Consider the following 72089-nt stretch of genomic DNA (forward strand, 5'->3'; position numbering starts at 1 on the left):
TGATGGATTATTTTTTATTCTGGAATATTTGGAGGCTCTGGATTGAAAAAATATTTTCTATAGTATTATTATTTTTATCATTATTATTATTATTATCTGTATGGGGGAATCAGTATTTAATTTGATGTTTATTTTGATAGATTATTTTATTCTGAAACATTTGGAGGATCTACATTGGAAAAATTATTTTCTTCATTTTTTTTATTGTTATTATTATTATTATTATCATCATATCTGTATGAGGAAATAAATATTTAATTTGGTGTTTATTTTTTAAATATTATTTTTATTCTGTGACATTTAAAGGCCCTGGATTAAAAAATATATCTTTTCTTTATATTATTATGATTATTTAATATAATTTTATATTATTATTTTTAACATTGTTGGTATTATTTTACATTTTTGCTATTATTATTGTTATTATTATTATTATTATTATTATTATTATTATTATTACTATTATTACTTCCATTACTCTCTTACCATGGCAGCACTCATGAAATTGACACTTCACAAGAATCTTCAGGGCATTTATCAACATTATCAAACCAGATATATTTTAGAGAAAGGTATCTTCTTTATTTGCCTGAAAATTAATAATTAGTGGAGTAACTTTCATTAACTTGCACGAATAAATTTCTACAATTTACAGCAGTAGTATCATTTTTCAGAAAAGCTCCACCATTTATCATTAAAAAGTCATCCTTGAGCTCCAGTCAGTGACTTTGCCAAGGCTGAGGTGATGTCACCAGTCTGCTGCAGGCAGGAAGAAGCATTTCCTCAGTCCCCCCCCAAGTGATCAGATTGTACATTGTAACTTAGTAGCAAGTCACAAGGTGAAAGGCTTCAGAAGGGGTTGATCTGTGTCAGACATTTGTGAATAGGCAGCAGAATTCACATGGTTGTGTCCTCTTCGGAACCACCATCTCAGTCGGGGAAGTAGATGGTGACCCTGGATGATGGCTGAACAAAAATGGCTCTATCCCCAGGAGCTGGTGCAAAATCTCACACCTTACATCATGTTCTTGGACAATCGGCATCTGCCTTGACACACATTACATGACACCATATTACCTGGATTGAGGTAGGTGTTAATGTTGGACATAGGCATGCGCAGCCTTATGCATTAGGGTGTGCACCCCAAAGCTCAAACACACATGCGCGTATATATATATATTTACACTATATTACAAAAGTATTGGGACGCCTGCCTTTACACGCACATGAACTATAATGGAAGGCTGTCAGGGAGTATCGGCTTACCCTTATGGGACAGTGTACATGAGACCTGCATGGCATCAGTGATCCGCTGATCGCTGGTGCAATGCTTTCCGGGGTTCTGCAATAATAAATGCACATTTTTTTTATTGATGGGCACACTGGCAGCAATTAATGGGCAGAGTAGCGGCAATTGACGAGCACACTGGCAGCAATTGATGGGCACAGTAGCGGCAATTGATGGGCACACTGGCAGCAATTGATGGGCACAGTGGCGGCAATTGATGGGCACAGTGGCGGCAATTGATGGGCACACTGGCAGCAATTGATGGGCACAGTAGCGGCAATTGATGGGCACAGTGTCAGCAATTGATGGGCACACTGACAGCAATTGATGAGCACAGTAGCAGCAATTGATGGGCACACTGGCAGCAATTGATGGGCACGGTGGCGGCAATTGATGGGCACACTGGCAGCAATTGATGGGTACAGTAGCTGCATTTGATGGCACAGTGGCGGCAATTTATGGGTACAGTGGCTGCATTTGATGGGGCACAGTGGTGGCAATTGATGGGTTCAGTAGCTGTGTTTGATAGCACAGTGGCGGCATTTTATAGGTACAGTGGCTGCAATTGATGTTTTTTGGGGTTTTTTTCAGTTTGTTCGCGCCCCCCCCCCCCCCCAAAAAAAAAATTTTTCAGTACCGGCTGCCCCTGCTCCAATGTGGGCTGACGTACAGGTACGTTAACCCACATTTGGAACTGCTTCCCGTCCACCATATATTGGGGGTGTGGGCATACGGGAAGTGGTTAATTTTTTTTATACCAAAGACATGTAGTATATATATATATATATATATATATATATATATATATATATATATATATATATAGTGACAAGCCAGGGTAAGATTCATATGGATTGTTTGCCTTTTTATCTTATTTGCCCATTGCCTGCCCAGGTGCCCTGCTCAGTGCTGTCTCACTCACCTCGATCTAGCAGGCTGCAGCCACTCATCTGCCGCTCTCCAGGCTCCGCTAGTCCGCTGCTTCTAAGGGAGAGAGAGGCCGGGAGGGGGGGGAGGGGGGGGCGGACTGCAGATGTAGATCACTCTGCCGGCGCCTGTGGGACCTGCAGCCGGAACTATAGAAGCTGCATCGGCAAATGCAGCTGGGTTACTCCGCGGCTGTGGTCCTAGTTCCCTGCTCAATCACCTCCCACTCGCAGCACAGCTATTTTTGCCGGCCGGACCCGACCCCAGTGATGGTGACTGAGTTACACAGGGACAGGACAGACATTTCGCAGGCAGTCAGCACTAACAAAAAGTGTGAAACACCGACAGAGCACAGGGATGATTGGGGTCTGCCTGGGCACACCCGGCACACCCCGTGGGCACGCCTATGATGTTGGAGTATGCTCCTGACACTTTCTGGGACTGAGTAAGCCACTTGGATGGGTGAGGAAACGTCTTCAACATTACAGAACAAGTCCAGTTATTATTATTATTATTTTTTTTTATACAGGATTTATATTATTAGTTCAATGTGACGGACTACTACTAGATATACCTTCATGATGAATTCAGAAGGAGGTCAGCAAAGGCAGGTGACAGGTGAACATAATTGCCTACAAAAATTGCAAAAAAAATATGTATAGTAACAATATTGCCACCACCACAGTTATCACCTCACTGTGTAAATTTCTTTCATTGGTTACATTGTGTTTATTGATTTGGCAAATTTGTAACAATTCAGAAATTAAAATGTAAACACAGCAGAGATGGAGATATCGTCAAACTTTATGACCATCAGAATCCGGTAAATGTTGCCTAAAACCGTCCCACCTGGTGCTAAATTTACACTTTGTGTCCCAAAATGACGAAGAAGGATGGATGGAGGAAACGGAAGGGCATCCTGTCCTCTGAGGAGACAGCTACCTCTGAATAACTCTTCTTCCCGAAAAAAGCCAACTTCCTGACTATGGGTCAGCCTGGGTGATCATACAGATAGTAATCTTTTACACAATGACTGTCTAAAGGGAAAAAAAAATAATCCATAAATTTCTATAGATAAATGACTAAACTCTTACATACTGTGTATACCAAGGTTCTTCAAAAAGTTTCTGCGCTTTTTTTAACTCTATTAAATATAACTTTTTGAAGATCCCTTGTGTATATAGACAGTATCTAACAAAAGTGAGTGAGTACACCCCTCATATTTTTGTAAATACTTTACTCTATCTTTTCATGTGACAACACTGAAGAAATGACACTTGTCTACAATGTAAAGTAGTGAGTGTACAGCTTGTATAACAGTGTAAATTTACTGTCCCCTCAAAATAACTCAACACACAGCCATTAATGTCTAAATCGCTGGCAACAAAAGTCAGTACACCCCTAAGTGAAAATGTTCAAATTGGGCCCAAAGTGTCAATATTTTGTGTGGCCAACATTATTTTCCAGCACTGCCTTAACCCTCTTGGGCATGGAGTTCACCAGAGCTTCACAGGTTGTCACTGGAGTCCTCATCCCCTCCTCCATGACGACATCACAGAGCTGGTGGATGTTAGAGACCTTGCGCTCCTCCACCTTCCGTTTGAGGATGTCCCACAGATGATCAGTAGGGTTTAGGTCTGGAGACATGCTTGGCCAGTCCATCACCTTTACCCTCGGCTTCTTTAGCAAGACAGTGGTCATCTTGGAGGTGTGTTTGGGATCATTATCATGTTGGAATACTGCCCTCTTGCCCAGTCTCCAAAGGGAGAGGATCATGCTCTGCTTCAGTATGTCCCAGTACATGTTGGCATTCATGGTTCCCTCAATGATCTGTAGCTCCCCAGTGCCGGCAGCACTCATGCAGCCCCAGACCATGACACTCCCACCACCATGCTTGACTGTAGACAAGACACACTTGTTTTTGTACTCCTTACCTGGTTGCCTCCACACACGCTTGTCACCATCTGAACCAAATACGTTTATCTTGGTCTCATCAGACCCCAGGACATGGTTCCAGTAATCCATGTCCTTAGTCTGCTTGTCTTCAGCAAACTGTTTGTGGGCTTTCTTGTGCATCATCTTTAGAAGAGGCTTCCCTTCTGGGATGACAGCCATGCAGACCAATTTGATGCAGTGTGTGGTGTATGGTCTGAGCACTGACAGGCTGACCCCCCACCCCTTCAACCTCTGCAGCAATGCTGGCAGCACTCATACGTCTATTTCCCAAAGACAACCTCTGGATATGATGCTGATCACGTGACCTCAACTTCTTTGGTGGACCATGGCGAGGCCTGTTCTGAGTGGAACCTGTCCTGTTATACCGCTGTATGGTCTTGGCTATCGTGCTGTAGCTCAGTTTCAGGGTCTTGGCAATCTTCTTATAGCCTAGGCCATCTTTATGTAGAGCAACAATTCTTTTTGTCAGATCCTCAGAGAGTTCTTTGCCATGAGGTGCCATGTTGAATTTCCAGTGACCAGTATGAGAGAGTGAGAGCGATAACACCAAATTTAACACACCTGCTCCCCATTCACACCTGAGGCCTTGTAACACTAACGATTCACATGACACCGAGGAGGAAAAATGGTTAATTGGGCCGAATTTGGAGATTTTCACTTAGGGGTGTACTGACTTTTGTTGCCAGTAGTTTAGACATTAATGGCTGTGTGTTGAGTTATTTTGAGGGGACAGCAAATTTACATTGTTATACAAGCTGTACACTCACTACTTTACATTGTAGCAAAGTGTCATTTCTTCAGTGTTGTCACATGAAAAGATAGAAGAAAAGATTTACAAAAATGTGACTGAGGGGTGTACTCACTTTTGTGAGATACTGTATATATCCCCTTCCTGCCAAGCGTACGCAGATATGCAGCCTTGGCTTTCGGGGTTATACCGGGATGATGCCCGCAGCTGCAGGCATCATTCCGGTACCGTTTTTTAGAGCATTTTTAGAGCGATCGGCTATCCAGGTATAACAACTGATGCGGCTAAAAGCCGCTCAATTGTTATCCCGGAGGAGCGGGAGGGGACATCCCCCCTCCCGCTGCCTCCAGCCGCTCTGACCGGGCCTCCTGTCCCACCGGGAGACCCGATCCTCGATCCAGCACTTCCGGCGGCTAGAGACAGACTGGCACAAAGCCGGAAACTTTTTTTTTTTAGGTACCGTAGTTTGTCACCATTCCACGAGTGTGTGCAATTATAAAGCGTGACATGTTAGGTATCTATTTACTCGGTGTAACATCATCTTTCACATTATACAAAAAAATTGGGCTAAATTTACTGTTTTGTTTTTTTTTAAATCATGAAAGTGTCCCTATTCCCAAAAAGTTGTGTTTAAAACACTGCTGCACAAATACTGTGTGACATAAAATATATATATATATATATATATATATATATATATATATATATATATATATATAGACAATTACAGCCAATGTTTAGTAAAAAACAAAAAAAGCCTACGCTAAGTAAAAAAAAAAAAAAAAAAAAAGACAATTAAAGCCTAAATTTTGTAAATAAAATTAAAAAAAAAAGACAATTAAAGCCTACATTTAATAATAATTATAAAAAGTCAAATAAAGCCTATGTTTAGTAAAAAAAAGAAAAAAGCCTAAGCTAAGTAAAAAAAAATACAAATTATAGCCTAAACTTTGTAAATGAAATGTCAAAAAAAGACAACTAAAGCCTACATTTAATAATAATTATAAAAAGAAAATTAAAGCCTATGTTTAGTAAAAAAAAAAAAAAAAAAAAAAAAAGCCTACACTAAGTTAAAAAAAGACAATTAAAGCCTAAATTTTGTAAATAAAATTTAAAGAAAGACAAATAAAGCCTACAGTTAATAATAATTATACAACAGACAATTAAAGCCTATGTTTAGTAAAAAAAGAAATAAAAAAAGTAATGCAAAGCCTACACTTAATAATAATAAAAAAAAGATAATTAAAGCCCACATTTAGTATAACAATAAAAATAAAATAAAAAAACTACAAAAAAGCCTATGTTTAGTAAAAAAAAAAAAAAGACAATTAAAGCCTAAACTTAGTAAAAAATAAAAAAAAGTAAAGCCTACATTTATTATTAACAATAATAATAATTAAAAAAAGACAATTAAAGGCTATGTTTAGTAAGAAAATAAAAAAAAAACCTATGTTTAGTTTAAAAAAAAAATCCTATGCTTTGTAATGAAAAAAAAAAGGCAATTTATTTTTTTAAAAAAAAGAGAGGAAAGAGAGACAATTAAAGCCTAAAAAAAGGCCCCTGCACCACCCTGGCGGGGAGATTCTGTGGATTGAAATCCCGTCCCTGTCATCTGTAAACCACACCCCTTCCTCTTTAGGCTCCACCTTTTCCTGCATGCGCGGAAGTGACGTCACCGTGCCCCCAGCCACTCATGTAGCTGGAGGCCGCAAACCCAGAAGAAAGACCGGAGGAATATGTCAACCCTCTCAGCGGTGACATTGCGGCGTTGGAGGGCTTCGTTCTAAGATAGGTTTCTCACAATGTGCTAGTATGCGATGCATACTAGCACATTATGACATTGCCTTGCGAAAGTTTTTTTGTTTTTTTTTAAGCACCAGCGGTTTACAACCGCTTTAAGGCTTAAACCCAAACCACAGACTGATGGTGAGTAAACCGTCATGCTAATAAATCGAAAGCCTATTGTGAAAGGAATAATCTGGTGGTAACACTACAGATGGGGTTTAATCAAATGTAAATGTTAAAGGCTAAATTCATCCAAAACTAATATTTGAATTTTGGGAGGTCGGAATCACCAGTTGACTGCTCTAGATGTGTAAGTCGGGGTTCATCCTGCTAGAACTCCCCAATCAGACCTCTGCTGCAGTAATTTTAAAGCCAATCAAGAGAATCCCTGTCCTCTGGCTGTATTATCTATGCTGTAAAATAAACATAGAAGGCAGTTGTAAAAGAAAGGCTCTTTTGTAAAATTACTGTGAGTAGAACTGGAAACTTAGTCACTGGAATTTAAAGCAGATATCGCCACATACCTGGCCTGGGGGTTAACCTTCTTCTCCTCTCTCTTCTATTGACACAGAGCCCGAGCCATGTAGGAAGGTAGGTGGAGCATTTGGCTCTACTAGTTGCATTAAGTGTGGCCAGTCTGGCCAGTCACTGGCCGCTTTATGGGGGGGCACCAGTACCTGCCCCCCCAGCCAAGTACATCCCATAATACTGGCGCCAGTCCTTGCCCAGTTCGCCCCATAACACTTATGCCAGGGCAGCCATCAGCAATTAAACAGCTTTAGGCCTGCCCCCTCCCCCCAGGCCTGACCACCAACATTTCCCAGGGCCCGCCCACTGGTCGACCCACTGAATCCACTCACTGGCCATCCTACCATGTCCTTCTCCTCCTCCATCCCATGTCCTCCTCCTCCTCCAGTCCCATCTCCCCCATCCCATGTCCTCCTCCTCCACCAGTCCCATCTCCCCATCCCATGTCCTCCTCCTCCAGTCCCATCTCCCCATCCCATGTCCTCCTCCTCCAGTCCCATCTCCCCCATCCCATGTCCTTCTCCTCCTCCAGTCTCATCTCCCTCATCCCATGTCCTCCTCCTCCTCCAGTCCCATCTCCCTCATCCCATGTCCTCCTCCTCCACCAGTCCCATCTCCCCATCCCATGTCCTCCTCCTCCAGTCCCATCTCCCCATCCCATGTCCTCCTCCTCCAGTCCCATCTCCCCCATCCCATGTCCACCTCCTCCTCCAGTCTCATCTCCCTCATCCCATGTCCTCCTCCTCCTCCTCCAGTCCCATCTCCCTCATCCCATGTCCTCCTCCTCCACCAGTCCCATCTCCCCATCCCATGTCCTCCTCCTCCAGTCCCATCTCCCCCATCCCATGTCCTCCTCCTCCTCCAGTCTCATCTCCCCCATCCCATGTCCTCCTCCAGTCCCATCTCACCCAACCCATGTCCTACTCCAGTCCCATCTCCCCATCCCATGGCCTCCTCCTCCTCCAGTCTCATCTCCCTCATCCCATGTCCTCCTCCTCCACCAGTCCCATCTCACCCAACCCATGTCCTCCTCCTCCAGTCCCATCTCCCCATCCCATGTCCTTCTCCTCCTCCAGTCTCATCTCCCCCTTCCCATATTCTCCTCCTCCTCCAGTCCCATCTCCCCCATCCCATATCCTCCTCCTCCTCCAGTCCCATCTTCTCCATTCATGTCCTCCTCTTCCAGTCCCATTTCCCCATCCCATGTCCTCCTCCTCCAGTCTCATCTTCCTCATCCCATGTCCTCCTCCTCCTCCAGTCCCATCTCACCCAACCCATGCCCTCCTCCAGTCCCAACTCCCCATCCCATGTCCTTCTCCTCCTCCAGTCTCATCTCCCCCATCCAATATCCACCTCCTCCTCCAGTCGCATCTCCCCCATCCCATATCCTCCTCCTCCTTCAGTCCCATCTCCTCCATCCCATGTCCTCCACCCTCCAGTCTCATCTCCTCCATCCCATGTCCTCCTCTTCCAGTCTTATCTCCTCTATCCCATGTCCTCCTCTTCCAGTCTTATCTCCTCCATACCATATTCTCCTCCTCCTCCAGTCCCATCTCACCCAACCCATGTCTTCCTCCAGTCCCAACTCCCCATCCCATGTCCTTCTCCTCCCTACAGTGTCATCTCCCCCATCCTATATCCTCCTCCTCCTCCAGTTGCATCTCCCCCATCCCATATCCTCCTCCTCCTCCAGTCCCATCTCCTCCATCCCATGTCCTCCACCCTCCAGTCCCATCTCTTCCATTCCATATCCTCCTCTTCCAGTCTTATCTCCTCTATCCCATGTCCTCCTCTTCCAGTCTTATCTCCTCCATACCATATCCTCCTCCTCCATAACACGTTATCCTCTATCCCATGTCCTCTCCTCCAGTTCCATCTCCTCCATCCCAGGAAAATACAGGTGAACACGTACACATGATTCAAAACCCGGACTGTCTGGGTGAATCCTGGTCAGGTGGGAACCCTCATGTCACCCTGTATACTGATAGCAGCCAGTGTGGCCCCAGACAATACATACAGGAGCAGAACAGTTTTGGGCCCCAAAACACAATACAGTAGAGCAGCAGAATGTGGCCCCTGGGTTCCCCGGAATACAATGTAGGAAAGCATCAAAATGTGGCCCCCAGGGGCGCAAAACACAGAATAATAGTACAGCACAGTGTGGTCCTGGGGGGTCCAGCATACTATCAAAGGGAGGCAGCAGAATGTGTCTCCCCACACAATATAGAACAGAATAGTGTTGCCCCCCCCCCCCCCCCCAAGGGGCCCCAGAAGCTGCCTAAACCAAAACACATACAGCGCGTTCCTGTGTGGCTTCCAGGTTCCCTCCTCACATATTCCAACACAGCCCCATGTCAATCTCACCTGGATGAACTGTATGGTGAGAGTGGACTTTCCACCCCACCTCCTCCCACCACCACCAGCCGATACTTCGCCTACATGGTGCCCTCTCTCCTGTCGGACATTCCGCTGTCCACACTGAAGCCTCACTGACTGAGTACAACCATTGCACAACCATTGCAGAGGCGGGGCCTCACTGCGGGCTAAAGAAGAGGGAAGGGTGGGGTCTACCTGGGCCCCCAACATGTGTGCGGGTTATCCCCCCTGATTGCCGGGGACTGTTTTTGTGTGGGACTCGAGAGGAGGGGAGGGCTTTTTTTTATGTGCAAAGTGCGCAAAGTGCCGCCCTAGGCCTGGGTCTTGTTGGCCTAGGCCAAAATACATCGCTGGACACGTCGCCCTGATAGTAAGTTATTTTCTTTGTGCTGATTTTTTTTTCTTTGACTAACTGTGAAAGCAGTTATACTGTCTGTGCCCCTCTCCCTGTATACTTACCTTACCCCAGTCTTCCACCCGCAGTGCCTAGGCAAGGGTGACATCACACTCCTCCCAGTGAGATCCCGGGGAATACACAGCAGCTGAATGCTCATGAGAAGGCGCTCTTGGTCTGGAGTGTCTTATTTAAGGATTTCGTCTTCTCTGCTTTTCACGAAAATCTTCCTGGAATGTCGGTGACATCACACCCAGCGATATGGAAGATGGAGGGAAAATAGAAATTGGACTTTACAGGTACATGTTGGGTGTAATATCTCTCAGTGATATACAGTGCCTTGAAAAGTATTCATACTCCACTGCCTGTTTCCCTTACTTAGGATGGCGGTGCCGGGACCCGAGAGCCGAGGGACGGGTCGGCCTCGGGCGGCCGACATCGCGGGCACCCAGGACAGGTAAGTACTTATTTAAAGTCAGCAGCTACAGTGTTAGTAGCTGCTGACTTTTAAATTTTTATTTTTTTTTAGGACGGAATCCCGCTTTAAGTAACATAATACATAAATAGGTCTAAACAGTTGCTTCGAATAAGGAACATACAGCATAATAATCGCATAGAAGGAACACACCCAAGGAGGGTCACTGTAAACGTTTCACTGTTGAAGAAATGGCGGCACTTTTATCGCAAACCAACAACCCCAGTGTCCAAAGGACAATGAGGTAAGTACTGGGTCCACACTCATCCACACTGATCCACCACAATGGCACCGACCGAAAGAGACCACCCACGAGATGTCAGTCTGCGGTTTAACCCACAGATTGTAGCTTTAAGAGATAAGATTTATTGTCATTGTAAAACAAATCACAATTAAATTACATTTCTACTCCACACATTATCCACACATCACAATTTTCAACCATGCATTTAATTCACAATCTATGGAGATACATGGGACATAGCTCAATACAAATGCAGTTTTGCAAGGATAAAGGGCATAATTTCATGATTAACTGTACTACTGAGTCCTACCTGCATAAGATCCACTTGAAAATGGAATAATAACTTGTAATCTACAAAGGAATGTGTATAGGTATCCACTTCAGATAGTTCTCATTTAACCACATATATCCACAGGGATGTAATCTATATTAAAACAAAGAGAACATCCCAAGGTGACTAACAATGGTGTCACTAGGGGGGGGAGGGGGCAGACGGGGCCCTGACCCCCCCCCCAACATTATGATGTGCCCCCAATATAAATTTTTTATTTTTTTTTACAAAAGGCAATGTCTAAGAGGGAGGGAGCGCGTCCCCAGTCAGCTCCTGTGGGTGATTCCTCCCCCCTCTCTCTGCTCGCTGACACTGCATAATGCGAGCGCTCACACAACCACGGCCGCCCGATCTGCTCCTTCTCCTGCATCCTCATTGGCAGGGAGAAGAGCGAGTTGCAGGAAGGACTCCACCAGGACTCTCAGTTTCTGAAAAAACAGACTGATTTCTCAGACCAGCACTGTCAATAGCAGGGGCACGACAGCAAGAGGAGGCTGGAGAACCCCACAGTGGCAGAACACCAGGGCCCGGTGGCAAGACAACCTTTGCAACCCTGATAGTTCTCCCACTGCTTTTCTTGCTATGCTGGTGACATATATCTCTTGTTTTCTGCCACCCTGGGGGGGGGCCCAATACAGTAGGAAGGGAGCTCACTGCAGAACATGTGAAAGAGCCATTGTGGGATCGTAGTAAAGGGCCCCAGGATATATATATATATATATATATATATATATATATATATATATATATATATATATATATAGATATATATAATTGCATTTTATAGTTGCCCCCCTACTTTTGTCCCTGTCCCCCCTTGTGCCCCCCCCCAAATATGAAAGCTGGAGACGCCACTGGTGACTAGACAGATGGAATATTAAATCAAATGCCTCATATTAACAAAAATCTATGTGAGCAGGTGCTGAAATCTATCAAAGAGAGGGGCACCTAAACACGCCGCTCATAGGGTCAGTACCAAACTTCATAAGATCGAGTTGAATTACAGCGCAAGCGCAACGTGTCTGACACTGCTTTAAATGTACTGCCAACGGTGGCGTGTGACGTGACGCCGCTCCACATCAGGCGTCGTGACGTCACCGCATACCTGATCACACCAGCGGCCTGGAACTATTGGATATCAACCGCGCATGTACAGAAATGGTTATAGGAGGACCTAAGGACCCCGGTTGCCTAGCAACCCAACAACAATAGGTTTACACAATATTTAAGAAAACAGTAAAATGGCACTCGGAACAAAATCTTTCAGGTAAGCTTCCATGTAGGGGGAGACCTTACTCTATCAGCACATGCATCCAATGTGTGGCATCCCAACGGCCACGCCAGGAGGATCCTGAGCCTACACTGCACGGCGCCCCCCGCAGCGCCAAACCGAAGGAATAAGCTCTACGGGGAGGCGTCCTGCTGGAAGGCGAACCTCCGCCCCAGTCTCAAGTCTTTTGCAGACTCTAATGCATCGTACACACGGTCGAAATTTACGTCAGAAAAATTTCGATGGGAGCTTTTCATCGTATATTCCGACCGTGTGTATGCCCCATCTGACTTTTTTTTTTTAATTCAGACTGACTTAGATAGAGAACATGTTCTATATTTTTCCGACGGAACAAATTACTATCGGAAAAAATGCTTGACTGTATGCTGTTCCGACGAGATTAGCAGAAGGAGCCCAAAGGATGGAGCACTGGCTATTGAACATCCTTTTTCCAGTGCCGTCGTGTGTGTTGTACGTCACCGCGTTCTTGACGGTCGGAATTTGGTGTGACCGTGTATATGCAAGACAGCTTGAGCGGAATTCCGTCGGAAAAACTTTCAGAGTTTATTCCGATGGCAAAACTGGTCGTGTGTACAGGGCATTACAGGTTTTCTTCTAAGATTGCCCTGTATTTGGCTCCATCCATCTTCCCATCAACTCTGACCAGCTTCCCTGTCCCTGCTGAAGAAAAGCATCTCCACAACATGATGCTGCCACCACCATGTTTTAACGGTGGGGATGGTGTGTTCAGGGTGATGTGCAGTGTTACTTTTCCACCACAAACAGCATTTTGCTTTTAGGCCGAAAAGTAAAATTTTGTTCTCATCTGACCAGAGCACCTTCTTCCACATGTTTGCTGTGTCCCCCACATGGCTTCTCACAAACTGCAAACAGGACTTCTTATGGCTTTCTTTCAACAATTACTTTGTTTCCACTCTTCCATAAAGACCAGATTTGTGGAGAACACGACTAATAGTTGTCCTGTGGACAGATTCTCCCACCTGAGCTGTGGATCTCTGCAGCTCCTCCAGAGTTACCATGGACCTCTTGGCTGCTTCTCTGATGAATGCTCTCCTTGCCCGACCTGTAAGTTTAGGTGGACGGCCATGTCTTGGTAGGTTTGCAGTTGTGCCATACTCTTTTTCGGATGATGGAATGAACAGAGCTCCGTTGTTGTTCAAAGCTTGGGATATTTTTTTATGACCTCCATTATGAACTCCACAACTTTATCCCTGACCTGTCTGGTGTGTTCCTTGGCCTTCATGATGCTGTTTGTTCACCAAGGTTCTCTAACAAACCTCTGAGGGCTTCACAGAACAGCTGTATTTATACTGAGATTAAATTACACACAGGTGGACTAATTAGGTGACTTATGATGGAAGTTGGTTCCATTAGATTTTAATTAGGGGTATCAGAGTAAAGGGGGCTCAATACAAATGCACACCACACTTTTCACATATTTAATTGTTAAAAAATGTTAAAACCATTTTTCATCTTCCTTCCACTTCACAATTATGTGCCACTTTGTGTTGGTCTATCACATAAAATCCCAATGAAATACATTTATGTTTTTGGTTGTAACATGAGAAAATGTGGAAAATTTAAAGGGGTGTGAATACTTTTTCAAGGCACTGTGTACGGGGGAGGGGGTCCAGACAGTGAAAACAAACCTTGCATTTATTTCTTGGTCTATTTTTATAGACTATCAAACTTTATATAACCTTGTTGAACAAGGTTATAAACCTTGGCCATTAATATGGAGTTTCCCCCCTTACCCTTCCAAGATCATTAATATGAAGTTGCTCTCCTGTGTGTCTATACCATCTTCTGGGAAGACTTTATACAAGATTTTGGAGGGTGTCTATGGGAATTTATACCATTTGTAAGGCCAGGTATTGACGTGGCATGAGAAGACCTGGCTCACCATCGACGATCCAATGAATCCCAAAGGTGTTCAGTAGGGTTGTGCTCAGGGCTCTATGCAGGACAATTGAGTTTCTACACATCAAACTGGTCAAACCATGTCTTTATGGAGTTGGTGCCACTCTTCTTGGAAGGCTTTCCACAAGGTTTTTGGAGGGTGTCTGTGGGAATTTGTTTCCATTTGTGAGGTCAGGTCATTGGTGTTCCAATTCATCCCAAAGGTGTTCAGTAGGGTTGTGGTTCAAACGTGTCCAGTACACTTAGGGTCCAAAGGTATCCAGTAGGGTTGGAGTTCAAAGGTGTTCAGTAGGGTTGAGGTCCATAGATGTTCAGTAGGGTTGAGGTGTAAAGGTGTTTAGTAGGGTTGAGGTATAAACATGTTCAGTAGGGTTGAGGTCCAAAGGTGTTCAATAGGGTTGAGGTCCAAAGGGGTTCAGCAGGGTTGAGGTCCAAAGGTGTTCAGCAGGGTTGAGGTCCAAAGGTGTTCAGCAGGGTTGAGGTCCAAAAGTGTGCAGTAGGGTTGAAGTTCAAAGGTGTTCATTAGGGTTGAGCTCCAAAGGTGTTCAATAGGGTTGAGGTTCAAAGGTGTTCAGCAGAGTTGAGGTTTAAAGATGCTCCATAGGGTTGAGGTCCAAAGGTGTTCAGCAGGGTTGAGGTCCAAAGGTGTTCCATAGGGTTGAGGTCCATAGGTGTTCAGTAATGTTGAGGTCCGAAGGTGTTCAGTAGGGTTAAGGTTCAAAGGTGTTCAGTAGGGTTGAGGTCTAGGCTCTGTACAGGACACTTGAGTTCCTCCACACCAAACTGGTCACACCATGTCTTTATGAAGCTGGCTTTGTACACTAGACATGTGCGCCGCCGCCAATAAATTTGTTTCGTTTAGTTCCGTTCTGTTTCGTATTAGAATGAATTCATAATTCGTGTCTGAAATTCAATTTGGATTAGTACGAAATACGAATTTTCGTTAACGTTTCGTAACAATTACGAATGTTTGTTATGATGAATTTATCATTATAAGGGGCTCCCACCATCCCTGTGCTGTGCTGAGTGCTGACTTCCTGGGTTTTACTTTTTAACTTTTAGGTTTGTTAACTTTTCGTAACAATTACGAATGTTCGTTATGATGAATTTATCATTATGAGGGGCTCCCACCATCCCTGTGCAGAGTTCCCGGGTCTGTACACCCGCTGTGCCCATTATGAGGTGTTCCCACCATCCCTGTGCAGAGTTCCCGGGTCTGTACACCTGCTGTGTCCATTATGAGGGGTTCCCACCATCCCTGTGCTGAGTTCCCGGGTCTGTACACCCCCTCTGTCTATTATGAGGGGTTCCCACCATCCCTGTGCTGAGTTCCCGGGTCTGTACACCCGCTCTGTCCATTATGAGGGGTTCCCACCATCCCTGTGCTGAGTTCCCAGGTCTGTACACCCACTGTGTCCATTATGAGGTGTTTCAACCATCCCTGTGCTGAGTTCCCAGGTCTGTACACCCGCTGTGTCCATTATGAGGGGCTCCTACCATCCCTGTGCTGTGTTGACTTCCTGGGGTTTTTTAAATGAAGGTGTGGGGTGAGTGGCGCTCCCTATAATTATGGGCAGGTGCTCCTTATTTAGACACAGAAGTGTGTTCTCCACATAAGTTATAATATAGTATGTGGGCGTGCTCTCATCCAAAAGTGTAAGTTAAAAAAATTATTTAAATATAGTGAAAAAATATATCTCAAAAGTTAGGTAATTAATATATAACACAGTGACCGTGTAGCAATTATTATTGTATAGGCAATGTGTCAAAACCATATATGATAAAACCAAACTTCAAACTATACACCTATAGTGCAATTATAATCACTATTCCCACTAGCAACAAAGATGATAACAGCCAAATATGGGAAAAATGTGTAACAAAAACAGTTCCAAGTGGTAAAGTGTCCCAAATCAGCAATGTGAAAATAAAGAGGAAAAAATAAAAACTTGAAAAAATGAAGGATGAAAAATATATGAGTGACGCTCCAAATTGGCGAAGTGTTCATACAAAAAAGTGACTCTTGTGCTTGATCAAAATCCAGTGGCTCTCGTGCTCCCCCTTAAGGGTCCCCACTCACCAACTCCTGGTACCCCTGTAGGGGTAGTGGGCATGTGTAGATAGAAGTGGATGGCTTTCTGTCTCAGATCAGAACGTCCACCACACGGGTCATCTGCTCAACACATCCTCCAGCACCATATCCAGGAAGTGGTTCACCGGCTTCTTTTGGTCAAGTCCTTGATCAGTTATGAAGCAATAGCTGCTGCTTTCTGCTTTCCACTTTTTAGGGGAGGCTGCACACCTTTCTATCCTAAGCGCGGAGCCTTCTCTATCTTTTCCTGGGGTTTTTCCCTTCATCATAAAGGATAATCGTCAGTGGCGTCGCTAGGGGGTGGCTTTTGGGGCTATAGCCCCGAATCTGGGGCCCATAGCCCCGAGTCTCCGCAGGGGTGCCCAAGGGGAGGGGAGGCTCTCTGGGGACCCTGATGTAAGGGGGGGGGCATTCTGGGGATATATACACACACACACGTATATTATATACATGTGTATGCCCACCCAAGCGTATGACTTTTTTAACTACGCTGCTGTGGGCTCTAACCCCAGATCTTTTGTAGACCTAGCAACGCCCCTGATAATCGTAGTTAACGAACATTCTTATTTTGTCCGATTCCTGTTGTAACGGAATTTGGATCCGAAGTTCGTAAATGTAAATTTCGTATTTCGTACAAAAGTCGCATGCGTAAAAATTTGTATTTCGCATCCTTCACGAATTTACGAATTTCTGATTCGTACAAAACGAATCGCACATGTCTATTGTACACAAGGGGACAGTCATGCTGCAACAGAAAAGGGTCTTCCCCAAACTGTTACCACAGGGTTGGAAGAACACAATTGTCTACAAATGTCTTTGTATGATGTACAGTACCTTTCACTGCAGACACCTGAGGTCAGTCATTTGACCTTCTAGACCTTATAGATATGTTTGTAGGTTTTTATGAGCACGAGCACACCAATAGATTTAATAGAACTACATCCCAAAATTTAGATAGTAGGAGGAGCACAGAAATGGGACTTTAGAGGTGCAAATGATTTAGAAATAATATCAAATATAGTATAAAAAGATTCTTTTATTCTGCTAAACAAAATAAGAATTCATGTATTTAACCACTTGCTTACTGGGCACTTAAACCCCCCTCCTATCCAGGCCAATTTTCAGCTTTCAGCGCTGTTGCACTTTGAATGACAATTGTGCGGTCATACAACGTTGTACCCAAATGAAGTTTTTAACATTTTTTCCCCACAAATAGAGCTTTCTTTTGGTGGTATTTGATCACCTCTGCGTTTTTTATTTTTTGTTAAAAAAATGTAAAAAGACTGAATTTTTTTTTTTTTTTAATATTTTTTTTTATATTTTGTTATAAAAAATTTAAAACAGGTAATTTTTCTCCTTCGTTGATGTACGCTGATGAGGCGGCACTGATGGGCACTGATAGGCAGCAGTGATGGGCACTGATCAGTTACACTGATAGGCAGCACTGCTAGGTGGCACTGATTGGCACTACTGGTGGGCATTGATAGCTGACTCTTGCGGGCATTGATAGGTGGCACTTGTGGGCATTGATAGGTGGCACTGTGGGCACTGTTAGGTGCCACTGTTAGGTGGCACAGATGAGGCAGATGTGCCTCTTCCACTTCGGGACCTTTGTCCCTCGCATCTGAGCCGGTGATCTGCATTTTTTTCTACTCACGCTATCAGCGTGAGTAGAAAAAAAAAAACGATTACCGATCTTTTGTTTACATCATGTGATTGGCTGACAGCTAATCACATGGTAAGGGGCCGGGAACGGCCCCTTACTCGGATCGGTGATCACCTGAGTCTCAGTGATATGACCTCAGTCTCAGTCATATGACGGCCTCCCGGGAATTCAGGTCCGTGCTGTGGCCGTCATTCGGCCATAGCGCGGATGTCAAGTGGTTAAAAGAAGGGGAAGGGGGAAGGAGATACAGTACTGGCTACTACAATAGTATATATGCAACAATACAGCAGTGATGGACTTTCCAACATGTTTCGCCCATAGGAAGGGCTTCCTCAGATAATGCTGGTCATGTGCAGTGAACAATGCCTTCTATCAAGAAACAAATAGTTTAAGTGTATTATAATAACTCATAAGTGCAGATCTTAATCATCCCAAGCAGCAGGGCCTGTCTTGCCAGGCCCAATCTTCCCCCATCACGGCGGGTAGCGCCTCTAAGGACCTTCAGGGACCGGGTCCCCCATACATTGGGGTCCACATCCCTGGACCTGTAAAGCACCCTTTATGCTTTCCTTGGGCAAGGTTGACCAGGAATACCAACTTTTAACAAGGGTCCAGTGCCTAAAAAGGACACATTACAAGCAATACCTCATTCTTGAGCCGAGGTTCGGGTACCATCCCCTTTAGCTTAGTAAGCCATCCGAATGGATCCGATTATAACGTCCTTTAGTGGGACATTTCTTTGAAGAAACTGAAGAGCTTCAACAGCCATGACCATCACCTTCAAGGCACTGGTGAAAAAACTGAGGCACTTCCTGTATAGGAGGGGTTATATGGGAGGAACCGTCTTACTATTGGTTGCCAGTGTCCAATCACCTAAAGGTAAGCGTATAACCCACATAGTCATTATTATGGTGCTCTGTGTCCCGTGACGTATGATAAAGAAAAGACCAGCTAAAAGACGAAACAACAATAGTAATGACCAAATATGTTAAAAGGAAAGATGGAAAATCTTTACAAACATCAAGGGGAGCAGGGTACTTAAATAAAATTCACTTACAACAATAGATTCAGCAGCTGGCTAGTGCCAGGGGCCACACACCTTCATACACACCGGATGCGGACGTAAGGAATGCGCGGCGCAGTATATAGTATATACTAATCTACTAGCTCCTTTCCCCTTCCCCTTCTTTTAAATACATGAATTCTTATTTTGTTCATAAAAATAAAAGAATCTTTTTATACTATATTTGATATTATTTCTAAATCATTTTGCACCTCTAAAGTCCCATTTCTGTGCTCCTCTTATAGATATGTTGTTCAGGTCATAGCGTGTACCTTTTATTGCCTGAGCCCCCATTTTGTTCCCCCATTGAAGCTAAGTGAAATACCTGGTACTTCTATGTATAGGGAGCATGAAACTATGAATCTATTCTATTCTTTTATTTTCTATTCTATTTTATGCTATTCTTGTTTTATAATTCAATTTCAAATTCAATTTTCAAATTCGATTTGAATTTGAATTTTGGACAAATTTCGTATGGTTATTTCGGACTTAAATTCGTTGCTACTGTAATTTGGAAAGTCAGATACACCTGAATTTCCGAAGTACGAAAAATCCTAATTTCAATTCGGAACAAACCAAACTGCACACGTCTATTTGATAGCTCAGTCACTTCTGAGGGAACCGCGCTCCTAACACAGAAAGTTCTGCTGCCCATGAACACATTTGTGCGGAAAGCCGGCGATAAAGCCCACCTATGTGCCACCGCACATTTGCGTTTTACGGGCAGCAAGAGGTTAAAAAGCGCATCAGGCACTTAGTAACATGACACTCACGAATCTCACAATGGACGCTCTTTTGTTCTGCCTGACCGCAGGATTCTATCTGCTTTATTTATCCTCTAACATCCCTCTTGACAATCCGCCGGCGCTGTAATAATTATTTGGTTTCTCCTAATATTGTTTTGCTTGGCCAGGATCTGTTTGCGAACGCGCCATGGCAACAATAAACACGCAACGGCCAATTGTCCATGTGAAACGCCGCTTATCTTTGTATCAAGTCACGGGATCATGATATAGGTCACTGCGGTTTGAATTGCAGCACATACAGTACAGAGGTCCAAATAAACCTTTTGGAGGAATCGCAGCTAATAGGACAAACTCTTCTCGTGTTATCTGCAAGCCGAAACTTGGCCGGGGAGATTGGCTGTTCTCAGACGCAGGAAGGAGGCGCCATCTTGTGGTCATAATGAGTCATGCTGGCGTTAGGATGCAATTTCTGAGCTGCGGCGTTTAAGGCGACATTGACGTTAAGGTGGTGCGTTTCGGTTTATTTAGGCGCCATTCATACTGGGCGCTTAGCTCTGGTGCATGAGATCCTGGTGTTTAGGTGCAGGTGCATCATCCAGCCCCGCTGTTGGCACCAGACGCCTTGGTCACGGTGCTATGCTCCACAGCCAGCTGTCATTACTGCATAGCTCCCAACTGTCCCTGATTTCAAGGGACTGTCCCTGATTTGGAGATATGTCCCTCATTCCTCCTCATTTGTCCCTCATTTTGGTCTGATCTATATAGATGTTTTTTAAAATGCACTTTTTATCTATCAAAAAGTGTTTCCCAGCACTAAATCTTTCATCTGATTTCTAAATGGCTGCATTTGTAAATTCCAAAAGCCAATATAAAGAAATAGTAGTGGTAAAAAAGCACTTGTGGGTTTAACCAATCTTGTTTTTTTTTTTGTACAATTCTCCTTAAAGGGGGCGTGTCCTATGCCTGCATGCTTTTGCTGATAGGTGTCCCTCATTCCCATCTCAAAAAGTCGGGAGGTATGTTACTGATGTCTTCTGGGAAATGCCTGTCTGCCTGGCTTTAGTATTTTCTAAGGACCTGTGTTGATGGGCTTTTGTGTACACCATGCAGGTTATGCATTCCCATACAAATCTATAGGAATGCAAAGCTTGCTTGAAACAGGTCAGCTGCAGGTCAGATACAGCTATCAATAAATCCTGAAGGAGCTCAGAAACATCCCAGGCTGACCAGAGATCTGTGCCCAGAAAAAATGTGTTCCCGGATGTGTCCTCATTTCCCTGACCTGGGAGCTGCATTGTAATTTACGCAAACCTCATGAATCATTGGCTGCCTGCCGTGGGGGAGGAGGATGATTGGTGGACAGGAGGAGGGTGATTGGTGGACATCATGTGGTCCATGCTTCCAGCTTGTGCAGAGTATGGGAGGAGGGGATTGACCCGGTTGAAGATAAGCTTCAATGACCCCTTCTTTTAACCTGTAGCGGGCACCTACTTTTAGGTAGGTGACCTTTTTGGTAGTTTACTAAGTCGGGTAAATTTAGACAGGCTTGTGCTATTACAGCAGGCCTGTTTTTGATTATTTCTCATTTGAGTGCATAGTTGCCAACATTGTAAAAAAAAAATGTGGGACACTTTTGTGGCTGTAGGCGGAGCTGTCCAATAATTAGGGGGCGGGGCATTCGTCATCAGGCGTGGCCTAGCAAAAATAGACAAGAAGCGGCGATAAATGGGCGTGGTTTATGCGAAATTGTGAGTGTGGCTTAAATGGGCGTGGCTCTAGAGGGTGTGGTTAGAGTCTGAAATGAATGAGGGATGGAGAGGGGGAGAGAGGGGGAGAGAGAGGGAAATGACGGGATAGCAGCCCCAGATCCTACACAATAGAAATATGTGTATTCTAGAAAGTTTAACAATCAGCAGATAAAGATACTCCAAACACCTGGTGTTAGCACTTCAATCATCCCGGCACCATGGTTGTTATGGTGCCAGGATGATTGAAGCGCATTATTTCTATTATTATATTGTAATATAAAATGAAATCATTCAACTCACCATAATGCAGAATCAGTGGGATCCCTGAGCGTGTCACCAGCCACGTCGCCTGCCACCAGCCGTCCGTCCTTGCTTCAGATGTCCGAGCAGAGTCCATCCTTGCATCAGATGTCCCCAGCGGAGCCCCCCTCACACCAGGAGTCCCCGGCGGAGCTCCCCCTCATACCAGGAGTCCCCGGCGGAGCCCCCCTCACATCAGGAGTCCCCGGCGGAGCCCCCCCTCACACCAGGAGTCCCCGGCGGAGCCCCCCCTCACACCAGGAGTCCCCGGCGGAGCTCCCCCTCACACCAGGAGTCCCCGGCGGAGCCCCCCTCACACCAGGAGTCCCCGGCGGAGCCCCCCTCACATCAGGAGTCCCCGGCGGAGCCCCCCCTCACATCAGGAGTCCCCGGCGGAGCCCCCCCTCACATCAGGAGTCCCCGGTGGAGCCCCCCCTCACATCAGGAGTCCCCGGCGGAGCCCCCCCTCACATCAGGAGTCCCCGGCGGAGCTCCCCCTCACATCAGGAGTCCCCGGCGGAGCTCCCCCTCACATCAGGTGTCCCCGGCGGAGCCCCCCCTACATCAGGAGTCCCCGGCGGAGCCCCCTCACAATCAGGAGTCCCCGGCGGAGCTCCCCCTTACATCAGGTGTCCCCGGCGGAGCTCCCCCTCACATCAGGAGTCCCCGGCGGAGCTCCCCCCTTACATCAGGAGTCCCCAGTGCCCCCCCTCACATCAGGAGTCCCCAGTGCCCCCCCTCACATCAGGAGTCCCCAGTGCCCCCCTTCACATCAGGTGTCCCCAGTGCCCCCCCCTCACATCAGGTGTCCCCAGTGCCCCCCCCACTCACATCAGGAGTCCCCAGTGCCCCCCCCACTCACATCAGGTGTCCCCAGTGCCCCCCCCACTCACATCAGGTGTCCCCAGTGCCCCCCCCACTCACATCAGGTGTCCCCAGTGCCCCCCCCACTCACATCAGGTGTCCCCAGTGCCCCCCCCACTCACATCAGGTGTCCCCAGTGCCCCCCCACTCACATCAGGTGTCCCCAGTGCCCCCCCCACTCACATCAGGTGTCCCCAGTGCCCCCCCCCACTCACATCAGGTGTCCCACAGCTGTGCGCGCGCTCCCCCCCCACCTAGAACCCCCGCCCCTTTCTATATCAGACTGGCAGCGGGGCGGGGGGTAGGCGGGCCGAGGCAGAGCGGGGCGAGGCGGAGCGGGGCGGGCCGAGGCGGAGCAGGGCAGGGGGTGGGCGGCGACGCAGAAGCTTCGTGTAGCCCCCCCCAGCCGTCTTCCTGAACTTCCACAAAATGGCGGCCGGCGGAGACAATGTCTCCGCCGGCCGCCAACCTCTAGCGGCGGCGGTGGCGGCGGCGGTGGCGGCGGCGGTGGCAGCAGCGGCGGCGGCGGTTTAAAAAACGGGAACCGGATTTTTCGGGACATTTCACGGGACACCACAAATCCGGGAATGAAGTCCAAGTCCCGGGAATGTCCCGGGAAATCCGGGACAGTTGGCAGCTATGTGAGTGGCAGGTAGTTTGTATGCTAGTCTTGGCCAATCATTAATTTGCTTGATAATGCCCGGGACTCTGATATAAAAGCGAGGTCACATGGTTGAGGAAGAGGCTTGCTAGTCTTCCTGTTGGAGCGTGGAGAGGCCAGCCTTGTCCCTGGAGGGGAGAGGTTTCCCCCTCCGGGAAGCCAACGCGGCTCCCACCTTGCAAGAAGGGTGGGGAACCGGTCTCCATGGAGGAAGAGACGACATCTTACAGCATGTAGTCGCTGGTGTCGTTGGCCACCCCTGCGGGGAAGGGAGTGGGCCATGGAGCAGAGGAAGGAACTAATGCCGCGTACACACGGTCGGACTTTTCGGCTACAAAAGTCCGACGGACGCAGACGGACCAAAGCCGGCTGACAATCCGATCATGTGTGGGCTTCCCTGGACTTTCAGCGGACTTTTCCAGCCGCAAATCTGACGGACTTTAGATTTGGAGCATGCTTCAAATCTTTACGTCTGTCACGTACCTGGTAGGTGGAGCCCGGAATGCAGGGAACGGCCTCTCGTATACCTCCGACTCGGGAACCCCTGGTAGTGATGACAGGGGCTCGGGAGTGCGAAGGAGCACAAGTGCCTGACTGGAAGGCTGGAGCAGAGAGCTGAATCAGGTAGACAGCTGGGAGGTGTCCTGTAGTCCGGCAGCAGGATGTAGACAGCTGGGAGGTGTCTTGTAGTCCAGCAGCAGGATGTAGACAGCAGGGAGGTGTCTTGTAGTCCCGCAGCAGGATGTAGACAGCTGGGAGGTGTCTTGTAGTCCAGCAGCAGGAGGTAGACAGCAGGGTACAGGCAAGCCGGGTCAAACACAGGCGGGCAGATCAGGTACAGAAGGTAAATCCGGGAGAGTAGTCAAAGTCCAAAAGCTGAGATCAGGGCGGGCAGAAAACAGAGTAGTCAGGAACAGTCCAGCAGGTATCAGGTAGCAAATGCAAGTAACAGGGCACAAGGGGTCTTCAGGAATGCTGTAGACCGGACAGCAAGGCAGCAGTGGAACAGTCCTCTTTAAATAGCCTCTTTGGCGCCAAGTGCTGTCACAGGGCGCCGCTATTGGCGCTATTGCGCATGCGCGTACGCCCGTTAGCGCTATTGGCGCTATTGCGCGCACGCGAGCGCCGGATGGCATTCCTTTAAACTTCAGTTTGCTGAGATGTTTGCAAGAGGGCTTTTCCTGACAACGTCGTAACTCCGCCGGACCCAGAAATCTGCTCGTCTGTATGCTAGTCCGACGGACAAAGACCCACGCTAGGGCAGCTATTGGCTACTGGCTATCAACTTCCTTATTTTAGTCTGGTGTACGTCATCACGTACGAATCGGTCGGACTTTTGTGTGATCGTGTGTAGGCAAGTCCGTTCGTTAGAAAGTCCACCGAAAGTCCGCCAAAAGTCCGTCGAAAGTTTGTCGGACAGGCTGTCGGACTTTTGTAGCTGAAAAGTCCGACCGTGTGTACGCCCCATAAGAATCATTGCGCGAGAAGTAGCAACAAAGCGGAAAGAAACTGGACGATCGATCGTTTATGAGTGACACATGGATTATTGATCAAGTGAGTGAAAAGCCCAAGGGAAGGGTACTGCCAGAGGCTGAGGGTTGTTGGTACGCAAGTCAGTGAGACAGGCAGTGATTCCAATCAGTCTAGCGGGAGAAGTTATTCAGAGTGACTCTTTCTCCGCTCAACTTGGAAGTACCATGCAGATGGGAAGTAGTGGTAAAAAGGTAGCGGTGAAGCTGCAAGCACACACATAGAGATACGGACTGTTCTTGAAAAGTCATGCAGATGAAGAAGTTATTCAGAGTGACTCTTTATCTATTATTCTCTATCAAATCTACTTCCATCTTCCCGGATTGAAGAAATCACCCCAAGTGATTTTTCTATTATCCGCAATTGATTCTAGTTTTCCCGTAAGAGACAGTGAAAAGATAATAATGTAACAAAAGAGCATCTCAAAAGAGTGTCAGTAGAGCAGTGGATGGTGTCAGTAGAGCAGTGGATGGTGTCAGTAGAGCAGTGGACGGTGTCAGTAGGGCAGTAGACGGTGTCAGTAGGGCAGTGGATGGTGTCAGTAGAGCAGTGAACGGTGTCAGTAGAGCAGTGGACGGTGTCAGTAGGGCAGTGGACGGTGTCAGTAGAGCAGTGGACGGTGTCAGTAGGGCAGTGGATGGTGTCAGTAGAGCAGAGGACGGTGTCAGTAGAGCAGTGGACGGTGTCAGTAGAGCAGAGGACGGTGTCAGTAGAGCAGTGGACGGTGTCAGTAGGGCAGTGGACGGTGTCAGTAGAGCAGTGGACGGTGTCAGTAGAGCAGAGGACTGTGTCAGTAGGGCAGTGGACGGTGTCAGTAGAGCAGTGGACGGTGTCAGTAGAGCAGTGGACGGTGTCAGTAGGGCAGTGGACAGTGTCAGTAGAGCAGTGGACGGTGTCAGTAGAGCAGTGGACGGTGTCAGTAGAGCAGTGGACGGTGTCAGTAGAGCAGAGGACTGTGTCAGTAGGACAGTGGACGGTGTCAGTAGGGCAGTGGACGGTGTCAGTAGAGCAGTGGACGGTGTCAGTAGGGCAGTGGACGGTGTCAGTAGAGCAGTGGACGGTGTCAGTAGGGCAGTGGACGGTGTCAGTAGAGCAGTGGACGGTGTCAGTAGAGCAGAGGACTGTGTCAGTAGGGCAGTGGACGGTGTCAGTAGAGCAGTGGACGGTGTCAGTAGGGCAGTGGACGGTGTCAGTAGAGCAGTGGACGTTGTCAGTAGAGCAGTGGACGATGTCAGTAGAGCAGTGGACGGTGTCAGTAGAGCAGTGGACGATGTCAGTAGAGCAGTGGACGGTGTCAGTAGAGCAGTGGACGGTGTCAGTAGAGCAGTGGATGGTGTCAGTAGAGCAGTGGACGGTGTCAGTAGAGCAGTGGACGGTGTCAGTAGGGCAGTGGACAGTGTCAGTAGAGCAGTGGACGGTGTCAGTAGAGCAGTGGACGATGTCAGTAGAGCAGTGGACGGTGTCAGTAGAGCAGTGGAGGGTGTCAGTAGGGCAGTGGATGGTGTCAGTAGAGCAGTGGATGGTGTCAGTAGAGCAGTGGATGGTGTCAGTAAGGCAGTGGATGGTGTCAGTAAGGCAGTGGATGGTGTCAGTAGGGCAGTGAATGGTGTCAGTAGAGCAGTGGGTGGTGTCAGTAGAGCAGTGGATGGTGTCAGTAGAGCAGTGGGTGGTGTCAGTAGAGCAGTGGGCGGTGTCAGTAGAGCAGTGGATGGTGTCAGTAGAGCAGTGGACGGTGTCAGTAGAGCAGTGGACGGTGTTAGTAGAGCAGTGGACGGTGTCAGTAGAGCAGTGGACGGTGTCAGTGGAGCAGTGGATGGTTTCAGTAGGGCAGTGGACGGTGTCAGTAGAGCAGTGGATGGTGTCAGTAGGGCAGTGGATGGTGTCAGTAGGGCAGATGATGGTGTCAGTAGGGCAGTGGACGGTGTCAGTAGAGCAGTGGACCTTGTCAGTGGAGCAGTGGACGGTGTCAGTGGAGCAGTGGATGGTGTCAGTAGAGCAGTGGACGGTGTCAGTAGAGCAGTGGATGGTGTCAGTAGAGCAGTGGACGGTGTCAGTAGAGCAGTGGACGGTGTCAGTAGGACAGTGGACGGTGTCAGTAGAGCAGTGGATGGTGTCAGTAGGGAAGATGATGGTGTCAGTAGGGCAGTGGACGGTGTCAGTAGAGCAGTGGACGGTGTCAGTGGAGCAGTGGACGGTGTCAGTGGAGCAGTGGACGGTGTCAGTAGAGCAGTGGACGGTGTCAATAGGGAAGATGATGGTGTCAGTAGAGCAGTGGACGGTGTCAGCAGGGCAGTGGACAGTGTTAGTTTTTATTTATTTTTTCTTGTTTTTTTACAATTTCTTTTAGCAGCCCTGTTGAGACAGAGAAATGAGATTGAGGGTACAGCCCTCAATCTCTATCTCTTTGAACACGAATGAACACCAGGATGCAGTATGGGTAGAAGACAAGCCAGCGGAAGCAGTGTGATGCTGTGGGCAATGTTCTGCTGGGAAACCTTGGCTCCTGCCATTCATGTGGATGTTACTTGACATGTACCATCTGCCTAAACATTGTTACCAAAAAAGAATAGAAAATATCCACGCTCTTTTGAGATAACAGAATAAATAAACAGTAACCAGCATTAATTTTTTATTACAAATATAACAGTTAAAAATATCAATATGCAGCGCTAATCCAATGTAGTTGGAGACAGTCCATACAATAAATGATGAAGGAGAACAGACGGGAGCCCTGCACCAGTTTCAGTGTGAAGATAGAAACACAACACAGTGTATTCAGCTAATCTCATTACCAGAAGAGTTGGACCCTCATATTATAGAGAGGTCAATAAAGCCTGTAACACAGATCTATCTTACTCCACAGCATCAAGCAGAAGGTGAATTGGCTCAGGATCATGGGCTCACTCGGCTCGGCTCCCCGATCACAAGGCATACACCAATGTAATAAACATAGAGAGGTGCATAGTGAAGCACGTTCTTAACTGGCAAAGGTTTTATGCAAATTGTACTTACAGAACTTCCAATAAAAACTAGCATTAAGGTAAAAACAATCGAAAGTGGCTATGGCTCCTACCGTGCCCGTGTCATCTGTCAGGTCCCCGACTAATGCGTTTCGTCATCACGTGGACATCGTTAGAGGCATGGCCTATTGACGCAAGCACACCCATATATATTTATATAAAAAGACCGGAACTTGCTAGAGGTGGAAATGAGCAACCAGAAATGATCTGTCATCACAGATGTGTTCCATCGTCCGGAAGTAAACACATCGACCAGGAAATAGATACATTCTCACACTGTTAGGTGTAAAGTCATGACTAGACATTCAAAGAATGGAGTATACTAAAAATACCGAATTAAGAAAGAGAATTATGATCCACTCACATGCTAAACAGCATAAAAGTGAAGGAAAAAAAAAACTGCATCTTACTAACAGGTGACAGTGCCTCCACCTAGTGGGCATGACATATATTAACATGCAAATAGAACAATAATACAACTCACAGTTAAAAATTGGATAAAAATATGTCATGTAAAACATATTAAAATCAAATATTAATAAGTAAAATTTCCAATTAATGAATGAGCCCTCTAGGAAAATTATCTAATCAGAAATAGCAAAAAGAATAGGGTCAAAACAACTAATCGATTAATTGACAACTAATTGATTAATCGACAACTAATCGATTATGAAATTAATCGATTACTGTTTTCATAATCGATTAATCGGCCAGTAACATAATGGGGTTAAAAAAAACTAAAATTAGCCCTTTATAGTACAAAAAGAGCAAATATTCGCTACTGTATATATTACTTTCACTGTTCCACAGTAAAAAAATGAACCCCTTACAGTACTGATTTGATCTTTTTGTACTATAAAGGGTTAATTTTAGTTTTTTTAACCCCATTATTTTACTAAACTCCTTTGGCCTGGTTCACACTTCTGTGTTTTTTGGTGTTTTTTGCAGAAACACATGACAGTTCATTTAACATGGTTTCCTATGGGACACGTTCCCATCTACAGTGCAAAAGTATTTACCCCCCTTGGCTTTTTACCTATTTTGCTACATTACAGCCTTTAGTTTAATGTTTCTTTATTCTGAATTATATGTGATGGATCAGAATACAATCGTCTAAGTTGGTGAAGTAAAATTTGAAAAATAAATTCATAAAACTATTTTTCAGAAATAAAAAACTGATAATTGGCATGTGCGTATGTATTCACCTCCTTTGTTATGAAGCCCATAAAAAGCTCTGGTGCCACCAATTACCTTCAGAAGTCACATAATTAGTGAAATGATGTCCACCTGTGTGCAATCTAAGTGTCACATGATCTGTCATTACATAGACACACCTTTGTGAAAGGCCCCAGAGGCTGCAACACCTAAGCAAGAGGCACCACTAACCAAACACTGCCATGAAGACCAAGGAACTCTCCAAACAAGTAAGGGACAATGTTGTTGAGAAGTACAAGTCAGGGTTAGGTTATAAAAAAAAATATCCAAATCTTTGATGATCCCTAGGAGCACCATGAAATCTATCATAACCAAATGGAAAGAACATGGCACAACAGCCAACCTGCCAAGAGCCCGCCGCACACCAAAACTCACGGACCGGGCAAGGAGGGCATTAATCAGAGAGGAGCACAGAGACCTAAGGTAACCCTGGAGGAGCTGCAGAGTTCCACAGCAGAGACTGGAGTATCTGTACATAGGACAACAATAAGCCGTACGCTCCATAGAGATGGGCTTTATGGCAGAGTGGCCAGAAGAAAGACATTACTTTCAGCAAAAAACAAAATGGCACATTTTGAGTTTGTGAAAAGGCATGTGGGAGACTGCCAAAATGTATGGAGGAAGGTGCTCTGGTCTGAGGAGACTAGAATTTAAGTTTTTGGCCATCAAAGAATACGCTATGTCTGGCGCAAACTCAACACATCACATCACCCAAAGAACACCATCCCCACCGTGAAACATGGTGGTGGCAGAATCATGCTGTAGGGATGTTTTTCAGCAGTCAGGACTGGGAAACTGGTCAGAGTTGAGGGAAAGATGGATGGTGCTAAATACAGGGATATTCTTGAGCAAAACCTGTAGCACTCTGTGTGTGATTTGAGGCTAGGACGGAGGTTCACCTTCCAGCAGGACAATGACCCCAAACACACTGCTAAAGCAACACTTGAGTGGTTTAAGGGGAAACATGGAAATGTGTTGGAATGGCCTAGTCAAAGCCCAGACCTCAATCCAATAGAAAATCTGGGATCAGACTTAAAGATTGCTGTTCACAAGCGCAAACCATCCAACTTGAAGGAGCTGGAGCAGTTTTGCAAGGAGGAATGAGCAAAAATCCCAGTGGTAAGATGTGGCAAGTCATAGAGACTTATCCAAAGCCACTTGGAGCTGTGATAGCCGCAAAAGGTGGATCTACAAAGTATTGACTTTAGGGGGGTGAATAGTTATGCACATTGACCTTTTCTGTTATTTTCTCCTATTTGTTGTTGCTTCACAATAAAAAAAAAAAAAAATCTATAAAGTTGTGGGCATGTTCTGTAAATTAAATGATGCAAATCCTCAAACAATCCATGTTAATTCCAGGTTGTGAGGCAACAAAACACGAAAAATGCCAAGGGGGTGAATACTTTTGCAAGGCACTGTATTTACCACTGCATAGAGATATTTAAGAATAAATTGCCTTTTTTTTTAAACTTTACATATTAACTAAATTATACACCACACTTTTAAGGTTATTAACTAATTAATTGAAACAATAATCGTCCAACTAAACGATTATGAAAATAATCGTTAGTTGCAGCCCTAAAAATGACCAAAACATGTAATTAAATCAAATATTAATAAGTACAATTTCCAATTAATGAATGAGCCCTCTAGGAAAATTATTTAAATTATCAAAAATAGGAAAAAAAGACCAAAAAGTGTAAATAATGTGCTTATAACACTCCACAAATACAAAAAATATCAAGAGTTAAGTACACTATCAGCTATTTTTAATGAAACAATTTATGTCCCAATCAACATTAAGCCCAAATGGATGTAAGAAGGGATGAACCCGATGTTCGCAAATTTGAAAGCCACGGAACACAGTTAAAGTCTATGGGACACATGAAACACCAAAAGTTCTCATTTTAAAGGCTTATATACAAATTATTTCCATAAAAAGTATTTGGGGACCCGGGTCCTGCCCCAGGGGACATGTATCAATGCAAAAAAAAGTTTTAAAAACGGACGTTTTTTTCGAGAGCAGTGATTTTAATAATGCTTAAAGTGAAACAATAAAAATGAAATATTCCTTTAAATATCCTGCCTGGGGGGTGTCCTTAGTATGCCTGTAAAGTAGCGCATTATTCCTGTGTTTAAAACAATACCACAGCAAAATGACATTTCTAAAGGAAAAAAAGTAATTTAAAACTACTGGTGGATGTAATGAATTGTCGGTTTCCCCCCAGTCCATTACCAGGCCCTTTGGGTCTGGTATGAATATTAAGGGGAACCTCGAACCAAAATTAAAAAAAAAAAAATGCATGAGGGTCCCCCTAAAATCCATACCAGGCCCTTCATGTCTGGTATGGATATTAAGGGGAACCCTGTGCCAAAGTTTTTTTAAAGAAATGGCATAGGGGTCCTCCCAAAATCCATACCAGGCCCTTCAGGTTGATGGGGACAAGGGCCTCGTCCCCACAACCCTTGCCTGGTGGTTGTGGGGGTCTGCGGGCGGGAGGCTTATTGGAATCTGGAAGCCCCCTTTAACAAGGGGACCCCCAGATCCCGCCCCCCCTATGTAAATGGGTATCAGGTACATTGTAACCCTACACATTCACCAAAAATGACAGTAGACAATTTGGGACAAGTCCTTTATTTAAAAAAAAAAAAACTGTCCCACGATATCCATTCATCTTCGATCACAGCGTCCGACAACCTGAGGAAAAAAAAATGGAAATAACTCCCGCTCACTGAAGCCTCTACACGGTGACAGCTGTTAATGTATATAGCAATTCAACAATTCATTACAGCACCAATCAGTTTTAAAATACTTTTTTTCCTTCAGAAATGTCATTTTGCTGTTTCCCGTGTCTAAACACGGGAAAAATGCGTTACTTTACAAGCATACTAAGGACACCCCCCCAGGCACATTATTTAAAGGAATATTTCATTTTTATTGTTTCACTTTAAGCATTATTAAAATCACTGCTCTTGGTCTTTTTTGCTATTTTTGATTAGATCATTTTCCTAGAGGGCTCATTCAATAATTGGAAATTTTACTTATTAATATTTGATTTTTTCTATGTTTTATATGACATGTTTTTATCCAATTTTTAACTGGGAGTTGTATTATTGTTCTATTTGCATGTTGATATATGTCATGTCCACTAGGTGGAGGCACTGTCTACCTGTTAGTAAGATGTATAAGAATTTTTTTGTATTTTGTTTTCACTTTAAGGCTACTTTCTCACTGGGGCCACTGCCGCTAGTTTTAGTGACGCTTTACCGTCATTTTAGCTGCGCTTTTCGGTGTATACCTTGTGATCGGGGAGCCGAGCCGAGTGAGCCCGTGATCCTGATACCAGTTGTGTATATTTGGAGTTCTATCATTTGCAGCCCTAAAGATTTTGATGGGAGCCAATTCAGCTTCTGCTTGATGCTGTGGAGGAAGATAGATCTGTGTTACAGGCTTTATTGATATCTCTATAATATGAGGGTCCAACTCTTCTGGGAAGGAGATTAGCTGAATACACTGTGGTGTGGTGTATTTCTATCTTCACACTTTTGGGGCTCTCATCTGCTTTCCTTCATCATTTATTGTATGGTGTGTCTCCAACTACATTGGATTAGTGTTGCATGCAGGGGCGAATCCGGGGGGGGGGGGGCAACAGCCCCCCCCCCCCGAGAAATTAGTTGCGGGTAAGCACAGGCCAGTCAGTGGGTGAGTGAGTAAGCGGGCGGCTCGGGGGGTGGGTGAGTGAGCGGGCGGGCGGCTCAGTGGGTGAGCGGGCGGGCCAGTTGGCGGGTGAGTGGGCGGGTGGCAATTCAGTGGGTTGGCGGGTGGGGGAGCGGAGAGATTATATCATCTCTCTCCGCCTGGCGCCCGTCCTGCATCCCTGCAGTTCCGTCCTCACTGTGCAGGCAGCCACGGGCAGCAGAGAGATTACATCATCTCTCTGCTGCCTGACTTCACTCTGGGGCACAGGAAGTGACAATCCCCACCTTAGCAGGCAAGTGATAATCTGTAACATCATATTTCCCGGGACATTCCTGGGATTTAGACCCTTTTCCAGATTTAATCGTTTCCCGGGAAATTCGTTTTTTCCCGATTTTCACCCCTGAGGTCCGCGCCATTGCCGTTTTCAAGAAGGCTGTAGAAGTAGGCTGGTCGGATGGCTACAATAGAAATTGAACTGCGGCGCCACCCAGCCCCGCCCCGGCCAGCTCTACCTCGCTGCCAGTCTCTGTGACCTGTTATGGAAAGGGGCGGGGGATGGGTGGCGCCGCAGCTCAATCTCTTTTGTAGCCACGTGGCTCTGGTTGACCAACTTTGGGGCCATATACCTGTAGTCTGGATGTTACGGGGGGGGGGGCTGTATAGTCTGGATGTCACGGGGGGGGGGCAGTCTGGATGTCACAGAGGGGCAGTCTGGATGTCACAGGGGGGGCAGTCTGGATGTCACGGGGGGACACAGATGTAAGGAGGACTCTGCTGATGTGGACACATGTAAGGCTCCGCTGATGGAGACACAGATGCAAGGACGGACTCTGCTGGGGGCACCTGATGCAAGGACGGACTCTTCTGGGGGCACCTGATGCAAGGACGGACTCTGCTGGGGGCACCTGATGCAAAGACGGACTCTGCTGGGGGCACCTGATGCAAGGACGGACTATGCTGGGGGCACCTGATGGCATCTGGTGGCAGGCGATGTGGCAGGTGACACGCTCAGTGCTCCCACTGATTCTGGATTATGGTGAGTTGAATGATTTCATTTTATATTACAATGTAATAATAGAAATAATGCGCTTCAATCATCCTGACACCACAACAATCATGGTGGCGGGGTGATTGAAGCACTAACACCAGGTGTTTGAAGTATCTTTATCTGCTGATTGTCAAACTCTGGAATACACATATTGCTATTGTGGTGTAGGATCTGGGGCTGCTGTCCCTCCATCCCTCTCCCCCCCTTTCCCCCTTTCCCTCTCCATCCCTCATTCACCTCAAACTCTAACCACACCCCCTTTGAGCCACACCCATTTAAGCAACGTCCACTATTCCGCGTAAACCACACCAATTTTTTGGTGCGCCACATTTATTATTTTGGCTATGCCACGCCTACAAATGCATGCCCCGCCCCCTAATTATAATGTGACTCTGCCTACAGCCAAAAAAGTGTCCCTAAAAATATTTTTACAATGTTGGCAACTATGCAACTTCTGGCGGGTGATGTGGCAAGTGACAATCCACATCTGGTGGCGGGTGACGGTGGCAAGTGACACACTCGGGGCTCCCACTGATTCTGCATTATGGTGAGTTGAACTATTTCACTTTATATTACAATGTAATTATAGAAATAATGCACTTCAATCATCCTGACACCATACTGACCATGGTTCCAGGATTATTGAAGCGCCAACACCAGCCGTTTCCCCGATAAATTGCCAGCAAACAAAATGTATTTTCTGGCAGTGCCCCTCCTGAGACTAGACTCTGGATCCGCCCCTGGCTGCATGTTGATATTTTACCTAACATTGTTGCTGACCAAGTACACCCCTTCATGGAAACGATATTCCCTGAGGGCAGTGGCCTCTTTCAGCAGGATAATGCATCTTGCCACACTGCAAAAATGGTTTGAGAATGGTCTTAGGAACACAACAACCCGTTTGAGGTGTTGACATGGCCTCCAAACTCTCCAGATCTCACTACAATCAAGCAATCGAACATCTGTGGGATGTGCTAGAAAAACAAATCTGATCCATGGAAGCCCCACATTCCAACTTACAGGCCTTAAAGGGTCTACCACTGACGGCTTGGTGCCAGATACCACAGCGTACCTTCAGAGGTCTAGTGGAGTCCATCCTTCAACAGGTTGTGATGGATAGTCATGATGTTATAGCTGATCAGTGTATATACAGTATATATATATATATATATATATATATATATATATAAAAATACACTCACTGGCCACTTTATTAGGTACACCTTGCTAGTACCGGGTTGGACCCCCTTTTGCCTTCGTGGTATATATACTACAAGGTGTTGGAAACGTTCCTCAGAGATTTTGCTCCATATTTACATGATAACATCACGCAGTTGCTGCAGATTTGTCGGCTGCACATCCATAATGCCAATCTCCCGTTCCACCACATCCCAGAGGTGCCCTATTGGGTGAGATGTGGTGAGTGTGGAAGCCATTGGAGTACAGGGACCTCATTGTCCAGTGGTGAGATGATTGGGGCTTTGTGACATGGTGCATTATCCTGCTGGAAGAAGCCATCAGAAGATGGGGACACTGTAGTCATAAAGGGATGGACATGGTCAGCAACAATACTCAGGTAGGCCGTGGTGATTAAATGATGCCCAATTGGTACTAAGGGGCCCAAAGTGTGCCAAGAAAATATCCCCCCCACCACCATTACACCACCACCAGCCTGAACCGGTGATAAAAGGCAGGATGGATCCATGCGCCAAATTCTGACCCCACCATCTGAATGTCGCAGCTGAAATCCAGACTCATCAGACCAGGAAACGTTTTTCCAATCTTCTATTGTCCAATTTTGGTGATCCTGTGCCAATTGTCGCCTCAGTTTCCTGTTCTTAGCTGACAGGAGTGGCACCCGGTGTGGTCTTCTGCTGCTGTCATTGGCCCTTTACCCCGATCTGTGATCCGCCGGGTCCTGCCATCACGGACACTTCCGAGAAGCGCGGGACCGGGAGGCCTCCCTGAACTAGCCGGCTGCGCTGTAACCGTCAATCGGCTATAGCGTGTTCGGCAAATGGGAGGGACTTGCCCTGAGCTGAGTAAACATACATAGAGCAACCAGTTAAGCCAGCCTGTCACTCACATTACACATCACACTAGATTTACTATGAACATAGAACTCACCAGCTGGCAAAGTGGTAGCTGAGCCTCTTATTCCATCTTGCAGCACTGGTGGTGTCAGTGCTGTCATGTGATGTGCCCCGGGCCTTCCAGCCTGGGAAAACCTGCTCCACTCCGCTCCCTAACCCATGCGCCGCTCTACCCCACAAGCCATGCCCACCCCACGCCGCTCCAAACCAATGCCGCTCATCCCGCTCCCCAGAAGGAGGAGAGGAGGTTTCACAGACACTGTATGCTGGTCTGGAGACCGGAGGCAGAGACTATACCGTGCCGGCAGCCGGCATTGGGACATATACAGGTGACGGCGGGGCTGCTGTGCCTCGGCCCCCCCTGCTCAAACCTCTGTCTGGGACCCATGGTAGGGCCGGTCCTGCTTGGTTGTAATGAGTGGTTATTTGAATTACTGTTGCCTTTCTATTATTATTATTATTATTATTATTCACGATTTATATAGCACCAACAGTTTATGCAGCACTTTACAATGTAGAGGGGGGACAACACAATTATGGTACAATACAGAAGGGACAGGAGGGCCCGGCTCGTAGAGCTCACATTCTAGATGTGGGGAATGATTTGATGGGGTTGTTAGGTGGGTGTGGGATAGGCTTCCCTGAATAAGTGAGTTTTCAGGGATCTCCTAAAGGTGGACAGGTTAGGGGCTGATCGGACATACTGGGGCAGGGAATTCCAGAGGATGGGAGAGGCTCTGGAGAAGTCCTGAAGGCGAGCATGAGAGGAGGTAAGAAGGGAGCTAGAGAGCGAGAGGTCCTGGGAGGAGCGGAGGGGACGATTTGGGCGATATCTGCAGATGGGTGATTGGTGATGTAGATGGGGGGCAATGTTGTGGATGACCTTGTATGTTGTGGTTAGCATTTCGAATTTTATACGGTGGGGGAGGGGAAGCCAGTGAAGGGATTGGCAGAGAGGGGCAGCAGTCACAGATCGATTAGTGAGGTGTATTAGTCTTTCTATCATCTGGAACCAGTCTGCCCATTCTCCTCTGACATCAACAAGGCATTTTCCTCCACACAACTGCTGCTCACTGGATATTTTCTCTTTTCCCACCATTCTCTGTAATCCTGAGTGATGGTTGTGTGTGAAAATCCCAGAAATACTCAGACCAGCCCGTCTGGCACCAACAACCATGCCATGTTCAAAGTCACTGAAATCCCCTTTCTTTCCCATTCTGAGGCTCGGTTTGAACTTCAACAACCACGTCTAGATGCCTAAATGCATTGAGTTGCTGCCATGTGATTGGCTGATTAGCAATTTGTGTTACCAAACAATTGGGCAGGTGTACCTAATAAAGTGGCCAGTGAGTGTATATAATTCTGGTAGAAGCAATTCACGGTCCAAAGGTCAGGGGGCAGCAATACTTGCCCCGAGTGCTGGCAATCCACATTATGCCACTGACAGTAATCAGAAGAACCCACCTCTGCATTGTTTCTCCTCTGCAAGGATGAAAGGATACAAAATAATACATAATAATACATAATAATACATTGTATCCATTTCTCCTCACTAGAAGTCTGTGTGAAGTAAAAGAAAAAAGTTTTTTGATAACAAAGAACACACAGCTATGTGATATCTTCATATGTATGAGGCCAGAGTAGCAGAATTTATTTTGTCTTTGTTTGTTTTTTATCCAATGTTTACAAATAAATACTTTTTTTTTACTATTTAGGTTAAATTTTCATTTGATGATAAAAAAAATCAGGAGATATCAATGAACATTTACCAATTAAAGAAGCTCAGTTTATCTAGAAAAAAAAGCGGTATAATCCACCCGGATACACTAAGTAGTTGCAATAATAATAATAATAATAATAATAATGATATTTCTTGTTTTACTAACGCATGTCAAAGTTGCAAAATTGTATTCAGGCGTTGCCAGGATTTTGTTTTACCTTCCGCCATGAAGGGGTTAATAGCAGCAATTTACTATCACAGCTGTGACTGCCTGTGTGTGTCCAGGAGGAACTACACTTCCCATGATGCTTTGTGAGATAGAGGGATGGATTTCCTGTAGAAGGGGGGGAGCCTGTGTGTCTGCGCAGGAAGACTTAGGTAAGATTCCACGTAGAGAGAGAATACGACTGTCTATAGAGGGGATTATTGATCGTCTGTCGATCATAGAGACGCTGATCACATTTCTGGAAGATTCTCCCCTCCTCCGCCCGGCAGCACCGATCTCTCCTCCAAATAATCTGATTTGAATCCTATTATCTGAACTTTCCAGCTGGACTCCTCAATTTCCTCTTTATCAATAAGCCACATTTTTTCCTCCCACCGACATTTTTAGCCCACCAACATTTTTATTTCAATGATCCCGACACAGCGTCATTTTTATAATACTGACCCCGACACAGCAACATTTTTATCCCACTGACACTGACTCGCTGGGCTGGTGTCAGTGAGATAAAAATGTCGCTGTGTTGGTGTCAGTGGGATTAAAATGTTGCTGTGTCAGTGGGGGGGGGGGGGGTCTGCTACACACAGAAGGTTTTTTATCTTAATGCATAGAATGCACCTTCTGCCTTTACAACTCCTTTAAACCCCCTGTTGCTTCTGGTGGGTGCTACCGACTGCCAATCACGACCTGTTCAAGTAAACGGGGCCACTCTGCAAGTGCCCCACAACTACATGCTTCTGCGGGGTCCAAGGGGTTAAAGCAGGTGGTGACAAAGCAGCACAACACTGCCTGTTTTAACCCCTTGTTCGCTGTTTTGCACAAGGTTGCCAGTCATTTGCAGAGTGGCCTCATTCACTCGAATGGGTCATGGTTGGTGGGTCACACCCACCAACCATGAATGGGTGTATAACCCCTGCTGCAGCTGCGACATGTGTACACCCCCCGTCACTGCAGCTAAAGGGGTGCGGTTGGGGTAGGGGCGATAAAAACACATCTTAACTATGAGGTTTTACCACCCCCCCCCTCCCAACTGAAAATTTAAATGAACCCTTCCTGTTCTGAACCCCCTATAAGGCTGCTTCCACACTGATGTGCTGCAGTTTACCGGTACCGACGGGTGTTTCAGCGACTGTGGCTAGCAGCTAAAGCAGCCGCTAGCGATAATTGCAAGGGAATTCGACAGGCTGGTTGTACCCGAGATGATCGATCTATCAACTTGGTACAATCAGCCTGCCCACACATGGTTTGAATCTCGTCCATGATTCGAACTGTCTGTGGCCGGCCATAGCTGATGTTTGGCTTCAATTTGTTAGTGTATTTAAATCTGCTAGTCCAGTGCTGGGACAAGGTCATGTAGAGCCCAGGACAAACATGCCAAACTGCACCCCCCCCCCCCCAAGATGCATTATGTGTCAGCAAAAATCCCCCCACAGAGAACTGAGCACTAATCTGCATGCTTACCCCTGAAGTATAAATTCCTGCGGCCATACACACCCCCCCTGCTGAAATCCCCCCCCCCCCCCTTAGCACAAATCTTTGCCCCCATTCCTCAAATCCCCCCTCCCCCCCCAAAAAAAAAAATCACCCCTCCTAGCACAAATCCTCTACCCCTAAAATTTTCCCTCCGAGTACACATCTTCCCCACCCCACTCCCCCCCTCCCAGCACAAATCCCCCCCCCCCCAAAAAAAAATTTCCCTCCTAGAACAATACTTACACCCTGCCTTCTCCCAAATTCCCCCTCAATCTCCTTGTGATGCTCCCCCCCCCCCCCCACCACACATACCATAGTGCCCAGGGTAGCCATCTTGCCCACCCCTTGCCCCTGCTCTGTGCTAGAGTCCATCTACCACCCCCCTCCCCTGAGACTAACAATGCTGCTGTCCAAATGTGCCCCCTGTGCTCCTTCATCCAGAAGGAGGGGCGCTCTAATACAGGAGGTGTGTTACTGGCCAGATCACCAGGTGAAAACAGAGAGGGGAAAAAAAGGCTAAAAAAATTTAAATAATGCATCCGCCGCATCTAATGATTGGTACGCTGCAACATATTACATTTTTTGTTTTATTACCACTTTTATTCTTTTTGTTGCAACTTTACTTTTCAGGAGACGATGTAGAAATGTTACTTTTTATCTCTATACCTCCATAAGATGTGTGTGGATTTTATTACAACACCTGCCGGGATCTATGAATTCGCACTTTGGAAATCTTCCATGTCAGATGTGATAATTCCAGCGTTGCCCCGAGCGTGGAAGGTGCTCATTACATTCCCTTCTTCCTATGGAGGCGATGAGCTTCTGTTGGCTTCTCAATCACAGGAGATGGAAGCCGCTTAGAGATTTAAAGAGGGATTTTATGATCAATTAGAAGTCCCGGCGTTTGTGTTATTTAAATACATTTTCCTGCAGGGATAAGTGTTGTGTATGGAGCCATAGAAGATAGAAGATGAGCTCATCTGCATTCCCATCGGATACATTGTATGAGTTCATCTTCCTATGCACGGCCTCCAGGTGAAGGATGTTATTCTGATGGAATTTGTTTCTTTAGTTAGATTGGTAAATGTTGTAGAATAGGGTAGGCGATTTAAGTGATCGGGAAATTGGCTTATCTGGAAATATACGCCACTGCACCCCGATGACATCACAGATGTAAAAAAAAATGTATTCCACGCAGCCAAAAAGACCGTCCCTGCCCATGGAATGCCCATTGACACATTTCACCAACGTGTTTCATCAACAAGGGCTTAGTCATAGAGGTGGCGGAACCATGAAGAGGGCTCCTTGTATTCACATAATGGACCAATAATAATAATTCCTATTAGTAGTCCAGATACAGAAATACCCCTAGTACTCCAGGTACTGTACATATACTCCTAGTACTCCAGGTACATAAATGCCCCTAGTAATCCACGTACATAATTACTCCTAGTAGTCCAGGTACATAGTTACAGCTAGTAGTCCAGGTACATAATTACACCTAGTAGGCCAGTCACATAATTACACCTAGTAGGTCAGGTACATAATTACACCTAGTAGGCCAGGTACATAATTACACCTAGTAGGCCAGGTACATAATTACACCTAGTAGGCCAGGTACATAATTACACCTAGTAGGCCAGGTACATAGTTACACCTAGTAGGCCAGGTACATAGTTACACCTAGTAGGCCAGGCACATAGTTACACCTAGTAGGCCAGGCACATAGTTACACCTAGTAGGCCAGGCACATAGTTACACCTAGTAGGCCAGGCACATAGTTACACCTAGTAGGCCAGGCACATAGTTACACCTAGTAGGCCAGGCACATAGTTACACCTAGTAGGCCAGGCACATAGTTACACCTAGTAGGCCAGGTACATAGTTACACCTAGTAGGCCAGGTACATAATTACACCTAGTAGGCCAGGTACATAATTACACCTAGTAGGCCAGGTAAATAATTATACCTAGTAGGCCAGGTAAATAATTATACCTAGTAGGCCAGGTAAATAATTATACCTAGTAGGCCAGGTAAATAATTATACCTAGTAGGCCAGGTAAATAATTATACCTAGTAGGCCAGGTACATAATTACAGCTAGTAGCCCAGGCACATAGTTATACCTAGTAGGCCAGGTACATAAATACACCTAGTAGTCCAGGTACATAATTACACTAGTAGTCCAGGTACATAATTACACCTAGTAGTCCAGGTACATAATTACACCTAGTAGGCCAGTCACATAATTACACCTAGTAGGCCAGGCACATAGTTACACCTAGTAGGCCAGGTACATAATTACTCCTGGTAGTCCAGGTACATAATTAATGGCAGTGGGGTCGCTCTTTTGGAATGACCATCATTTTTGAGAAGGCGTTACATTATTCTTAATAAATGCAATGTGTTGTTTGATTGGACGAGGTGGGGATTGTGATGTCACCACCCCTCCTCTTGCCTCATCCAATCAAAGAATACTTTGCACTGACTGAGAAAAAGGCAAGGCATTCTCTAAATCACAAATGTCAAACACAAGGCTAGCGGGTTGAATCTGGCCCGCCAGCCCTTGCCATGTGGCCCTCGCATCCAGTTTTGCAGCCGAATCGTGGCGGAGCTCCATTCCGCCACCTCTGGCTCTCGCCCTCTGCTCTCCGCTGTTACATGTAAACACAGAAGCCTTTGTGGCCTGGGGGTTGCACAATGTGCATAGCACACCCCTGAACCCTGCACTCTGTGTACAGCGCACCCCTGAACTCTGAACTCTGTATGTAGCATACTCCTGAACTCTGCACAGGGAGCCCCTGGAATTGTACATAGCGCACCCCTGAACTCTGCACTTTGTAGCACACTTTGTACGTAGTGTACCCCTGGCACTCTGTACATATGGCACCCCTGGAAGTGCACTCTGCACATAGCCCACCCCTAAACTTTGCACTCTGTAGCACACCCTAAACTCTGCACTCTGTACGTAGTGTACTCCTGAACTCTGCACTCTGTACCTAGCATAATCCTAAACTCTGCACTCTGTACGTAGCATAATCCTAAACTCTGCACTCTGTACGTAGCGTAATCCTGAACTCTGCACTCTGTACGTAGCTGTCAGGAAAGGTTCCCTCCGCTGGTAATATCGATCATTTGACACGCAGTACCGAGGTCCACTTATGCACTTATCTTAATAAAATCACTTACTTTCACCTACTTATGTTTGGTTCACTCTGTCGCAGTCACACAGTTCTGGTCACCTTTGGTTTATGACAGTAGCGCACTCCTGAACTCTGCACTCTGTAGGTAGTGTACTCCTGAACTCTGCACTCTGTAGGTAGTGTACTCCTGAACTCTGCGCTCTGTAGGTAGTGTACTCCTGAACTCTGCGCTCTGTAGGTAGTGTACTCCTGAACTCTGCGCTCTCTACATTGTGTACTCCTGAATTCTGCACTCTCTACGTAGTGTACTCCTGAACTCTGCGCTCTCTACGTAGTGTACTCCTGAACTCTGCGCTCTCTACGTAGTGTACTCCTGAACTCTGCGCTCTCTACGTAGTGTACTCCTGAACTCTGCGCTCTCTACGTAGTGTACTCCTGAACTCTGCGCTCTCTACGTAGTGTACTCCTGAACTCTGCGCTCTCTACGTAGTGTACTCCTGAACTCTGCGCTCTGTAGGTAGTGCACTCCTGAACTCTGCGCTCTGTAGGTAGTGTACTCCTGAACTCTGCGCTCTGTAGGTAGTGTACTCCTGAACTCTGCGCTCTGTAGGTAGTGTACTCCTGAACTCTGCGCTCTGTAGGTAGTGTACTCCTGAACTCTGCGCTCTGTAGGTAGTGTACTCCTGAACTCTGCGCTCTGTAGGTAGTGTACTCCTGAACTCTGCGCTCTGTACGTAGTGCACTCCTGAACTCTGCACCCCAGATACAACCAGCCCTTTAAAGGCAACCAAACTGCTGATGAAATTGAGTTTGACACCCCTGCTCTAAATGGTTGTGGCCATGCCAAATGAGTGACCCCCTGTGATTATTATGCAGAAGGGCAGCCATTCGGCATGGAACCCAGAAGACTATGCACATCACTGGAGTAGCTCGAACTTCTATAGCGATTTACAGCTTCTACAGAAGACAACCACGTGTCACATACACATTCTTTCCTTCAATTAACCAGCTATTTACTACATTAAAGATGAACTACGTTCTTGACACCTTTTTCTCTGCTACAGCAATAGACTGTAAAATGGAAACAACAGTGTCCCCTCTCTCCACTCCCAGCCAGCTGATCGAAGGAGCAACAGGAGGCTGACCACCCTGCTCACTCTTCTCTCTTCTCTTATCAGCTTGCTCCTTGTCACCTGATTGCCTCCCAGTCGTGTACCCCCCTCTCCCTGTCTGAGTTCTACTTTATAGGGAATAGGAGGGGCTAATAGTAATACCAAGTCAAATTTGGGTATTTATACTGCTTGTATTTAAACAAAAAATACTTTTAAAGATTCAATAATGAGTACAGATCTGCATTATTTCTGTCTACTTGGAGTTTATTGTCCTATAAGTTCTACATTTTACAGTCTATTTATAAAACAATTGTTAGATGAATGTCCAGGAATTATCCCTGTTTTTTGTCTAATATGATTATTTTTTTATGATCCTCAGTGCCATCTAGTGGCCATAATGTGGTATTTTTCTAAAATACCTCAATAGGGAAAACGTCACATTATAGCCACTAGATGGAGCTGAGGATCATAAGAAATATATATATATATATAATAGGCACAAGATGGTGATTATTCTGGGCGAATGCTTGTGACATTCATCCAGCAAATTTTCTCCAAGCGTCTTCCAGGACAGCCCATGAGACCTTGGGCTCCTCCTACCAGGACAGGAAACACGTCACCCCCACCAGATAAAAGGGCGGTCCTCCAGGCCCATGTCAGTTATTTGTGTTTCCTCCGGACGGGGGGGGGTAACATGTTCATGGAACCTGCTCCCATAGGCCTTATAAGCAGGGGCTTTGTATGGCTATTTTCTGGGGCATATCACTTACCTCTTCCTCTGCCAGAAGCAGCACACCGCTGGGGAGGTTGGCTGTGCTGCTGTTCCCTGTCCTCAGTGCCTGGAGAGGGCCAGGACCGGTGTGAGGTCGTGCCCCTAGCGCAGTGCATTGCACTATAGCTCAGCTGAGCTTCGGTTGTCCTTCCCTGCCGACAGCGTGGCTGATCTGAGCAGAGAATGGAGGAAGCCGCAGCGCTAGAGGGGGCTGAGCTATTGCGCTCCAAGCTGGCCCACAGGAAGTGCCTGGAGAGGGTTACTTCTGGGGCATATGACATCATCATCGGCACTGGAGAGGAGGTTCCAGTCTTCATAAACGGCGCAAAACAGAGAACGCTGGCTGCTGGTGTTTCTTGGTGTTAAGCAGCTAGGCTGTGGATGACCAAGAGGGGCAGAATGGATACTCCTGCAGTACCTGCACAGGCAGCGGATGCAGTTCCAGCACCTCACAGTTAACACCAGCACCTCACAGTTAAGCCTGGGGTGTTCTGTCACCACCTTGCTATCCCTGTGAGTGTTCCCTCCCCCTCCCCCCTCTGTAGTAGTGGGTGTAAGGGGACACATTTCCTCCCTCCTGCACGTGGTGTTACGGAGTGATTGGGTGGCTTTAATTACATTGTGGGTCATTTATTTTTGTCTTGCAGACCAAGACTCAGGACAAGGCCCAAGCGCAGCCACTTAAAAGGAAATGTGCGGTTTGCGCAAACAAATTGAGCTCCTCATGGAGCAAAGCAGTTTGTCGCACCTGTATAGAAGGCCTAGTAAAGGATGACCCGGTTGCCTCTTGCCAGAAGATGCTTACTTCTGTTAGGGATGAGCTTGCGTCCACCTTCAGTTCCTTTAGAACGCTTATTGACAAGCTCCAGACTCCAGCAGAGAGTCCGTCTTCACTGAAGGCGTCAGTAAGCACTCCGCAGCAGGCAGAGAGTGAGGACTCTGAGGCTGAGGTCAGATCTACCCGTTCTTCTCTGGAAGAATCAGGGTCAGATACAGAGCCCAGAGATAGAGAATCCACTCGAGGCTCAAGATTTAAGTTATCTGTTGAGGATGTAGATGACTTATTAAAGGCTATCTATACTACCCTTGAATTAAAAGAGGAAGAGGTTCAGTTATCCAAACATGATCTTATGTATAAAGGAGTGCATAAGAGAAAATCGAGAGTTTTTCCAGTTCATAGTTCTTTGGTTGATACTATTAAACTGGAATGGGATAATCCTGAGAGAAAACCATTCTTCTCTAGTAACCTAAAAAGGAGGTTTCCTTTTGATGAGGACACTGCGCAGCCATGGAATAAGAATCCCAAGTTAGACGCACCTCTTTCAAAGGTTTCAAAAAACTCGGACCTGGCGTTCGATGATATGGGTACGCTTAAGGATCCGATGGACAAGAGGGGGGATATCCTTCTCCACAGAGCCTGGGACTCAGCAGTTGGAAACCTGAAACCAGCTCTGGCTTCCACTTGTGTGGCCAGAAATCTGGAGGTTTGGTTGACTCAGATTCAGTCACATCTGTCAGCAGGTACCTCCAGAGAGCAAATTTTAAAGTCTTTTCCTCTCCTATTTCAGGCAGTGGGTTTTTTGGCAGATTCTTCCGCTGAGTCGGTAAGAATGTCAGCCAGGACTTCGGCTCTAGTGAACTCGGCCAGGAGAAGCCTTTGGCTTAAGACCTGGTCAGGGGACTCGGCCTCCAAGTTGCGCCTTTGTGGTCTTCCTTTAACTGGCGATCATTTATTTGGCCGAGGTCTACAGGAGGCACTGGAACGCACGGCTGATAAGAAAAAGGCGTTTCCAGAGAAAAATAGAGTTCAGACAGCCAGAAAAATTTTTCGTGGCCAAAGCAGGCAACAGAGTCCTAGAGAAAAGGACAGCAGGCCGAAAAAGCATTGGACTGGGCACAAAGGCAGAGGCAAAGGGGGAGTGCTGTTTAACCCTCCTCAACAGCCCGCCAAGCCGCAGTGACTTGTGTTCCCCGGTGGGAGGGAGATTGAGGGCCTTCGTCCCACAGTGGGCAGCAGTCACTCTGAGCCCCTTCGTCCTGAACCTAGTGACCAACGGGTACAGGCTGGAGTTTGTTCACCAACCACCAGAACGTTTGTTGGTCACATTTCCTCCACAAGATCGGGAGAAAGCGAGGGCTCTGGGTCTCCAGATCGGAGACTTATTAGATCAAAAAGTACTGATTTCTGTTCCTCGATCGGAGCAGGGCAAGGGATTCTATTCCCATGTATTTGTGGTCAGAAAGCCGGCAGGAAAGTTTCGACTTATCCTGAATCTCCGGACCTTAAACAAGTCCATCAGATACAAGCATTTCCGTATGGAGACGGATTTACAATCAAAAACCTACTATACCCAAACTGCTTTATGGCCACGTTGGACTTAAGGGATGCTTATCTTCACATCCCTATCCATCCAGCCTTCCAAAAGTTTTTGAGATTGGCAGTGAAGACGGGTATGGGGACCCGACATTTTCAATTTCAGGCCCTCCCCTTCGGTCTTTCCTCAGCCCCACGCATCTTTACGAAGGTGTTGGGGGAAGCGCTGGCTCCACTAAGATTAAAGGCAATAACGGTTATCCCTTACTTAGACGACCTCCTGATAGTGGCAAAATCATACCAAAGGCTGTTGGAGGATCTCCAGGCTGTACAGGACTTCTTACAGTCCCTAGGCTGGCTAATAAACAAAGAAAAATCGTCCTTGATTCCGGCCCAGAAAGTAACTTATCTGGGTTACGATTTTTGCTCAGTGAACCAAAGAGTTTTTCTTCCTCAGGAGAAAATTACCAAAGTGTTCCGGACTATGTCAGCATTGTAGACCAACCAGTCAGTCTCTCTGAGACAGATGTCGAGGGCAGTGGGTCTTATGACCTCATGTTTTCCCGCAGTACCATGGGCGAGACTCCGCCAGCGCCCGTTATAAAGGTTTCTTTTAAGAAACTGGGACGAGGACGTAAGGTCCCTGGAGTCAAGGATCTGGCTTCCCGACAGGCTAAAAAGAAGCCTGTGGTAGTGGAGAGCTGGTCAGCACCTAGCAGGAGGTCTCCCATGGTCCTTTCCCATTTCCCGAAGGATTACCACGGATGCGAGTTCCTGGGGATGGGGGGCCCACCACAGCAATGCAGTAGCACAAGGAGAGTGGTCCCCAGAGGAGGCAAGGGCCTCATCCAATCAAAGAGAGCTGCTTGCAGTCCAGAGAGCCCTCCAGTCTTTTCAGATGGAGATCAGGGGTCACAACCTCCAAATTCTGTCAGACAATATAGCGACAGTGACGTATATAAACAAGCAGGGAGGCACGAGAAGCCGGAGGCTTCAGTCCATTGCCCAGGAGATCCTTTCATGGGCAGAGGGGAATCTAGCCTCTATTTCTGCTGTACACCTGAAGGGGACAAACAATTGCCTGGCAGATTATCTCAGCCGTCACAGGATAGACCGAGACAACTGGTCCCTTCATCCCGAAGTCTTTGCAGACCTCACCAAGAGATGGGGTTATCCCGTAGCGGATTTGTTCGCAAACCGAAACAACCGCAAGACGAAGATATTCTTTTCCATGAACCCGGCAGACCAAGCCTTGGGGATCGATGCTCTGGCAAACCCGTGGCCTCCAGGCCTATGTTATGCCTTTCCGCCAATCAGACTGATTCCAGAAGTCCTCCGGAAGTTTCGGCTGGAAGAGACAGATCTGATTCTAATTGCCCCGTTTTGACCCAAGAGGCCATGGTTTTCCCTGCTACAGTCTCTGGTTTCAGAGCCTCCGTGGAGTCTTCTGAAAAGGGAAGACCTATTATTGCAGGGTCCAGTATCACACCCTCAGGTGGTTTCCTTAAACTTGATGGCCTGGTATCTGAAGAAAAGATACTGAGCACCCAAGGGTTCTCTGACAAAGTAGTCAGGACTCTCGTTAATTGCAGGAAGCCGTTTACTAGAGCCATATATTCCAAAGTTTGGAAAAGGTTTAACTCATGGTTATCTGAAAATGATAGATTAACTCATGATATTCCGTCTGTTTTGGAATTTTTCCAAGAGGGTGTCAACAAAGGTCTTTCTGTTTAGTACCTTAAAGGTACAGGCGGCAGCTATTAGTGTGTTCCTCCAGTTTTCTCTCCTGGAAAATCCCACTATAGCCAGATTTTTCAAATCTATCTCTAGGGCCAGACCAGTAGTAGTGAGAAGTTGTCCAATGTGGGATCTGTCCCTAGTACTTCAAACTCTGGTAGAATTTCCGTTTGAACCTCTGGAAAGTATGTCAGATAAGTTACTTACATTAAAAACTGTGTTCCTTATAGCTGTTACCTCAGCTCGTAGGGTAAGGGAGTTGCAGGCCCTATCAGTAAGGGAGCCCTTCCTCACGATTTTTGAGGATCGAGTTGTGTTACAAACTGATCCAGGTTTTTTGCCCAAGGTGGCAAGTACATTCCACCGATCTCAAAACATTGTATTGCCAACCTTTTGTAGTTCGCCACAGGGCGTCTTAGAAAGAAAATGTAGTTTTCTAGATGTAAGAAGGATTCTCTCTTGGTCTATCTTGAGGTCACGAAGACCTTTAGGAAAACTGATGCCTTGTTTGTCCTCTTTTCTGGAGTTCACAAGGGGAATAGGGTATCTAAAGCCACATTGGCTAGATGGATAAAGCAAGCCATCTTGGAAGCTTACAAAATTAGGGAGGTCCCTACACCTTTTGTTACTGCGCACTCAACTAGAGCCTTGTCTACGTCTTGGGCTGAGAGGGCTGGTGCCTCACCGGAACAAATTTGCAGGGCTGCCACTTGGTCCAGTTACTCGACCTTCATTAAACATTATCACCTGGATCTCCTATCAGCTCAGGAGCAGGCGTTTGGTCGTAAGGTCCTTCAGGCAGTTGTCCCTCCCTAGACTGGTAAGTTCTGGCTTATCGTCTCATGGGCTGTCCTGGAAGACGCTTGGAGAAAAGCTGAGTTAGACTTACCGGTAACTCCTTTTCTGAGAGTCTTCCAGGACAGCCGGATTCCCACCCGGTATTGTCTGAAGTTATGTGTATTATGCATATGTTTTGCAGGGTCCTACGGTTCTTGAGAATACTGACATGGGCCTGGAGGACCGCCCTTTTATCTGGTGGGGGTGACGTGTTTCCTGTCCTGGTAGGAGGAGCCCAAGGTCTCATGGGCTGTCCTGGAAGACTCTCAGAAAAGGAGTTACCGGTAAGTCTAACTTAGCTTTTTTTCTATATAGACCTTATACTGACCGTCTCACATTGTTCTTCCTGTTTATTGTACAGGGACTGATGGAACAGAGGTTGGCGGAATACAGAGCGAGGAAAGCTAAACAACACCAGGAAGATGGGCAAACCAGCGACAGTCAGACAGGGAGAAAGCAAGCAAAAAAATCATTAACCCAGACACTGAAAGAGAGACTTCACGGGGTCTGCACCAGGTGGAGAACACCTGATGTATCGGGTAATCGGAACATGGCTCCTACAATACAAGTAAGATGGGAATCTGATACCGGAAACCTTATTGGTCATCTACTCAGAAATACCAGATATGTAATCCTTATAAATTATAAATGATAAATATTTTAATTAAAATATAAATAATAATATAAATAATAAAATATATATAAAATATAAATTATAAATATTTTTATCCATTGTCTCCCAAATCGGAACACCTGAGAATAGTACTTTTACGAAGGTGTTTCAAAATGCGATGAAGAGATGAGGACAATTTAGACTTAAAAAGACCATCACACCTATATGGGATTATTAGACATCCCATTTCAAAATCTTGGGCCAATAATATCCCAGACCCCCCCCCCCCCCGCCCCATGGTCATTAACATGGAGTTGCCCTCCTTTGTGGCCATTTTCCACTCTTCTGGGAAGGCTTTCCACAAGGTTTTGGAAAGTCTGTGGAAAATTGCACTATTTGCAAGGTCAGGTACTGATGTTGGGCGTTGGATTCCAATCCATCCCATTAGTGTTCAGTAGGGTTAAGGTCAGGCCTCTGTGCAGGACACTCGAGTTCCTCCACACCTAACTGGTCACGCCACATCTTTATGGAGCTGGTTTTGTATATGGGCATAGTCATGCTGGAACAGAAAAGGGTTTTCACCAAACTGTTGCAACAAAGTTGGAAGAATGCACAATGGTCTACAATATCTTTGTATAATGTCGTAGTATTAGTACCCTTCAGTACAAACCATGGCCATTACTTAACCCTTCCCTTCTTTGTGGCCATAACATCCTCTACTCTTCAGGGAAGGCTTTCCACAAGATTTTGGAGGGTGTTTGTAGGTATTTGCATCATTTGTGAGATCAGGTACTGATGGTGAATGAGAAGACCTGCCTCACCTTCGGCATTCCATTTCTTCCCAAATGTGTTCAGTAGGTTTTGCATCCAAAGGTGTTCAGTAGGTTTTGCATCCAAAGGTGTTCAGTAGGGTTTGCATCCAAAGGTGTTCAGTAGGGTTTGCATCCAAAGGTGTTCAGTAGGGTTTGCATCCAAAGGTGTTCAGTAGGGTTGAGGTGCCAAAGGTGTTCAGTAGGGTTGAGGTGCCAAAGGTGTTCAGTAGGGTTGAGGTGCCAAAGGTGTTCAGTAGGGTTGAGGTGAAAAGGTGTTCAGTAGGGTTGAGGTATAAAAGTGTTCAGTAGGTCCAAAGGGGTTCAGTAGGGTTGAGGTCCAAAGGTGTTCTATAGGGTTGAGGTCCAAATTTGTTCAGTAGAGTTGGAGTCTAATGGTGTTCAGTAGGGTTGAGGTCAAGGCTCTGTACAGGACACTTGAGTTCCTCCGCACCAAACTGGTCACACCATGTCTTTATGGAGCTGGCTTTGTACACAGGGGCACAGTCATAGTGGAACATAAAAGGGTCTTCACTAAACTGTTACCAAAAGGATGGAAGAGCACAAGGGGGGAGGGAGGTGTTTATGTAGTTTAGTGCACAGGTAAGCAATGAGTAATGATGTTTATGCATAGTTCTTTTATCAGGCTAGAGACACAAAAATCCACCAAGAAGCCTATAGTAAATGGTCAGGTCCTGTCTAGGCAGTGTGGTGGGGCTGTGTGAACCTGTGTGAGGAGCGTAAAGAGACCTGTGATGTCAGTCCAAAGATACCTGGCAAATGGTATGTATATAGAGGTAGCACACTCCTAGTTAGGCTGCTACGCAACATTGTTTTTTTGGCTTCACTGTTATGAGTGGAGGGGTGATTGTTTGTTTGTTTTTGTCTATTCAGGGATTCCTATGTTGGTTGTTTGATTTCTCCCACCTGTTTCTGGAAGAAGCTTCCAGAATATAGGGCAGGGAGATGCAAATGACCGGTATCATTATTTATCATGCCCCAGCCAATCCCTGAAAGGAGGTGGCTAGAAGGTGGCTGGGGTAGTAAGAAATGTTTGGAAAGCTCTGGGTGAGTGTCTTTCCTCTTCTGAGAGAGTTTCAATCTCCTGGGGAGCTGCTGCCCCTAGGAGAGAGTTTCTTAGACAGGAGATTGCAGTCCAGGCCTCAGCAGAAGCTGGGCTAAGGGCCCGGGGAAGACTGCTAAAAGGAGTATTTCCTGGAGGGCACTGTTTTGAAGTCCTGGGTCTGGAGAAGGATCACTTTATCTCCTTCACTGAGGATTTACCTCTGGAGGCTGGGTGGCAGACAGTTTAAAGGACATTGTGAGTACAGACTTTGCTGTGGACTTTGAGTGTGCTTGAAGGGATCAAAGTGCCAGAGGTTGCTACATGGAATGGGGCTGCTCAGGGGGATAGGAGTGCTCCCATGGGGGTTGGGGCAAACTGGGGGGGGGGGGGGTCATGAACCCAGATGTGAGGTTTAAGTATATTAAATAATACATTTTTTTTGTTTACAGACCTCAGGGCCCAGAGAAGAAGCAGCACTTCTCGATGACACATCTTCTTTCAGCTCTAAATGGAAGGTCACCCTGCTCCTGAAGGTCCTCCTGTGGCTGGTCCTGCTGGGACTCTTTGTAGAACTTGAGTTTGGACTGGCGTACTTCGTCCTTTCCATGTTTTATTGGCTGTATGAAGGAACTCGTGGACCTGGGCAAAAGAGGAAAGGAGAGAAGAGCGCCTACTCTGTTTTCAACCCGGGATGTGAGGCCATAGACGGAACATTGACTGCTGAACAATTTGAGAGGGAACTGAAGTACGGGGCGTTGACTGGGGTGTAGCTACAAGACATACGGCTTGACTCCTAGATATATAAAATAAATAAACAGCCTGAAAGACCCAGACTGCCAGAATGTCATTCCTATATCAGGTTCTGTAGGCGATAGGTAGTTGCCAAGTGTCCTCCTTCTGCTTGGCAGACCCCCATTTTGCAAATTGTGTGCATCCCATGACTTATGTCCCACCAGACAAGGGACACTCAAACTGCTGCAGTAGGTGATGCCCAAAGTGCACCTCCAATTTGTTCTTTATCTCAGGAAAACATCCTTACAATTTCTCTGCCGATGCGGAAAATGAATTTCAGTTCAGAAAAGAAACAACCCGCACATGTTTATCTTCTTCTTCAGGGTCTGTGCTTTGAAAAAATATTTAATGTTTGAGGGTTTTGCATAACCACTTTGACTGTAAAAGAGTTTAAATCAGTGTCATTAGCTTGGTGTTTATGTTTGTCGGCTATTTTTTCCTAAAAGATGACCTCTTGAGGCAATAAAGGAATGAGGGTGGGAACTACTTGCCTTGAGGGGGGGGAATCAGGAATATAAATTAGAGATTGCTAGTTCCAGGGGCGGAGACAAATCCTCTGGTTTAAGTAGGGGGAGGCTTTTTGATGCTGGGTTTCCCAAACAATTTACATTTCAAGCGCAACCTATCGCGTTTATGTAATTCATAATAAAAATGTTTGTTTTATTTCATTGGGTAATCATTAAATATTGTTGTTTTTTTAGTGCAATGGGGGGAAGGGGTGTTTAAAATAAATAATATTTTATATATATATATATATATATATATATATATATATATATATATATATATATATATATATATATATATATATATATATATATATATATATTTATTTTTTTATTATAAATATTTGATATGAACTATTTTTATGCACAGTAGCTTTAAGACTGTCACATTCTGGATGTTGCAATTGGATATAAAGGCCCCATTCACAGCTGAGAAAAGCTACTGCATTGCGTTTTTAAATGGGCCTCCCTTCGCCCCAAAAACGCGTCAAAGAAGCTCATGTACCAAATTTTGCCACTAAGACAGGTATGTTTGGCTGCAATTTTTGTGCATTTTGATGGGAGACAATCGCAAGCAAAATCGCACCACGTTTTGGGGTGCCATTAAGAAATAATGGCACCGTGAGTGCGTTGCACAGTTTTGCTGAGATTCTGGAATCCCAGGCAGAATGGTGCTATTCTACCCATGATTCCAGTACACTCAGGTGTGAATGGGGCCTTACTCACATGTTCAGCCCTGTGAGTAATTCTGGATAGCAGGTGAAATGCGTCAGTGGAGAAGTCATGATTGGTGGGAATTGACATGTCAGATTGACTGTGTTTGGTGTTAATAAAGTTTTGGCGGTTAAAACAAAAATTGTGCGGGCTTGGATTTTTAGAATGCATTATTAAAAAAAAAATTTGAATGCATATGTAAAAATTACTACCGGAAACGCCCAGATTATTATAGCTCATTAACGCATTTTATGTTACGTGTTGCTTTAAGGCAGTCCATTGAAAGGAATGGGACGCCCCATGCAGCTGACATGTAGAAATGTTATCTTTTTCTCTTTTGCAATGCAGTGCATGTTTGCGTTGCCTTCCTGCTTTAGGGTACCATTCAGAATGAATGAAAGTGCAATTCACTAAGAATTTTGTGTTAAATACCGAATGCTGTATGTGTTCGATTCAGCAGAAATTGCAGCATAATTTAATGAGGTAACTTATCGCATTGAGCCGGTTGCTAAGGAGCGGGCCGGGAAGCCGGCCGCCACATCCTTAACAACAGATGACTCATCAGCTGTCAGCGGGTTCCCTGCTGACAGCTGAATATAAAAAAAAAAACATGCTGACAATTAAAAATGATGAAGAAAAAAAAAACAGCGTAGGGGCCCACCCAGTCCATACCCAGCCCTTCAGGTCCGAATATGGGTTCTAAGGTGAACCCCACACCAAAATGTTAAAAAAAAACACGGTGTGGGGTCCCCCCCCAAAATCTATACCCTTATAAGACCCTTATCTAGACCCTTACCCTGGCATGCTGCCTGGCAGGTTAGGAAAGAGGGGGGATGAGTGAGCGTGCCCCCCACTTCTGAACCATACCAGGCCACATGCCCACAATATGGGAGGGTGGGTGCTTGGAGGCTCTGCCCCTCCCCCTCCAAAACACCTTGTCCCCATGTTGATGGGGACAAGGGCCTCATCCCCACAACCCTTGGCTGGTGGTTGTGGGAGTCTGTGGGCGGGGGGCTTATAAAAATCTGGAAGCCCCCTTTAACAAGGGGGATCCCCAGATCCCGGCCCCCCTCTATGTGAACGAGTATGGGGTACATAGTACCCCTACCCATTCACCAACAAAGTGTAAAAAAAACAGACACATTTTCTGACAATTGGTTTATTAAAAAATAAAAAACAATGTCTCCCGATGTAAATCCATCGTCAATCACGCTGCCCGCCGCACCGCCGACCTGAAAGGAAAAAATAATGATTATCAGTGCAGCCCCATCAGCGATGCCCACCTGTGATGACAATCAGTGTTGCCTGTCAGTGCCTCCTCATCAGTGCTGCCTTATCAGTGCCCATAAAGGCTGCCTATCAGTTCCGCCTATCAGTGCTGCATATTAGTGCCCCTCCTCATCAGTGCACATCAGTGAAAAATTACATTTTGTAACAGAAACAATGAAAAAAAATGTATTTTTTTCAAAATGTTTTGGTCTTTTTTCATTTGTTGAGCAAAAAATAAAAACCCAGCAGTAATTAAATAACACCAAAAGAAAGCTTTTTTTTTGTTGTTGCTGAGACCTGAATGGTGGAAATTAAGACGCGCTCATTGAAATGCACAGGATTTGACTTGTCATGCGACTTTGGACTTTACAGTGGTATGGCAAGTCGCATCCTATGTATTTCAATGGGTGCATATTTACGGGGGTGGGGGGGGGGGGGGGAGAAAACAGGGAAGGCAAAATATAAGCCAATTAAATTTGGACTTTAAGGAGGATTACATTTCAACATGACATGTTTTTTTTTTTTCTGATTAAGTGATGCAGAAGAGTTTTCATTCAAGTGAATATTGTAGAAACGGATGATGGAGGGAAGCAGGTGGAACTTTTAAGGAGGACTTGATAGAATAAAATCCTCCAACTAAAGCTGTCTCCCCTCCTCCCCCGACTCCTTATCATTCAGCATCCTATAAAATTCCTGCTTCAGGTGTTTACTGAAAATCACATATTATTCATTCATATGGCCACTAGATGGCGCTGAGGAACATAGGGAATACACACAGCTTTGCGTAATAAGAGATACAATGTAACAATTCTAGATACAATGGGGACCATTTACTATAGAGCCACGGTGCTAATTACTGCGAATTAGCACTAAAACGGTATTGACTAGGAATGAGCTTCGAGTTCGAGTCGAACTCATCTTCCACTCGAACATCAGCTGTTCGCCAGTTCGCCGAACAGCGAACAATTTGGGGTGTTCGTGGCAAATTCAAAAGCCGCGGAACACCCTTTAAAAGTCTATGGGAAAAATCAAAAGTGCTAATTTTAAAGGCTTATATGCAAGTTATTGTCATAAAAAGTGTTTGGGAACCCCGGGTCCTGCCCCAGGGGACATGTATCAATGCAAAAAAAAGTTTTAAAAATGGCCGTTTTTTCGGGAGCAGTGATTTTAATAATGCTTTAAGTGAAACAATAAAAGTTATAATATTCCTTTAAATTTCGTACCTGGGGGGTGTCTATAGTATGCCTGTAAAGGGGCGCATGTTTCCCGTGTTTAGAACAGTCTGACAGCAAAATGACCCTTTCAAAGGAAAAAAGTCATTTAAAACTACTCGCGGCTATTAATGAATTGCGGGTCCGACAATACACATAAAAGTTCATTGATAAAAACGGCATGGAAATTCCCCACAGGGGAACCCCGAACCAAAATTAAAAAAAAAAAACTGGCGTGGGGTAGACCTGTGCACAGCCAAAAAATTTGTTCATTTTCGTTTTCGTTTCATTAGTTTATTATTTTTTTCGTTTTTCGGGTCATTCGTTATGATCGCAATTCGTAAATTCGTTCATTCGTAAATTCGTAAATGCGTTCATTCGTACATTTGTAAATTCGTTCATTCGTACATTTTTACATTTGTACATTCGTAAATTCGTACATTCGTAAAATCGTACATTTGTAAATTAGGAAATTTGTAAATTTGAAGTTTGAAAATCCAAAAACCCGAAAATTCAAAAATCTGAAATAGTAACTAACTATTAAATTATAGGAATTGTAATTTCCTTTCAAATTTTACTGTCAGTGAACGTAACAAATACGAATTTATCCGAAGTTACGAATTATCCAAAACAAATGCTGCATCTAAACAAATGGAACGGAACAAATTAATAATAAATAATAATAAAATGTTATTATTATTATTGTTATTTATTATTATTAATTCTTTACGTTCCATTCCGTGGATAAATTTGTATGTGTTACGTTCACCAACAGCCAAATTTGAAAGGAAATTACAATACCTATAATTTAAAAGTTACTAGTAATTACTAATAGTTAAGTTATTATTAGTTAACTATTATTTCAGATTTCCGAATTTTAGAATTTACAAATTCACTAATTTACTAATGTACATTCGTAAATTGCGAATGTACGAATGCCCGAATTTACGAATGTCCAATTTTATCGAATTTACGAATATTATGAAAAAATTTGTTAAACGGGTTTTCGTTAATTCGGATATTCCCGAATTAACGAATTTGTCGAAATTCGTTAAAAAACTAATTTGGAACGAAACGAATTGCACATGCCTAGCGTGGGGGTCCCCCTAAATTCCATACCAGGCCCTTCAGGTCCGGTATGGATATTAAGGGGAACCCCGCGCCAAAATTTAAAAAAAAATGACTTAGGGGTCCCCCTCAAAATTCATACCAGACCTGATTTTAAGGGGAACCCAGCGCCAAAATTTAAAAAAATTGGCGTGGAAAATCAAAAGTGCTCATTTTAAAGGCTAATCCATGGGAGGCTCCCGCTGTGTGACGCTTCTCGTCTTCTGACGCTTCTTAAATAACGGAGGGCGTGGCCGCCCGGTGACCCCGCCCCCCTCTGACGCACAGGGACTTGACGGGGACTTCCCTGTGGCATTCCCCGTGACGTCAGAGGGGGGCGGGGTCACCCGTTACGTAACGGGTGACCCTCTCTGACGTCATGGGGAATGCCACAGGGAAGTCCCCGTCAAGTCCCCGTGCATCAGAGGGGGGCGGGGTCACCAGGTGGCCCCGCCCGCCGTTATTTAAGAAGTGTCTGAAGACGAGAAGCGTCACACAGTGGGAGCCTCCCCTATATGCGGAGCGGCCCGAGATCAAAGAAGGGAAAAAGACGCCACGGAGGGAGATGCTGGACGAGAACACCGGAGCAAGAAGCCGAGGATCGGAGGAAGAAGCAGAGGAAGAAGAAGATGGAGGAAGAAACCAAAGGAAGATAGAAAAAAGAAGATGGAAAGAAGAAGCATTTAAATAAAGGAATTGTCAAAAACTTTCTCTTGTCATTTTTAACATTTTTGACAGTTTTTTTGTGAAATGGTAGGGGTACAAAAGTACCCCCTTACCATTTCACACAGGGGGGGGGGGTTGGGATCTGGGGGTCCCCTTGTTAAAGGGGGCTTCCAGATTGTGATAAGCCCCCGCCCGCAGACCACCACAACCACCAGCCAAGGGTTGTGGGGATGAGGCCCTTGTCTCATCAACATGGGGACAAGGTGCTTTGGGGGGCTACGTCAAAGCACCCTCCCAATGTTGAGGGCATGTGGCCTGGTATGGTTCAGGAGGGGGGGCACTCTCTCATGTCCCCCCCCTCTTTTCCTGTGGCCTGCCAGGTTGCGTGCTCGGATAAGGGTCTGGTATGGCTTTTTGGGGGGACCCCACGCCAATTTTTTTTTCTTTATTTTGGCGCGGGGTTCCCCTTAAAATCCATACCAGACCTGAAGGGTCTGGTATGAATTTTAAGGGGGACCCCATGTCATTTTTTTTTTAAATTTTGGCGCAGGGTTCCCCTTAATATCCATACCAGACCTGAAGGGCCTGGTATGGAATTTAGGGGGACCCCCACGCCAGTTTTTTTTTAAATTTTGGTTCGGGGTTCCCCTGTGGGGAAATCCCATGCAGTTTTTATCAATGAGCTTTTATGTGTATTGTCGGACCGGCAATTCATTATTAGCCGCAAGTAGTTTTTTTTTTTTTTTGATCGCTTAAGTCTGTTAATACGTGTGGAGAGCAGGGAACGAGCGTGGAGCTTAAACGTCTCCCACACTATATCATGTGTGGCAGCCTCCCTATTGGCTGTAAAATAATATTGCAGTTCCGTGGGGATGTCATCCTGGTCCTGCAGGGTAGTCAGCCAAAACGGGTTTAACCGCCAAACAGGAGCAGGGGAGGCCTTCAGGAGCTGGATCGTTATCCAGTAAGGTGCGTGATCCGATAGTATTCTCTGAGCAAAGCCCGCGTCTCCCAGTTTAGGCGTCAGGGTCTGTGAAATTATAATAAAATCAATTCGTGACATTGTGTTATGGCTGGCTGAGAAACATGAAAAGACTTTAGAGTGTGGATGCTTGTGGCGCCAAGTGTCTACAAGAGCGAAGTCAGTCAGTATTCGGTGCAGTCTGGTATGGGTCGGCGGGTCTAGGGGGAGGTCCGGTGTGCCCATTCGGTCTAGAGTGGGAATGAGGGTCATATTAAAGTCCCCTATCCACACCGCCGGTACAGAGGTGTATTGTGCCATAAAGGCAAGGCCCTCCTTAATCACAAGTGAGTTGTATGGGGGGGGAATATAGCAGGCTAGTATCAGGATAGGGGATCCATTAATAGCGGCGTGTATAAATACATATCTGCCCTGCTGGTCCGTCTGGAGCAGTATTAGGTCAAACGGAACCCTTTTGGCGATCAGGACTGATACACCTCTAGAGTAAGAGGTGTGGGTGGCGTGATATGCCCACCCAATCCAAGGTTTTTTGAGAGAGGATTGTAGGTGGCCCGTAACGTGGGTCTCAACTAGCGTAATAATATCGGCCTGTTGGGACTTAAGGAATGTCAGGGCGGCTGTGCGCTTAATCTTATTATGCAAGCCTCTAACATTCCATGTTAGGAAATTCAGAGAACTCATGGCGGGAAAAGGGTGTATATGGTGGACCACAGCTGGACCAGGACCGGCAGAGCAGACATAGCCACATCAGACAGCATAAAACACAGCGATAACCAATAATGACAGTGCATGTATGATAATAACATAGTACCTTTAGCATAAGTAAGCAGTTGCAAACATGGTGGTGTGAGAAAAATAACAACCACAACATTTTCCCTCCCTCCCAGTCCAATGCCTCCCAAACTTGGCATGGACATAATATCCCGTAACCAGGTATCAACAGGGGACATCCAACGTTTAGGACCCGTTGGAGGCAAGGAACTTAATTTCAAAGGAGCATAGATACCCATGAGGAAAAGAAAAAAAACAAAAGGGAAAAAAAAACAGTCAAACAAATGTGGAATGAAAAAATTCACAGAAACACTAGGGGGGGCGACTTCTTCTCTGAGAAGTGCATGGGGTGTAGGGGCCGCAAAAATGCAGTGCCATTACAGCTGTGCAGGGGGGAGGCTCCGCTTGCCATCAGGGTGATGAACAAAGTAAGTTAACAGAGTCATTAGTAACGTTCAATCCACTGATCTCTACAGGCATCTCGCATGTAAAGGGGAAATGGGGATCACGAGTCAATGAATAGGGGGGGGGGGGGCAAAGTACTCACAGCTTATAAGTAAGGTGGTATATTCAGTCTCGACGATCCCTCTGGTCAATCCAAGCGGATGCTAATTCAGGGTCTTCAAAAAAGTGGGTTCGGCCCTCACACTCGACACGGAGCTTTGCAGGGTAAAGCATAGCGTGTTTGAGGTGCAATACTCTGAGTCGTCGTTTAACATCCTGAAACTTGGATCTTTGTCGTTGTACCTCATTGGAGAAGTCCGGAAACACGGCCACATGTGTGTTGGTATGGGGGATATTGCCCTTCTCTCTGGTCAGGCGGAGGATCTTGTCGCGGTCCCTGAAGTTGAGGAACTTCGCTATCAGGGTACGCGGTGGAGCCCCTGAAGGAGGAGGACGGGCAGGGATTCGATGAGCCCTTTCCACCACAAACATTACCGAGAATGCATCTCTGCCAAAGGTGGATGTTAGGAGGTTTTCAAGGAAACTTGTCGCGTCGTTGCCCTTGGCGTTCTCAGGGAGGCCGATAAATCGGAGATTACATCTCCGGAGGCGATTCTCCATGTTGTCCTGTTTTGCACTGATCTGCTGAAGCTGACGGCGGACCTCGTCAGTAGTATGTTGGAGGGGGTGCAATATATCTTCCGCTCTACTAATACGGGTCTCTGTCTCTGCCACGCGGTCCCGCAGGGTAGAGAGGTCTTGTCGGATAAGAGACACATCGATTTTGACTTCTTCGATTTTGGTGGTGAGCGTGGTCTGACATAGGGCAATAGCATCAAGTACTTTGTTTATGTCTGACGTAGATTGTTCCCTGTCTGATGAGGGACCGGCGGAGCCCTTAGCCTGTTGGTCTTCCTCAAGGCGACGGTACTTGGCAAGTTTGTCAGTAGTCTCGGAAGCCTTTTTCGTTGGAGACATGGTCCAGAAGTGGTCAGGGGAGTCCCGGGGTGTACTAATATGGCCGCTGCTTATGGGGCCGAGTTCTCGATAATCCCCTCCCGCCGCAGTTTACGAGTGGCCCAATAGGGACTATAAGTTGCAGATCATTGTGGGAGCAGGTGGTTGTAGCAAGGAGAAATCGGGCTCAGGGGGATCAAGTAGTCTTGCAGCACTTGCACAGGCCTACTACGGGTGAAGTAAGATGGTCACTTGTCCAGGGACCAGGCCCGAAGCTGCACGCGTCTCACTGATTGCCACTGAAGGAAAGGGTACTACTTTAGTTGTTGAAGAAGCTCTGGTGGTCAGGGCAGGCAAATATCAGTCTCTGGGGAGCTGGGCAGGCCAGGGAAACCTATAAGGCAGTCTCTGGGTGTAGCAAGATGGCCGCCGCTCCAGGGACCAGGCCGGAGCCTCAGACCATCCCACCAACTGCTGCAGGGTGTAAAAACGTTGTGGCAGTGTCCAGAGGCAGTCCGGTGGCCAAGGCAGGGAAAGAGCAGTCTCAGGGGAGCAAGGTGTAGTAGGGAGATGTAAAGGAGCCGCCGCCAGGTGTAGTAAAATGGCCGCCGCTCCCAGATGTAGGCCGAAGCCACGGTCTTTCCTACAGGCAGCCCCAGAGCGGTGAGATCCGGCGATCGCGGCCGCGGATGGCGCCCAAAACGGCTGAATAGCTCCAGGGGTCAGGCAGAGGAGGTGGCAGGCCTGTTGAGATGCAGATTCCAGGCAGGATCATAAGGATGGAAGCAGGATGGTGTTGCAGGAGTATGGACAAGCGGAGCACTCACTGCAAGCGTCCTACTCCATTGCTTTCCAGGCCACGCCCCTAGCCGCAAGTAGTTTTAAATGACTTTTTTCCTTTGAAATGTCATTTTTCTGTCAGACTGTTCTAAACACGGGAAACATGCGCCCCTTTACAGGCATACTATAGACACCCCACAGGTATGAAATTTAAAGGAATAATACACTTTTATTGTTTCACTTTAAGCATTATTAAAATCACTGCTCCTGAAAAAACGGCCGTTTTTAAAACTTTTTTTTGCATTGATACATGTCCCCTGGGGCAGGACCCGGGTCCCCAAACACTTTTTATGACAATGCCATGCATATAAGCCTTTAAAATTAGCACTTTTGATTTTGAACGTTCGAGTCCCATAGACTTCAATGGGGTTCTAACGTTCGTGCAAAGTTTTGGTCTGTTCACAAGTTCTGGTGCGAACCGAACAGGGGGGGTGTTCGGCTCATCCCTAGTATTGACTATAGCGCTGGTAAAAAAAATACTCGAATCGAATTTAAAACTCCTCTTTGTTGTTTATTCACTTAGGACCCCTTTTGTTGGATTTATAAAGCTCATCTCGTAGTTTCTGGATGGGGGTAGGAAAGTTGTGGTAAGCTGTTACTTAGCAATACACCTCTGGCAGATGAGCTTCAAGGCTGCAGACAACAATATAAAATTACACACAACTTGCCTGTTTTATCTCATCAACTATACCGCTAAAATTTTGTGACCCTGACCATCGCATCCCATTCCAAACCCATCAGCATTCAGGAGAGAGCCGAGGCCGACACCGTCATTCCCTAAATGATGACATGTCTCCATGGATGTCAGGCAGCTGTAAATTTAAAGGGACAGGGCAGCTTTTTTCATGATAAATTTCCCACAAAACAATTTTTCAGACCTGCAGAAATATTTATGAAGCCCAATAATTCAATTGCAAGAAATATTTTAATGTGGGAAACAGTATTTTATCTCCATTAATATTCGGATCGCACCCACTAGCTGTACATAAATATTGCATTTTCCCGGGAAAAACAAATAAGTTCTCTGCTCTAATTAAGAAAAAAAGCTGATCTTTTGAAGACACAGAGCATGAATAACACTTTTATCTCCTATCCGTGCAAAGAGAGAGACCAGCAGTGGCGACCCTTCCATGCGTCCAGCCTACTAATATACATGCAGGGCGCCAGATGCATGGATTCCAATGACGGGGGGTTCTAATAGGCTTCAAAAACAGGTGGGCTCAGGGGGCACCCAGTTGAGTGACAATAGTGAATGCAGGTGACCCAACCAACAGCGGGGGGGGGGTGCCGCTGGCCGACCTGGGGGGGGTTATTTGCCACCCCCTCCCCCAAAAAAACCCCACCAGCCACCACTGGGGACCAGCCAATATGCAAATTAGAATATATGATGTTCTTGCCCTCCTCCTATGGGATCTCAAAAGTTGAAGATGATGGTTTCCTATTTTAATAATAAAGACAGCTCCTGATAGCGGACTGTTCAGTCACTACACTACTGTAAGTCTCTAAATGTGTGAGGACCACCCATCACACCAACTTTATGGGTTGGTCCCACCCAGACCCCACCTCTAAATCTGGAAGCACCACCCATCACACCCACTTTATGGATGGTCCCACCCAGACCTCACCTCTAAATATGCAGGAACCACCCATCACAATCACTTAATGGGCTAGTTCTGCCCAGACCCTCACCCTTAAATATGCAGGAACTACCCATCACACCCACTTTATGGGTTGGTCCCACCCAGACTTTCCAAATATGCAGGGACCACCCATCACACCCACTTTATGGGTTGGTCCTGCCCAGACTCCGCCTCCAGATATGGTAGAACCACCCATGATCCCAGGGCATGGCCCAGCACAACAGCATCAGCAGTAGATGTGAAAAATTTGTTTTGTTTGTTAATCATTTCCTTTTGTTATATTCGTTATGTTAGAATGATTTGTTTTACAGAATTTATTTTGTTTATTGGGATTTGTTTAGTATATTCATTCTTTTCCAATCTATTCAAATTTCGGAAGATGGCTATATTCGTTCTATTTTATTTTATTCATTTTTTTTCTATTCTATTCTTTTTTCCCCTATTCTTTTTACTTTTGTTCTACTCTATTCTATTATTTTATCTTCTATTCTATTCTGACCTATTTTCATATTTCCTATTCTAGTCTTTTTATTTTTATTTTATTCTTATATTTTCTATTCTATTCTTTTACTTTATTTATTTTCTTTTCTATTTTATTCTATTCTCTTTTTTTATATTCTATTCTCATCTTTTCTATGTTATTCTTTTATTTCTTTCATTTTTCTATTCTATTTTATTCTATTCTTTTTTTATATTCTATTCTTACATAGTTACATAGTAGGTGAGGTAAAAAAAAAAGTCCATTGAATCCGACCTATGTGTGTGATTATATGTCAGTATTACATTGTATCCCTGTATGTTGCGGTCGTTCAGGTGATTATCTAATAGTTTCTTGAAACTATCGATGCTCCCCACTGAGACCACCGCCTGTTGAAGGGAATTCCACAGTAAAGAACCCTCTACATAGTTTAAGGTTAAACCTCTTTTCTTCTAATTTTAATGTTCTTTTCTTCTGTTTTATTCTGTTTGTTTCTTTTCTATTCTATATAGCAGCCTAAGTATGTCTCATCATCTTATTTCACTTTTATACCTTACTGTATTTATTGCAAAATGTTTAATTTTTTAATTCAGATAATTTGTTATTTCGTTACGTTTATTTAGTTTCATTACCATTTATTTTGGAGTTGTTGAAATTCGTTACTATTGTGATTCAGATGCATCCGAATCTCTGAATAACAAAAATCTTGTCCGAATTTCGGTTCGTAATGAAACATCTAACTGTGCCAGAAAATCCACCCAGGACACTTGGCTTAGATGTATTTGTTTTCTTTCTTTTTTTTGTTACATTCGTTGCCATGCTGCACCTGCTGCTTTCCTGATTTTTATGTAGCGATGTTCTCCTCTTTGCTGTTTGTTGTCAGCTCATGTACAGCCCTCCCGGGAGTCTTCCCTGTCACTGCCATTAGACCAACACTCTCACCGTTCACCGTTCTCTGTCTTTTTATTTGCCAATTTAATTTTTTATGTTTGTGGAACATCTTACCGACCACCTTCAGGACCTCCCCAGAGCGAAGTGAATCATCTCCGTCCAAAACGCAGCTTCTTGTGATTATACATCTGTCTATAGAAAGGGTCTTTGAAGGTGGATGAAGTGTGCGCTCCAACTGCTGCCCCCCATATTTGTTTATATTGTTTCCATAACGGGTCCTCGGAGCACCTTGCAGGATTTATGGTACAATCATTTCTGTAAATCTCAATTTTGGCACATAACTGACTGAGGAGACTGATCCAAATTTTGAGCTCATGTCTCTTAAAGTGACCATACACTATATCAGTGTTTCTCAACCGGGGTGCCATCTGGGTTTTCCTGGGGTGCTCTGGGCACGGGACCCAGTTGTACCCTGGATCAGTCATGTGTTGCCAGGACGCAGGCAGGCCTAATGGCAGCACCATAATAACCAATGATGCTCTAGGGCAGTGGTCTCCAAACTGTGGCCGGGGGCCGGATGTGGCCCTTTGCGGGCCTTTATCCGGCCCTTGCGGCAATATTTTATCCACTGAAATCAACAACAGGGAACGATTCCTCCCAGTGACACCAACAATGGGGCCCAATGACACCAATGATGGGACATGATTCTTTCCAATGACACCAACAATGGGGCACAATTCCCCTGAATGACACCAGCAATGGGGCACAGTTCCTCCAAATGACACCAACAATGGGGCACAGTTCCTTCCAATGACACCAACAATGGGGCACAGTTCCTTCCAATGACACCAACAATGGGGCCCAATAACACTAGTGATGGGGCACAATTCCTTCTAATGACACCAACGATGGTGCATAATTTCTCCCAATGACACAAATGATGGGGAACGAATCCTTCCAGTGACACCAACAATGGGGCCCAATGATGGAGCACAATTCCTCCCAATGACACTAATGATGGGACATTATTATTTCCAATGACACCAACAATGGTTCAAAATCCCCCCCAATGACACCATTAATGGGGCACAGTTTCTTCCAATGACACCAACAATGGGGCCCAATGGCACCAGTGATGGGGCACAATTCCTTCTAATGACACCAAGAATGGTGCATAATTCCTCCCAATGTTACTAACGATGGGGCATGATTCTGCACAGTGACACCAACAATGCGACCCAATGACACCGATGATGGATTACAATTCCTCCCAATGACACCAATGATGGGGTGTGATTCTTTCCAATGACACCAACAATGGGGCACAAACCATCCCAATGACACCAACAACGGGGCACATTTCCTCCCAGTGAAACCTGCAATGGAGCACAATTATTTCCAATGACACCAATGATGGGGCACAATTCTGTTGCCAGGACATTTTCTACTCCCGCTTGCCACAGTCCGGCCCCTCTAAAGTTTGAAGGACAGTAAACTGGCCCTTTGTTTAGAAAGTTTGGAGACCCTTGCTCTAGGGCCACAATGCACAGCGTTATTGGTTTCTATAGTGATGGTGGCTAGCCAATGTAGGGCCCTGATGTGAAGAGGTGACTGTGTGATTAAGGGGGCTCTGTGAAGATGGGGGACCTGCATGACTGGGGGGCTCTGTGACTTTCTGTGATGGGGGGGGCTCTGATGCGATGGGGGACTCCTGTCCTGATGAAGCCTCTGATGTGAAGGGAGAACTCCAATGTGATGGGAGACCTATGACATGATGAAGAGACCTATGATGTGAGGGGGGAACTCTGATGTGATGGGGAGGACCTCTGATGTGATGGGGGGACCTCTGATGTGATAGGGAGACCTCTGATGTTATGGGGGGACCTCTGATAATAAAGGAGAACTCTGATGTGATGGGGAGGACCTCTGATGTAATGGGGGACCTCTGATGTGATAGGGAGACCTCTAATGTAATGGGTGGCCTCTGATGTGATAGGGAGACCTCTGATGTTATGGGGGGACCTCTGATAATAAAGGAGAACTCTGATGTGATGGGGAGGACCTCTGATGTAATGGGGGACCTCTGATGTGATAGGGAGACCTCTAATGTAATGGGTGGCCTCTGATGTGATAGGGAGACCTCTGATGTTATGGGGGGACCTCTGATGTAAAAGGAGAACTCTGATGTGAAAGAAGACCTCTGATGTTATGGGGGGCCTCTTATATGAAATGGGACCTCTCATGTATGGGGGACTCTGGAACTGGAGAGGTCCAGAGAAAGACAACAAAGTTAATAAGGGGAATGGAGTACCTCAGCTAAAAACATGAAACCTCTTCTCTCTGGAGAAGAGATGCTTGAGAGGAGATATATTAGTGATAGACAACAACACCTTAATGGTGATTCTAGCCTAGGGAGGAAACTATTCAGTCTCGTAAAACTTGGTCACTCAATGAAATTGGTGGACAAAGCGGTCTAACTGTAAACTGCATACAGGGTTCTTTACTGTCAGGGCGGTGAGGATGTGGAACTCCCTTCCACAGTTGATGGTGTCAGCAGGAAGTATTGATAGTTTAAAAAAAAACACAAATTGCTTAGATGGGCATCTTAGCGAACACAGTATTTTTTTTACATGAACACGTAAACCCAGACAGGTTGAACTGGATGGACTGGTGTCTTTATTCAACCTTATCTACTATGTAACTACACTATATTACCAAAAGTATTGGGACACCTGCCTTTACACGTACATGAACTTTAATGGCAAGGTGGAACTTTTTCTGAAAAATTATCCTGTTGTTGTATATTGTGATATGTCAGGAATTTATTCCTTGTTAAATTAATGAGATATTCACTTGAAATCAGGGGGATTACAAGGGTGGCCAATGATATTACAAAGACGGAGATTAACCCCTAAAATCCTATCTGCCCCCCCATATTAAAAAAAATGACTCAGAGTCCTCCATGATGGAAATCTCTGGGAATGGCAGATAGTAAAACATAAGTTTGCAGTGTCAGAGCTCTGTGATATAATGCGATTCGGGGGGAGTAATCTCGGCTAATATCTCATATACCGAGCTCCTCATATATCCAGTACAAGGTTTTTGAACCTGCAGAATAATTTAAGTTTTTTCAGTAAATCTTCAGGTTGTGCTCACTGCAGAGACAGCAATGAATAATTACATAAAGGGAAATAATACAACTCCCCCCCCCACGATTTTTTACAGAATGTGTGTGTGTGTGTGGGGGGGGGGGATATACATGACATGAAAAAGTATTCATACCCCTTGAAATTTTCCACATTTTGTCATGTTACAACCAAAAACATAAATGTATTTTATTGGGATTTTATGTGATAGACCAACACAAAGTGGTACATAATTGTGAAGTGGAAGGAAAATGATAAATGATTTTCAATTTTTTTTACAAATAAGTATGTGAAAAGTGTGGGGGGGACATTTGTATTCAGCCCCCTTTACTCTGATACCCCTAACTAAAATCTAGTGGAACCAATTGCCTTCAGAAGTCACCTAATTAGTAAATAGAGCCCACCTGTGTGTCATTTAATCTCAGTATAAATACAGCTGTTCTGTGAAGCCCTCAGAGGTTTGTTAGAGAACCTTGGTGAACAAACAGCATCATGAAGGCCAAGGAACACAACAGACAGGTCAGGGAAAAAGTTGTGGAGAAGTGTAAAGCAGGGTTAGGTTATAAATAAATCTCCCAAGCTTTGAACATCTCACGGAGCTCTGTTCAATCCATCATCTGAAAATGGAAAGAGTATGGCACAACTGTAAACCTACCAAGACATGGCCGTCCACCTAAACTGACCGGCCGGGCAAGGAGAGAATTCACCAGAGAAGAGCCAAGAGGTCCATGGTAACTCTGGAGGAGCTGCAGAGATCCACAGCTCAGGTGGGAGAATCTGTCCACAGGACAACTATTAGTCGTGTTCTCCACAAATCTGCCCTTTATGGAAGAGTGACAAGAAGAAAGACATTGGTGAAAGAAAGTCATAAGAAGTCCTGTTTGTAGTTTGTGAGAAGCCATGTGGAGGACACAGCAAACATGTGGAAGAAGGTGATCTGGTCAGATGAGACCAAAATTGATCTTTTTGGCCTAAAAGCAAAACGCTATGTGTGGTTAAAAACTAACACTACACATCCCCCTGAACACACCATCCCCACCGTGAAACATGGTTGTGGCAAGATTATGTGGTGGGGATGCTTTTCTTCAGCAGGGACAGGGAAGCTGGTCAGAGTTGATGGGAAGATGGATGAAGCCAAATACAGGGCAATCTTAGAAGAAAACCTGTTATGCCGTGTACACACGACCGGCCTTTCTGGCAGACTAGGTCCGGCGGTCTTCCCGACGGACTTCCGGCGGACTTACGATGGACTTTCTGAACGAACGGACTTGCCTACACACGACCGGACTTTCCGGCAGACTAGGTCCGCCGGTCTTCCCGATGGACTTTTGACAGAGTTACGGTGGACTTCCGAATGAACAGACTTGCCCACACATGGATTAAAGTCCGTTCATTTTGAATGTGATGAGGTACGACGGGACTAGAAAAGGAAGTCAATCTCGCCACTTTTATCGGAGAGATTAACACCTTGCGAGCCCCGTCGCCGAGCATACCAGGCCCTTAGGTCTGGTATGGATTTTTAGGGGAACCCCCTACGCCAAAAAAACGGCGTGGGGGTCCCCCCAAAATCCATACCAGACCCTTATCCGAGCACGCAGCCTGGCTGGTCAGGAAAGGGGGTGGGGACGAGCGAGCGCCCCCCCTCCTGAACCGTATCAGTCCGCATGCACTCAACATGGGGGGGTGGGTGCTTTGGGGGAGGGGGCGCCCTGCGGCCCCCCACCCCAAAGCACCTTGTCCCCATGTTGATGAGGATAAGGGCCTCTTCCCGACAACCCTGGCCGTTGGTTGTCGGGGTCTGCGGGCGGGGAGCTTATCGGAATCCGGGAGCCCCCTTTAATAAGGGGGCCCCCAGATCCCGGCCCCCCGCCCTATGTGAATGAGTATGGGGTACATCGTACCCCTACCCATTCACCTGGGGAAAAAAATGTCAATAAAAAAACACACTACACAGATTTTTAAAGTAATTTATTAGGCAGCGCCGGGGGTCTTCTTCCGACTTCGGGGGTTTCTTCCGACTTCTCCGCTCTTTCCGGCCTCTTCTCCCGGTGTCCAGTTCTTCTCCGGCTCTCCGGCCTCTTCTCCGCTTCTTCTCCCGCTCTCCAGTTCTTCTGCCGGGCTCCTCCGCTATCTTCTTCTCTTTTGCCACTCTCTTGCTAGCGGTGGCCTGGTCTTCTCCATCGTCTTCTTCCCTCTTCTCTTCTTCCAATGTTGACACAACGCACTCTCCCGCTGTAATGTTGTGTTCACGGTGTGCAAAGACTTATATAGGCATGGGGGTGATGTTACCGGGTGACCCCGCCCCTTATGACATCACAGTCCCGGGGCATGCTGGGACTGTGCCATCATAAGGGGCGGGGTCACCACCCGGTGACCACGCCCCATGTCTATATAAGTCATTGCGCACCGTGAACACAGCATTACAGCGGGAGAGAGCATCTTGTCAACATCGGAAGAAGAGGAGAGTAAAGAAGACGATGGAGAAGACCGGGCCACCGCTAGCAAGAGAGCGGCAAAAGAGCAGAAGATAGCGGAGGAGCCCGGCAGAAGAACCGGAGAGCGGGAGAAGAAGCGGAGAAGAGGCCGGAGAGCGGGAGAAGAACCGGACACCGGGAGAAGAGGCCGGAGAGAGCGGAGAAGTCGGAAGAAGACCCCTGGAGCTGCCTAATAAATTACTTTAAAAACTTGTGTAGTATGTTTTTTTATTGACACTTTTTTCCCCAGGTGAATGGGTAGGGGTACGGTGTACCCCATACTCATTCACATAGGACGGGGGGCCGGGATCTGGGGGCCCTCTTATTATAGTGGGCTCCCGGATTCCGATAAGCCCCCCGCCCGTAGACCCCGACAACCAATGGCCAGGGTTGTCAGGAAGAGGCCCTTGTCCTCATCAACATGGGGACAAGGTGCTTTGGGGGGGCCACAGGGTGCCCCCCTTCCCCAAAGCACCCACCCCCCCATGTTGAGGGAATGCGGCCTGGTACGGTTCGGGGGGGGGGCGCTCGCTCATTCCCACCCCCTTTCCTGACCGGCCAGGCTGCGTGCTCGGACATGGGTCTGGTATGGATTTTGGAGGGGACCCCCACGCCATTTTCAGCGTAGGGGGTTCCCCTTAACGAGCACACGGGGACAAGGGCGCTTTAAATTTTTTTTGTATTTTTTTTATTGTTAATTTTACTTTTATTTTTCTATTTTGATGCTTTCTTTTTACATTTTGATTTTGATCACTTTTATTCCTTGATTTTGATCACTTGTAATAGGAATAGTGCTTGACAGGTCCTCTTTACAGTGAGATCTGGGGTCAATAAGTCCCTACATCTCACCTCTAGGCTGAGAAGCTGAAATTAAAAAAAACAAACAAAAAAACATCATAACATCGCGCCTGGCCTCCGAACGATCATAGAGAGTCCGGGGACCATCTGGCCCACCGGAAATCTCTATGGTCAGCATCCGGAGCCAGTCCATTGCTTCTCCGGTTCACCAATGGCAGGGGTGAGAGGAACCGGAGTGCGTAGCTGCAGGCATCCTTCAGATATCACTGCTCAAAGTCCGTGACGTCACATGACGTCGGCAAGCGGTTAAAGGTGCAGTGATTTTAACCACATGCCGACCGGGCCATCGCAGTCGGCTTATTCTGGGAGGGTGTCCATGGACGTCCTCACAGAATCGCGCTCCCGTGCGCCCCCTGAGGGGGGGAACCCGGGAATGTCCATGACCATCGGGTCCTCGGGACCCGGTGCGTCAAGGAACAAGGTAACAGCGGCCCTTTACCACATGATCGCTGCGTCCAATGAAGGAGCGATCACTTGTCAACAAACCGGAGCTTGGTATGGAGATGCTGGACGAGA

The 72089-nt window shown here is 46.1% G+C and overlaps 1 protein-coding gene across 2 annotated transcripts; it reads left to right on the forward strand.

The window, feature by feature from the left end:
* Nucleotides 1-38022: 38022 nt before the first annotated feature.
* SAYSD1 (SAYSVFN motif domain containing 1) lies at nucleotides 38023-53981 on the forward strand. 2 transcript variants are annotated; one of them, XM_073628756.1, is made up of 3 exons: nucleotides 38023-38107; nucleotides 49701-49907; nucleotides 52277-53981. In XM_073628756.1, the coding sequence occupies exons 2-3, from the start codon at nucleotides 49707-49709 to the stop codon at nucleotides 52595-52597; spliced, it is 522 nt and encodes a 173-aa protein (XP_073484857.1). In that variant the 5' UTR covers nucleotides 38023-38107; nucleotides 49701-49706; the 3' UTR covers nucleotides 52598-53981. The 2 variants fall into 2 exon arrangements, with proteins under 2 accessions (XP_073484857.1, XP_073484858.1); XM_073628757.1 differs by lacking the exon at nucleotides 38023-38107 and adding an exon at nucleotides 39829-39983.
* Nucleotides 53982-72089: the final 18108 nt, after the last annotated feature.

This window comes from Aquarana catesbeiana, linkage group LG04 (genome assembly GCF_042186555.1).
Source record: "Aquarana catesbeiana isolate 2022-GZ linkage group LG04, ASM4218655v1, whole genome shotgun sequence".
NCBI classification, from domain to species: Eukaryota; Metazoa; Chordata; class Amphibia; order Anura; family Ranidae; genus Aquarana; species Aquarana catesbeiana.

What these genes read in the sequence shown, in the direction of transcription:
- SAYSD1 (XM_073628756.1), top strand. Translation starts at nt 49,707, where the DNA reads ATGGAACAGAGGTTGGCGGAATACAGAGCGAGGAAAGCTAAACAACAC. An exon ending in ACATGGCTCCTACAATACAA is followed by an intron (nt 49,908 to 52,276) that starts GTAAGATGGGAA and finishes TTTTGTTTACAG; the next exon opens with ACCTCAGGGCCCAGAGAAGA.